The sequence below is a fragment of the Nicotiana sylvestris genome, chromosome 2 (genome assembly GCF_000393655.2).
Source record: "Nicotiana sylvestris chromosome 2, ASM39365v2, whole genome shotgun sequence".
NCBI classification, from domain to species: domain Eukaryota; kingdom Viridiplantae; phylum Streptophyta; class Magnoliopsida; order Solanales; family Solanaceae; genus Nicotiana; species Nicotiana sylvestris.
The window spans coordinates 208,856,373-208,928,461 of NC_091058.1; the positions used below are offsets into that span (position 1 = coordinate 208,856,373).

Below are 72,089 nucleotides of genomic sequence, written 5' to 3' on the forward strand. Positions count from 1 at the left end.
ACTAGGATTGTGACCCAACCCTAGTGGGGGTATTTAATGGGTCTTCTATTTTAGAGCTTAATTGTTTATGGGTTAGTGATATTTAGCTTGTTTCATGCTTTAATTGTAGAATTGGCGATTGCAAACATTGATTCATGCCTTTATGACTTAGACTCTTCTTGAGAAAGAGGGACTAAGTTTAGAAAATTCTGGCTAACAAGGAATTGGGGTGCATTCAAGAGATTTAATAGCCCCAATTAAAGGGTTAAACCTAGAAATAGTAATATCCGGCTTGAGCCAATTTTAATTGTATTCTTTGAACACCCAATTGGGCTTGAGAAAGATAATTAGGGCAAAGTCACTCAAACTACCGAGAGGTATAGAGTGAGCAATTATGTGTAATGGTTATATCACGACCCTAATTATAACAAGCTTGTCCTAAATTTTAGATCCCATTAGATACTCGCCTAGGTGTAAGTCACTTCCCTAGTGCTTTTTATCACTTGAGAAAACTCTTACAAAAATATTGTACTTAGCTTATTTTCAGCAATCCTTAGCATTAAAATTAGAATAGAAACAACACCAAACATGGTTAGAAGTGCAATTAAAATCAACACACGTAGCTAGATTATATAGAAACTCAATTCTCAACCAATCTTAACTCTTTGTGGAAATCGATCCCGACCCTTCGGGTAAAAGCTGCATCGATCACTCCTCACCATTATATAGTGGTATAGGGTTGGAGCCGATCACTTTTTAGCATCGTTGCCGGGGGAGTTAAACGGTTTTGGCTAACTATCTGACTAGTTGTGTGTTTATTTTTCTTTCCTTCTTTTTTACTAACTTGTGTGAGTTATTCGATTCAGGTACAAAATGGCAAACAATGATCCTATCAGAAATGTTATCCTGGGGAGGAGGTAGATGATAATGGTGAGGATGAGGTGTCTCTCGTACCTCAAGCTCAAAGAAGAGGCCGCCAGGCCAATAAAAATATTTCAGACCCTTCCCCAACTCCTCCGCGAGTAGCTCCTCGGGTGCTTCCAAATGAAAGGTACGCAAGTGCAATTGTCCCACCTCGGATCTAGGCGGACAATTTCCAGATTACAAATATCATGCTGACCTTATTGGAGCAAAGAGGGTACTTCACATGTGCTCCCCATCAGAATGCATATAAACATCTAAAGGGCTTTGCGGATACCTGCTGGGGAAGTAAACAAACTAATGTGTCGGAGGATACATTGAGACTGAGATTGTTCCCTTTTTCAATTAAAGGGAAAGCTTTGGACTGGCTCGGAAGACTCCCTAACCATTCCATCACTACTTGGGATGAGTTGGCCGACAAGTTTATTGCCAAGTTTTTCTCACGGGGACATATGGTTTCATTAAGGGATGAGATCTTTGCGTTTAAACAGGAACAAAATGAACCCCTTCATGAAATCTAGGATAGATATAGAACCATGGTCAAGGAATGCCCCAACAATGATATGACTGAAGCAATGATCCAACAGGCATTCTACTGGGATATAAACACGACCAATCAATATGTGGTGAACCAGCTAGCAGGGGTAATTTTATGAAGCTGCCTTATGCTGAGGCCTACGAGATTCTTGATAAGATGGCTGACACTTCCTCAACCTGGCAAAGTCAGGCAAATGTTTCTCAGGGGAACCCTCATGTCATAAACCCTCACAAGGAACTTCAAGAACACGGACAAATCATAGTTGAGTTGACAACAACCATGAACTAGTTAGCCAAAGCACAGCTTCAACAGATTCAGAGACTAAAGCAAGTGAACGCAATGGAAGACATTAATTTATTGGTAAACAAGAGGAGACAACATGGGCAACAAATACAAGGCAATCAAGATCAATATGAGCAACGTAGTAGTGGTTACAACTAGGATGATGGGTATTGTGAGCAAAGTGAAGAGGTTTTGTATGCCAACAACTATCAAGGACAACAAGGTAATGCTCCAAATCAACAATGAAGATTGCAAGGGAATAATCAGAATTGGGGCAACTAAGGCCAAGGAAATTGTAACAACAACAACTCCAACAATTAGGGGAACAAAAACCAGAATTGGGGTAACAACAACAACTGGGGTGGCAACAACAACCAAGGAGGTTGGAATAATAGTAATCAAGGTAATTGGGGACCGGGTTTTCAAAGCCTCCAATGTTTCAACAACTAAACATCTACCTCTATTTCCATCCCAAGGTCCTAGCTCGTCCAATAATGATATGGGGTGGATTGAGTCAATGTTTGAACAATTGATGAAGAAAAACGCCGACTCTGATGCCCAATTGGTATCCCATAATACTTTATCTGCAATCTAGAAGTCCAACTTGGTCAGATTTTGCAAGCTTTAAACACTCGACCTAAGGGGGTACTACTTCGTGACACGGTAGTAAACCCAAGGGGTGGGAACAATACTGGCCATGCAATGACGGTGACCACAAGGAGCGGTAGAGGTGGTGAAGCAAGTACCTCCAAGCAAAAGGAAGTTGTGAGTGATGATGTTGAAGTGCAAAATAAAGATGATCTTATAGTTGTTGAGCAAGTGAGTGAAGAGAATGTGAATGGTGAAGTGAGAATTGATATTCATGACAATGAGGAGGAGACTCAAAATGAAATGAATCTAGGGAACACATGATAGACATACCGAAAACGGTAATGCCTAAAGCAAAGGCTCCCTTTCCAAGGCCTCCTCCACCTTACCCTCAAAGACTTGCAAAGCAGAAGAATAAAAACCAATTTAAGACGTTTATTGAGATGATGAAAAGTTTGTCGATCAATGTGCCCTTGGTGGAAGCTCTTGAGCAAATGTCGGGATATGCCAAGTTTATAAAACACTTGGTAACTAAAAAGAGATCTATGGATTGTGAGACCATCAAAATGACTCATCAAGTGAGTGCTATTGTGCACTCTATGGTTCCAAAGCTTGAAGATCCCGGCGCATTTACCATTCCATGTACCATAGGGAGTGCGAATTTTGCAAAGGCATTGTGTGATTTGGGAGCAAGTGTAAATTTGATGCTTTACTCCATATTTAAAACTTTGGGTATTGGTCATCCGAGAGCTACTTCAATGCGATTTCAAATAGCGGATAGAACAATGAATAAGCAGCTTGGTATTATTGATGATGTTCTTGTCCGAGTTGACAAGTTTATTTTGCCTGCTGATTTTGTGATTCTCGACTGCGAAGTCGACTATGAGGTGCCGATAATCTTGGGAAGGCCTTTCCTAGCAACAGGGAAGGCATTGGTTGACATGGAAGTAAGGGAGCTCATCTTTCGCGTGGGTGACAAAAAGGTTGTCTTCCATGTATGCAAATTAATGAGGTAGCCGAATAGTACTGAGGTTTGTTCTTTTATGGATCTGGTGATGGAGGTAATAGTTGATGACACAAGTGCCATGATCAATGTGGAGGATCCTTTGGAAGCTGTATTGTTGAACCATGATGTGACCGAGGATGAAAGCTTGGTAGAGTATGTCAATGCCTTGCAAAGAATGGGATCTTACTCCTATGAGCCCCGTAAACTCTCCTTGGATCTTGAAAACAAAAAGACTCTACCAACAAAGCCCTCAATCGAGGAACCTCCAGTATTGGAGTTGAAGTCATTGCCTCCACACCTCAGGTATGAATTCTTGGGCCCTTGTTCAACTTTACCTGTTATTCTATCTTCTTGTCTTACTAACGTGCAGGTAGATTCCACCCTTAAGGTGCTTCAAAGAAGGAAGAGGGCAATTGGATAGACTTTAGCTGATATTCGGGGGATAAGCACTGCCTTTTGCATGCACAAAATTATACTTGAGGATGATATCAAACCCTCCATGGAACATCAAAGGAGGTTTAACGAGGCTATACAAGAGGTTGTCGAGAAGAAAGTTATCAAGTGGCTAGATGCAGTGGTGGTGTACCCCATCTCGGATAGTTCATAAACTTTACTAGTACAATGTATGCTGAAAAAGGGGGTATGACTGTGGTCACAAATGAGCAAAATGAGTTGATCCGCACTAGGACTGTCACCGGATGGAGGGTATGCACGGACTACTGGAAGCTGAACAAAGTAAACCGCAAAGATCAATTTCCATTGCCATTTCTTGACCAAATGCTGGATAGACTTGCTGGGCGGTCCTACTATTGCTTTTTGGATGGGTACTCAGGCTACATCCAGATTATGATTGCACCAGAGGACAAGGAGAAAACTACCTTCACATGTCCGTATGGCACCCTTGTATTTTCCCGAATGCCATTTGGTTTGTGTAATGCATTTGCTACCTTTCAGCGGTGTATGATGGCTATTTACCGACATGGTGGAGGACTTCTTTGAAGTTTTCATGGATAATTTTAGTGTTGTGGGTGACTCTTTTGAAGAATGTTTGGGTAATCTTGACAAAGTGTTGGCCCGATGTGAGGAGACAAATCTAGTGCTTAATTGGAAAAAGTGCCACTTTATGGTTGAGAAGGGCATTTTCCTCGGCCATAAGATCTCAAAGAACGGTATCGAAGTGGACAAAGCGAAGATTGAAGTGATTTCAAAACTCCCTCCTCCTACTTCTGTCAAAGGAGTGAGTAGCTTTCTTGGGCATGCAGGGTTCTACCGAAGGTTCATCAACAACTTTACCAAGGTGGTGAATCCCATATGTAAATTGTTGGAAAATGATGCAAAGTTTGTGTTTAATGATGAGTGCATGAATGCTTTTGAGCTTCTCAAGTATAGATTGACTACCACTCCCATCATCACCGCACCCAATTGGAGCTTTCCATTTGAGCTCATGTGTGATGTTAGTGACGTTGCGGTTGGAGCGATCTTGGGGCAAAGGGTGAACAAGATGTTTCATCCGGTGTACTATGCAAGCAAAACTATGAATGATGCCCAAGTCAATTATACGGTGACGGAGAAAGAGTTGCTAGTAATTATGTTTCCAATGGAGAAGTTTAGGCCTTATCCCATGGGTTCCAAAGTGATTGTTCATACCGATCACGCGGCACTCCATTACTTGATGACCAAAAAGGACTCTAAAGTAAGATTGATGAGATGGGCTTTGTTGCTTCAAGAATTTGACCTATATATTGTTGATCGGAAAGGAAGTGAAAACTAAGTGGCGGACCACTTGTCCCGCTTAGAAGAGTAGGGGAGACCCAAAGATGGTCTCGAAATTACTGATGCATTCCCGGATGAACAACTCCTCTCAGTTTCTGTGAATAGTATGACTTGGTTCGCCGATGTGGCCAATTTTCTTTTGACCAACATTATTTTGAGTGAGCTCTCTTCTAACCAAAGGAAGAAGCTTAAAAGGGACAACTTGGATTATTATTGGGACGAACCGTATCTCTTCAAGATTTGTAATGATGGTGTGATCCGAAGATGTGTTCCGGAAGAGGAGCAAATGAGTATTCTTGATTCTTGCCATTATTTGCCCTACAGTGGTCATCATGGTGGGGCGAGAGCTTCTTCAAAGGTTCTTAGTTGTGTTTTTTATTGGCCTACTCTATACAAAGATGTTGGTGAGCTTGTCAAGAGATGTGATGAGTGTCAGAGAGAATTTGGAATTTTCAAGAAGGATGAAATAACTCTCACCACTATTCTTGAGGTTGATATTTTTGACGTGTGGGGCATAGACTTCATGGGGACTTTTGTTAGTTCGTGTGGCAACACTTACATTCTAATGGCCGTTGATTATGTTTCCAAGGGGGTTGAGGTCGTGTTTTTGCCCAACAACGAAGCCCGGAGTGTGGTGGCGTTTCTCAAGAAGAATATCTTTTCTCGGTTTGGCACTCCTCAGGTAATCATCAGTGATGGGGGTTCTCATTTATGCAATAGGGCATTTGACACTTTGTTTGCAAAGTATGGTGTCAATCACAAGGTATCAACCCCTTATTATCCTCAGGCTAGTGGACAAGTTGAGGTCTCCAACAGGGAGATAAAGAGCATATTGTCAAAGACTGTCAATGCAAATAGGACTGACTGGTCAAGGAAACTAGATGATGTTTTTTGAGCTTACAGGACTGCTTATAAGACTCCAATTGGTATGTCTCCGTACCGATTGGTATTTGGGAAGGCGTTCCATCTTCCGGTTGAGTTAGAACACAAGGCCATATGGGCGCTGAAGAGGTTAAATCTTGAGTGGGATGTTACAGCAAATCTCTGGGTAGAGCAACTCAATGAGCTAGATGAGTTCCGATTTCATGCCTATTCCAACTCGTCCTTGTATAAGGACAAAATGAAGTACTTACATGACAAATATGCATGAAGTAAGGAATTCAAAGAGGGTGACTTGGTTTTCTTATTCAACTCTCGATTACGATTGTTTCCGGGAAAGCTCAAGTCAAAATGGAGTGGCCCTTTTGAAGTGGTACATGTGACTCCAATTGGTTCTCTTGATTTGAAGAATAAAAATGGTGAAGTTTTTAGAGTTAATGGGCACCGAGTCAAACACTACCTGGGAAAATTTGATGGCAACTATGTGGTGGCCTTGATCAATTTCAAATGATGATGGTAATATGCGTCGTGTCGCGACATTAAATCAAATGCTTCTTGGGAGGCAACCCATGTGCTTTTCTTCTTTTTGATTTTCTCATTAGTGTAGGATTTTTTTTGGACTAATTGGTTGTGAGATGTGTGTAGGAATATTTGATGCAGTGCAGGACAAAACTCGAAAAATTTGGCTAAGTCTGTAACTGGACCGTTGACCGCGCTCAAAATTTTGCGGTCAATGGAGGCATTTCGTGGCGGCGTAATTTGGTAGCAGACGCGGACTTGAAAAGTCCAAAATAAGACCTCTCTAAAGTTTCATCCGCGTCCGAGGTAGCTTTTTCGCGGTCAGTGGACCTGTTCCGCGGTCGCGCCCACTTTTCCGCTCTCAGCGGTAATGTTGCACAGGCAGCTCTTCAGAATAGGTAAAAGCACAGACCACGGTAGAATTCTGCGGCCGCGTCAAGTAAGATATGTGGGTCCCAGTCTTTTTAGTATAAATAGAAGGTCATGGGGCCTTTTACTCTTTTCGCCATTTGAACTTTAAAAAAAAAAGATTTCTACTGTTCATCTCCTCTATACTGAGCCCTAATCTGCAATAACACCAAATTAGAAGTCCATTTCCATCACTCATCAAACAACTAGTATGCTCAATTCATCACATTGTTTTTTTTAAAATTTGTGCTTTTTCTTTTCTTTTGATTTTAATTTCTTCCTCTGTTCTTTTAGTTTTAACTAGGGTTAATTAGTTGTTAATTGTTTGATGCTAAATTAGTTAGAGTTAATGGGTTTTTAATTAGTTGATGCCTAATAGGGGTTGGAAGTGTTCATGATACCTGTTAATTACAAGAAAAAGTGAAACCCTAGGTTGCCTGTTCAATTTTTGAATTCCGCGGCCGTAATTCCACGGTCAACGTTCTTATGAAAGCATGAGCTAAAAATGGTTAGAATTCTGCGGTTAGCGGTGCAAATTCTCTGGACAGTGATCTGCTATACGCGGATGCGATTCGTTTTTCGCGGTCAGCGGAATTTAAGTTCAAAGAAGTGTAAAATTGGGTTCGCGGCCGCATTTTTTTTCTACGGACAACGGTTCAACTTTCGCGGCCGCGCCCAAAATTCCACTCTCAACGGACCTCTGCCTGTGAAACACTATCACCTTTCATCTGTTTTTCTGTGATAATTCTTTTGCCAACAATACTAATGATCTTTCACTGATTTTCTTTGCAGACAATGGTACGATCTGGAGGTGCCAATGATGCACAAAAAAGGAGGGCTGAATCCTCCTGAGGTAGGGGAAGAGGAGATCAAGAAATGACCAAATTACCCTTAGCGGTCCAGAAATCAATAGGGAAGTTGAGGAAAACAATCAAAGCTGCAGACAGAGCCGCATCCCATTCAGAAGGCAGTGATTATGTCCCTTCCTGGGAAGCTTCGGAAGTGAGTCCAGTGCTAACCCATATTCCCTCACACTTCCATGGGAGATTTCAATTGAGAGACGAGCCTACACCCCCAGCTTCCCTGACTTCTTTTGCTTCTTCTGAGTCGTCTGATGGCTCAGAAAAAAGTAGTGAGTCTTCAGCATCAGCCTCTCCTACAGCTTCTCTACCTAGACAGGAACCAATTGATGTAGATGCTGAGATCCTTGACAACGGGAGGGGTGGTGACACTAAAACAGGTGGGTTGGAGAGAACGAGGAACCTGGTTGTATGGCAAGAAAGATTTGTTAGTGAAAAAGCCTACCACAAGTTTCAAGAGTGGTGGCCTCATAGGTCACTCACACATGAGAGGCACTTCATAGAAAGGGATCTTCTACCCCACAACCCCAACGTGAAGAGGCAATTCGATGACAGAGTGGGGTGGAAATTCTTCACAAGCAAGCTGTCGGATGCCAATGAACATTTGGTCGAGGAGTTTTATGCCAACGTTGCCCACATCAAACAGGGCACATTTTTTACCAAAGTCTGGAACAAGAAGATCAAATTTGATGGAAAGACTCCGAACGATTATGCTGGATTCAATGATGAGGATGAATCCTTCTATTTGGAGAAGGTGGCCATGGATGAGTTGGCTCGCCCGTGGCTGACATTAGTGATTGCTTTCCGGGGGGCCCACTCCAGGTTGGCTGACACATGGGATCCCAATCTACAAGAACACATTGAGCTTTGAGGCGAAGGGTTGGGAGACGTTCGTATGCAGCTGGTTAGACCCCACTACTCCAGTAGGGTCCATCATGGTGGGGTACCCGATCAACATCGGGAATATACTGTCCAGGGTGATCACCAAAGTGGTCAACAAGAATGAGAGCTCCTACCCATTCCCGAACTTCCTCACTATGTACCTGGAGGATCAGGAGGTCGAGGGAAGGGATTTTGATACCAAGGTGAAACCAAAGAGGCCCTTCTCCTGGTACAGCCTGAAGGGTTCAGATAACCCCAAGTCCAAGGGCAAAGCCTCCACTTCCACTAGGCAGTCTGAAGAGCCAGGAGTAGTGGTCACGGGTTCTGAGCCTCCCACTTCCATACCAAACCCTCCTTCCGGACCATCTACTTCCATGCCTGCTTCAGTGCCCTCTTCATCAGCATACCCTCTGACTGCACTGAGGGTTAACCAGACACTTTCCCGCATCAACAACTTGATGCAGGCAGCTACATCTAAGTTGTCTGTCATATCCAGCACAGTGGCAACTCAGCCTCAGTTGCCCACTTTAGTGGAGGAATCTATAAAGGAACTTTTGGACAACCAGAAGAAGCTTGTGGACAACCAGAAGCTCATCATGGATGCTTTGGAGTCACAGGGAAAGGCAATCATGGACCTGAGCAAGCACAAAGAAAATAAAGAAAACTCGGGCTTCCAAGGATTCGGTAAAGCTGCTGAGGAAGGAGGTGAAAAAGATTAGATCAGCTGGAGACATCCCATTGGAGCTACTATTGGAGGACCCAGTTCTAGTAGCTCAGGCAGCACAAGCACCGGAGCAGGAGGCTGATAGAGAGCCTATGAGGAGAGGGGTAATCCCCCATACTGATGATTTGGAGATTAAGCTGGAGGACCCCGAGGGAGGTGCCTCAGGCTAGCCACAGGACCCTTAGGGAGCTGACCCCACTGATGTGCAGGATCCGATGCATACCACATAGGGGGTTTTTTTTTACTCTTTAACCCCTCTTTGATATTATTTTTGCTTTTAGCATTGAGGACAATGCTAGTTTTTATTTGGGGGGTGGTCCTATTATGAATTGATGACTGGAATGTAATTAATGATAATTATTTTTCTTTATCGTTATTTTTCACTTTTGGTATGTATATAACTCTACCATTCCATGTATATATTCATTCCCTTTTTATGTATATTCGTCTCAATCCCCTATTGTACATATTCAGTTTACTTTCCGTAGTTTACTTTATAACTTCTTTTGTAATTTTTCTTAATAGCATAGCTTTTTATTTCATTTAGCAGCTTCTTTTTCAATTTGTAGCTTCTTACTTTTATAAGTTTCGTGATCAATAAGCCTTTGATTTTTTCAATGTCACGGTTCTTTCTAAAGGTAAAATTTGTGTGAACTGGGTGGCTCCTCCCGATGATGGATGGCATGACAACCTTCTTAAGGGTTTGAGTCCGTTTTCTTTATGTTTTTGTGTTAATAGTAGTAATAAATAAAAGTGTCTCAGGCAAAGCTTCACTTGGGCCTAACACATTTACCTTTGACCCTATGGTTAGAAACAAGTTGATTTGGAAAAAATGGTGCTAGTTTTGACCTTTAGACTCTTGTGTGGATTAAACAATCATCGAGTGGTTTTTTGAGACCATTGGTATTGCTCAATCTTAGCTAAAGTTGTTGTGGGCCCTCGACTATGTTCTCTTTAGAAATTCAATAGCTTGTATGGTGAGGTTTGGATTTGCAAGTCCAAGTCTCATGCCAATAAGTCTAGAACTTGCCCTGAATATTTGTCTAGAGGAAATTCTAAGCGTAGCTCGACTTGAGAAATGATTATAGGCTCTCCTTAATTCAAACTGAAACTTAAAAGCTTACATAGCCCACCAAATATGATATCCCTAGTCAACCTCGTTGAGCCATAGCCCTTGTTCTTTCAATAACCATGATACAAGCCTTTATCCGTTCTAAAATGATCCTCTCTTGGCACCCGATCTTTCCTTAGCACAATTGGCAAAAGCATAAGTTTGGGGGGAGAGACGAGGAATGCAAAAGTGATAAAAGGTACAAAATGAAGAAAAGGGAAGGCAAAAAGAAAAAGAAAGGAAATCAAAAAGAAAGTGAGCAATATATAAAAATAAAGGAATTCAATAAAAGCAATGATGAAAGGCTTGGAATGATTAGAAAGGAGAAAAAAATGATTCTCATGAACAAGAAAGAGTGGCAGTGTGTCTCTCTAGTCCCCTAAGGAAGAGAAAAATGACTCAAAGAGTCAAGAAAGTGTTAGCCGAAATGAGAAAATTAAGTGCTTAAGGAAAGATGAAACCTTCATAGACCGATATATCCTACCTTGAACCAAAAGCCTTAGTTACATTCCCCCAAAAGTCCTATATGATCTCGAGTTGAGTGAGCTTATATTAGTGGTGATTCACATGAAGGGCAAGCTTATGGTACTTAGAGCCGGACTTGTGACCTTCCTTTGAGAGAGATGAGTGTATTTTTTCACAATCCTTGTTCTGAGTGTTATAATCTAAAGTGAGATTTGCTTATGGAGAGTAGAGGAGAAAGAGTTTGGGTTCCACAGTGACCTACGTAGTAGAGCGAGTTTCCTTGATGAGTTAAGTCAACTCTCGATGCTCTTGTGTCGCACTAGAGCCATGGTACTAAAAAGGTTGTGTGTTGTTGATAATACATTTGTGTTAAGGGTAATTGTTAGTCCCAATTGATGCTTGCTGAAGTCACCTTAGAACAGCTGAAATTCTTCTTTCTTTTACCTTGTGGAGGTCAGAATTACTTTGTTTGCTTGAGGACAAGCAAAAGCTTAAGTTTATGGGAGTTGATAATTACAGATTCTAGCCTATCTTATACTCTATTTTGCTTAGGTTTTGGATAAAAAATATGTAATAGTATTCCCGAAAACTAACTTATTGTGCTTGTTTGCAGGGTTTGGTCAAAATGAAGCAAGAAAGTCATAACCAACTCATAAAAGAGTTAAATTTGCACAAGTTAAAAGCTGAGCTAAGAGCGTTGACAGCGATGAAATAGTACGGCCGCGGAAGGTTCACCGCTGAGGAGGCCACAATTACACTGCCAACGGAAGTGATATTCACAGAAGGTACTTATGGGTCCAACAGATACCGCTGACCACGGTGAAATAGAGTGGCAGCGGAATACTTGATGTGGTCGCGGTCCAAATTCTGTTGAGGACGAAATTGAGAATCAGAGGACTGGAAATTTAAGCTCAAATGAATAGCGCGGTCCGCGAACATATTACGTGGCCGCGGTTGAAGACACTACTGAGGCGGTTGCTTTTACGCTCCTAGCGGAATCAAGTTTAGACCAAGCTCAGAAGAGAAGAAATACGGTCCGCACATGCTTTTGCGCGTCCGCGTAAGTCCAAGCACTGAGGCGCTCAGTATTGCACTGATAGCGGAACCTCCGTAGGGGTATTTTTGTCTAGTAATTTCAGCTGTGTATAAATATATCTTTTTCAGTTTTTTAGATCATCTTTTGTACTGAGGAGCTTGTGAACAGCCATATTTTACTATTTAGAGTAATTTTAGAGCAACTTTAGCTATTAATCTTAGATTTTCTTCTTGTAATTAACTTTTATGGCTTATATTTCATCTCCATCTTTGATTTCTACCTTTATTATGAGTAGCTAAACTCATTAGTTAGGGTTGTGACCCAACCTAGTGTGGCTATTTAATGGGTCTTCTATTTTAGGGCTTAATTATTTATAGGTTAGTGATATTTAGCTTGTGTTATGCTTTAATTGTAGAATTGGTGGTTGCAAATACTGATTCATGCCTTTATGACTTAGACTCTTCTTGAGAAAGAGGGACTAAGTCTAGAAAATTCTGGCTAACAAGGAATTGGGGTGAATTCAAGAGATTTGGTATCCCCAATTAAAGGGTTAAACCTAGAGATAGTAATACTTAACTTGAGCCAATTTTACTTGTATTGTTTGAAGACCCAATTGAGCTTGAGAAAGCCAATTAGGGCAAAGTCACTCAAACTACCGAAAGGTATAAAGTGAGTAATAATGTGTAATGGTTATATCACGACCTCAATTATAACAAGCTTGTCCTAAATTTTAGATCACATTAGATACTCGCTTAGGTGTAAGTCACTTTCCTAGTGCTTTTTATCACGTGAGAAAATTCTTACAAAAATACTGTACTTAGCTTATTTTCAGTAATCCTTAGCATTAAAATTAGAATAGAAACAACATCAAACATGATTAGAAGTGCAATTAAAATCAACACGCGTAACTAGATTAGATAGAAACTCAATTCCCAACCAATATTAACTCCCTGTGGAAATCGATCCCGACCCTTCGGGTAAAAGCTGCATCGACCACTCTTGCCATTCTATAGTGGTATAGGGTTGGAGCCGATCAATGTATCAAAGCTACTGCTACAAACACGGATAACGCGACGACCTAACCCTCTATCTTTATTCTCAACCTCCACACCTTCCTATCCATGATCATGTACTCAGTAAGCTGAAGCAACGCCATATCTCGCCAAATACAAACTTATATTTTTTTAAAAAAAAAATATTAATTAAGATCGGTCTTCCCGTACTTCCCATATGAATATTTCACAATATTGTACCCCAACTTTCGACGAAAAAGTGACTGCTATTTATCGTTCATTAAATTAATTTCATATATGACCATTGAACTCTAAACTTTATGTACTGTAATAGTAAAATCACAAAATAACTTTTTGTTATATTAAAATAACAGATCTATGTGTGAGTTGCTCAAAAAGTACAAATGACTTACGTCAAATTTGCAACGTTAAATTATGACACGTCAGTTATCATGTCAGCACTCTGTCACAGATTTATAAATTTACATCGTAAAATTAAAAAAATCTCACCTTGTAAATTTTTTGAGTATCGATATTTTAAAACAAAAGATAATTAAAAATCCATTTAAATAAACAATAAAAAGAGAGAGAAAAAACAATAATAGTACAAAAGAAGGGATCGAGTATGTGAGAATGCTTTAGAATTGAACGACTTCTATAAAAGAATATCCTAGAATTTGATAAATATAACATTCTTCCCATAATACAAATTTTCTACGATATATATAGGTACTATTAAAACTTTTATAGTAATCAAGGATTATGATAAAGTGGGAGGTACTCTTTTATTTTTAGTTGCTTCAATATAATTACAGAACACCAGGTGAAAAATAAAAATAAAAACAAATACACTTATAAAGCCAAACAAATTAAAAAACAGTCTTAAATTCTTTTTTTTTTTTTTAAATAAAAAAAAAACGTCTTATCGGTTAGTCCAATGAAGCTTTTGTCTTTTTTCTCCAACATAAAAGGCCAAACTTAAACCTTAAATCTATTACCTTTATCTTGTTCTTGTTTTCCCCAATTCACTTTATGTTCTCAGTATATGCCACTAGACAGATATTACCTAGATATAAAATGTGTCCCCTCTCCAATGCTTCTATTTTTCTACATATAAAAATCTAACTATGGATTCAGACACTAAACATTCTTGTAAGAACTTTTTCACTATCTTGAGATTTAGAATTTGCTTTTTGTCATAATAAAAAATGGAAAATTCTCAGAGTTATGGCAGAAGAATTGGCATCTGCTTATTTTTGGGCATGTTCTTATTGCTATCTGGTGTCAGTGCAGAAGGTATATTTTCAGAAAGAAAAAAAAAAGTTGTTTAGAAAAATAATTCAAGGTTTAATATGTGTATATTTCATTCATCAGATAGGCAACATCCCACCAAAAATGTGAATTTGGCCCCATTTATGCAGTGGAGAAGTGCTTATTTCTGCTTGCAAATTGTAAGTAGCTTCACTCTGTTTCAATAGTCTTCTAGTCGGTCTATTTATCTAGTTTAAGTTTTATGTATTGATAGGTGTAAAAAAAAAAATTTTATAAAATCAAATCCAAGATATAAACTTAATAGATTCAACTTTTTTTAATTCTTTGTACGTTTGAAATTATGAGTTTAGCATTTGATATCTATTAATTTTTTTGGCTAAAATATTTATTAATAATTAAGTAGTTTTTCACATATACATATGTACAATTATAACAATAAAGTCACAAACTATTTTGTCGCTTAAAGTAACTCAACCATGCCTACTATAATAGTAAAGTCGTTATAAATTTTTACACATTGTAACACTAAAGTCAGCTTGATGGTAATTGGTAGGTTGATGTTTAAAAAATAAAATTGTGACTTTACAGTTATGGTGATCAAAGTTCAATGATCAACAACAACAACAACAATAACGACCCAGTATAATTCCATAAGTGGGGTCTGGGGAGGATAATATGTACGCAGACCTTACCCCTACCCCGAAGGATAGAGAGGTTGTTTCCAGGAGACCCTCGGCTCAAAAAAAGCAACAGGAGCCGATATATTAGTACCATAAAAATGCATAATAAAATAACAGTAATATAAGAGATATGAAATACAGAATACGAAATACGAAATAGATGGCTGGTATAGTAAAAACTAGTAGGTAAAGCCCTGCATCAATAGACGACCAATGACATTCTTTTTCTAACTCCTAACTGGCTAGTCTCACTCTATTGTGCTGTAGAAATATTCACAACTTTCCCCTAACCTACAACCTTAATGCTTGACCTCCATAATTCCCTGTCAAGGGTCATGTCCTTAGTAATCCTAAGTCGCGCCTTGTCATGTCTGATCACCTCTCCCCAATACTTCTTAGGTCGCCCTCTACCTCTCCGCGTGCCCACTACAGTCAGTCGCTCACATCTCCTCACCGGTGCATCAGTGCTCCTCCTCTGAATGTGCCCGAACCATCTGAGTCTTACTTCTCGAATCTTGTCCTCCATGGGGGCCACGTCCACCTCCTCTCGATGATCATACGTAAAATTTACCTTTTCTTCGTCTTGCTTGGAACAACAAAAAAAAAAAGCAATCCGGTACACAAAGCATCTCGCGTTTACGCAGGGTTCAGGAAAGAACCGCATTCCAAGGGATGTGATATAGGCAGCCTACTATAATGCAAGCATTAGTGGCTGCTTTCACGGCTCGACATACATCTGTTTTGCTTGAATTTCGTGTAAAATCATTCATGTGTTTTTGTGATGCAACGCAGACTTCTCCAGTTTGTTCAAAGGATCACACACTCACATTATCTGGATGGCTAAATGTGACAAATGAAGAAGGAAAAAAATTCTGTGAAAAAGGAGGGTGCGCAGAACATACAAAAGTTGTACTCGACTGCATTCATCATGTCAAACGTGATTTTTGGTTTGCAAATAAAGCTACTGTTCAACATATCTATGACACCATTGACATTGGTTGCTACACCCCACAAGGTTTTTCTTTCTTATTTTTCTTGTTTTAACTTCTATGCACCGAAGATATAAAGAAACTTTTACGCTATTTGTTGGGAAAAATCAGCCGGAATATACTTTTAACATAGTGTAATATTGTCCACTTTAAAGCCAAAATCCCTACAACTTATAAACAGACTCCCAATCTTTTAAGCTACCAATGTGGGACTTCGTTCCCGCACCCAATACTATTATTACACTACTTACAAGAGAACTGCCTATTATAGACGGTACTAGTTACATAGAAAATAAAATAGAGTACCTAATCTGCTATAACTAGTTAAATTATGCTAATAATCTTAAAAAGTTACTTAGCCGAGGGTTTTTGGAAATATCCTCTTTATTCTTCCAGGGTAAGGGTAAGGGTAAGACTACGTACATCTTACCCTCCCCAGGCTCTACTTGTGAAAATTATTTGTTATTGTTATTGTTGTCGTCTAAGAAAATTACTTATGCTATCAGTGTATATAAGTATTTCTTTTTGATTTATGAGTTGAACTTGTATGCATATAAAGTGTAAAATTTTATATTACTAGGTCACTTAGTTAAAAGATACTAACCAGTAACTACTCATAGTAAGTGGAACTAGTTGTAAGGAAAATAAGGCAAATTACAACATACTAAATTACGTTGATAGCAGAGGTGTGGCAAAATGGTTAAAAGAAAACAGTTATTCACTCATATTATCCATTAAAAAATGGGTTGGATAATGAATTTTTTAAGAACGGGTCGAATATGGATAAGAACCCATATTATCCACTTAGAAAATGGTGAACCAAATGGATAATCAATGGATAACTAATGTGTTTAACATTTACATTTGTAAAGCCTCAAATTGGGGTTCCTCAAGTTTGGGAAACTAGAAATTCTCCCATAAGTAACCATATTCAAGAAGCCATGGATAATATGGATATCCATATTATCCGCCGGATAACTCATTTTTTATCCGTCTCAAATATGGATCGGGTCAGATAATTTATCCTTTTTTAAAATTGTCCGTTTTCAACCCGCTCATATCCGACTCGACCTGCCCATTTGTCATCCCTAGTTGGTAGTGTGATATTTACATTGTCAGATTAAATCCTTTTTTGACTTCCCTTGTATTCCTATTATATTCTCTATGAATCCATGATTTGGTTAATGTCAATTGCAGGTTTTAATGGAACAAGCTTGTACCCCCACTAAGGGTTGAAATCAGCCTCAGCTTCTGCACTCTACAGAATCCTTTTTGCTTTGGTGTGTGATGTTTTGTTGGAGACCTAAAAGATTGTGTACCTAATAGAAATAAAAGGCAACAAATATGTATAGTCATCACCATTATGTACTTTTTTTCCTTTGGGAAACAATTTGCACTGGCTTTTGGTTTGTTAGTGAAAGCTACAAATAATGCAATAATGTAGGATGCTATAATCATACTTTGCCTTCTATTATTTTGTCTACTTATGATAATAAAGGTGTCTTCGTTGTACAGGCATTCATATTTAAGTTTCATGCCAAAAATACTAGATTTAGCTGTCCATGGAACCCAATATTGGATAGGATTTTCTCTCAGCTCCTTTAGATTTTCTCAAAAGCTTTTCTTTTCTTTCAAAGCCATGCCTAGTGTTGATAATATCTTTCATATGGTACGTAGAATTTGAAGGGAACCTTTGAAGCGACATTAAAGTTGTCTATGTGTGACCTATAAGTTATGGGTTCGAGCTGTAAAAGCATCTACTAATTAATGCTTGCATTAGGTAGGCTGTCTACATCACACCCCTTGGGTGCGGCCTTTTCCCGGAACATGTGTCTTTGTGCATCCGACTATCTTTTTACTGTATACGTATAGTTTAACAACACATTATCACTTGTACCAACTTAGTCTATAATTAGCGAGAGCTTATATTGTTAACATCTACATAGCAGACATGACATCAAAAGTTGATGCGCAAAGCAATCAGCCTAAATTATTTAAAGAATGAACCTAACCGTGTTTCATGGAATTTACGAAACAGCTCCATGGAACTATTCATTGTCCAACACCGACGGTCGACAGACTTGACATACCATTATTCTAATTCCTTTTAATAGCCATGATGTTTGGATCAGCTTTCGTACACCTTGACTAATTCCCCCGAAATACCTGAGGCACCATACCATTATTCTAATTGCATTCACAAAAATACTTAGGTCTATCAAAATCCCAATTACCCACCATAAACATCTTAAAATGTACTGAAATTAAGTCATATGCTAACACATCAGGGGACTCTATTTAGTGTATTTGTTTTGACAGCAAATTCCTTTTCACTACACTACTATTTGTTATCACTGCCTCTTTTTTCAACAGTTTATACGAGGGTTGGTTGCTCATTGCTCCTTCAACTGACCATTATTTTGGCTATTCATCTCGATTACAACACTTTTTTCCCTGTTCATGCGCCTAGGCCCGTGGCATTGGCAGATAGCAAGCCAGCAAACGTAACTACTAAGCCTATAATTTTGGGTTTGGAAGGGAAGCATGCCTAAACACTTTATAATCCAATAAACAACTAAAGCGTTACGGTAAAAACAAAACTTCAGCATCTGCCATTCAGTAACAATTAAGTACATTTTTCCTACGTTTTGGTAAACGGTCTCATGTATCTGAACCTTCCAAAACTGAAGAAACAATACAATCAAAAATGGCACAGTAGGATAAAGTTCGTGACCTCATCATACATTTATATCTGTGCTACCACGCTATTCTACCTACCATATAGACTCTTGAACCATTTCTGTCGTATTTTAGACAGACCTAATACCATTTACTAGTACAATTCTTCGCCATACTCCTAACAACTTGTAATATTACGGTAATCAGTATACCTCCGTTTTCATTTTTAATATTTTGGTGTTAGAAAAGAGTTGAGGTCTATAATTGTGAATCAATGCAAACTTTGAACACAGAACCAAACATGCCAGGCAAATTGGAAAAACTAGAGAAAGGCTTAGGTAAACTGGCAAACAAAGTAAAATTACATTGAAGTGTCTCCCTTACTAATAGATATTCACAAATTGAAAAGACATGTCCCTTGACAACCCACTTTAAGGGAGATTAAGAAGTAAACTAAGTTCTTTAGCCGAGTTTATTCATTCACCACAAGCACAATAAGACATTGCTGTTACAAAGTCTCAGACATGCCTGGTGACACCTTTGCCATTATCCCATAGCATATTTCTGAGTCCAGCTACGAGCAGTGGTCTCGTATTTGGACCTGTCGGTCTTGTACATGTGAGCAATTTCTGGTACAAGCGGATCATCTGGATTTGGGTCAGTCAATAGGGAGCAGATGGAGAGCAAGACCTGTAAGCATATCACCAGTTTGGTCACACCTTCACACCCAAAGGCAACTCAAAAGGGAACAAAAAAGATCAAAAAAGAAACAGAAAAACCCCAAACTTCTCCCGCCCTTCACCCCACCCCCACCTTCATCTGTCATGTTCCTTCCTTGGCATTTTATCCAGATATTATCAACTTACAATTTGCATATTGTGAGAAACTGAGTGTCAAGTATTAAATAATGCACAACTTTGTGTCACAATTTTTGGCAGATTCTTCATAATATTTTACGTGGCTCTCCCTACTAGGCAATAGAGATTGTAATCAATTAATCAAATAGAATCATTTGGTCTACCAAGGCCACGAGACTTTTAAAAAGAAGAGATCAAATTTGTGCAGGTGTCAAGAATCTTGAAGTAGATCACATGGACAATTCTCCTCAACCATATTGCACCACAACATCATATTCATCTTTGAGATTCCTTTCACAGACAATCTATGACCGCAAAAACAGAACTAAGTTGAGCAATGAAAAGAAGGCAAAGCTCCAAACCTTAGATATGGTTAACGCTGGACTCCATTGCTCTTTTAGAATATCCAGACAAATACTTCCATTGCTATTGATGTTAGGGTGGAAAACCTTAGTTCTAAAGGCAACCTGAAATAATCAAGGGAAAAAAATTAAAATCATACCTCGAAATTTAAATGATATTATCCGGCAATGGAGAAAATTTATTCTTACAATTTCATAAAATGCAGATTGCTTGACGCCAAATTAACTACCACTTTTTTTTATGAAGCAAATTAGCTACCACTTTAACCTGTTCTTAACATTAATGAGACGCCAGCTCCCTAGTACTGATAAAGATACATAGACTTTACGGAGAATAATTGTGCCCATGACTCTAGCACAAGTAGATAAAGAGAATTGATAGAAGGTCAGGAACTTAAAAGAACTCCGCCTTACATCCCCACGTGGTGGGAAATATCTGGAGAAGAGCATTGGCTATGGAATGTAAACTCAAGAGCATATACCAATGTAACAAATATCAACAATGCGCGAACACTAACACACACACACTATATACACAAAAAGAATTTGAGAAATAGCCAATTTGAGTTAATTTTCTCAATACATACATGGACACTGCAAATTTTGTCAGACCTACACATAAAAAAGCTTTACAGCTTATGCAAGGAGAAATATTTTGAACAACCAACTCAAATAGTTGAGATGGATTTCCCAAGGCTCTATATATAAACAAATGCATGCAAAATAATTTATACGTCTCCTTGTCCAGTTCAACAACGAAATTACATGTGAACAAGAAAGCGACAAAGGACCTCTCTGGAGCTAAAGCATACCTTTGGAGGCTTGAAAGGATAATCCGGAGGGAAATGAATTGAAACCAAAAATACACCTCCGGCATAAGGACTATCTGTAGGCCCCATGATTGTTGCTTGCCAATGGAACATATCCTCTGCCACTGGACCTGAATTAAACCAAATATCCTAGTCAACACAAGCATAAGGTTTCTTCCAGATAGCCACTGAAAACAGTGAAGTCTAATAAATCTGGAGTGCATTCCATTATACATAATGACGTTCCGCAAAGGTTACAATCAATGACATCATATACACGCTACGTCATCATTTTCCCATTTTAAATAATATTTTGGTATGCAGCTCTAGGAGACCAAAAATGAAATGTGATGCCAATCAAAGTGAGAAGGAAAAGGAAAGTACAACACAGAATGACAGAAAATACGAGGCACCACTCTTTGCTTTTAATGGTTCGTGGTCATTCTTATGAGGTAAACATTCACATCCATTATCCCCATGGCGAGAACATTACAAAGAGTTTATAGATACACAAAACTACAATAAGCCCAGTTCCACATTGCACTATAATGCACAAATCAGAAAGGAACAGCAAAACCAGCCAAACAACTAACGATGTTAGTCAGACAGACATTTTTACCATGTGATTCTGCTTATGTTAGGTAATTATGTAAGTACTTTGACATATCACTTAAAGTTATATTTGATACTTTGAACCTTCAGCCCCTAAGAAAGAAGCTGGAAGTTCTTTCCTTTTCTTTTTCCATATAGTAGACTCCATAGTCCTTCCCAAACACCTAAGAGGAGCCCACTAGCGGCCATTTACCGCTCGCTTTGCTCCCTCGGTGATACGCAAACACCAACCACACACGGGCAGTGGAGGGTCTCACCAGTTATCACAAGGCTACTATTCCAATACTAAATATAAGAATGAACAGTTACAACAGCATCAACAGTCCATGCACAGGGACCTATTATTCCATTAGCTAAGAACACTCCACACAAACCCCAGAAAAGCAATAAATTGAAAAAGGGACAAAAAGTCCAGCTAACATACCAGCACTGCATGATGTGGGAGGATCCTTCTGCAGATCCTTGAGCTCCTTCAATATCCTCTTCGACGCCATCAATTAGCCCCTTGTACCTTCAAATCTAAACCCTAACCTGGCGTTCAATTCAAAACCTTCTGTCACAAACCATAGATTTTCAATTTTCAAAAAACGACAGCCAAAAGAAGCAAACCAGAAGAAAAAAAAACCTAAATCAAGATCCAAAATAGTACTAAATGCAATCAGCACTGTAAAATCTACTCAAAAGTGCACCCGAGGGCGACTACTGGTCAATGAAGTGAGGGGAAGGGAAACCATGACATCTCACATTACAGTCCAAGCACCAAAAACACTAGGTGATTTTATTCATCTGCCTAGGTACACAAAGTTACCCATTACCTAGGCCAATGGGAGGTAGCACATACCAGTGAAATAGGTACGCACAAGCTGACTAACATCACCGTCATCCAAACAAAAACAACTCTATCCAAAAGTACAGAGAAATCATGAGCAGATCTAAGCTATTAATAACTCTACCCACTACTCTCAAGTCATGACGCATATTCATATGTTAAAAATATAATAAACCGCACTTGACCCAAATTTACTAAATCTAAATCTCATAAGATATACACGTTCATGAGATAACATCGGTAGATCTGTTTCATTCTTCAAATAGAATCAAGCATCCAAGTGGATATACTACAAATACTGCTTTTAGCTACGACACATTAAAAATAGTATATACAATAACCGTACTAGCTCGGAATCTAGTGACTCTAAATCCTAAACTTATAGCTAAGAGACGTAACCGAAATTCCAATAACTGTTAATAATAAAAAAAAACATAGATCTGTCCATTCCTTAAATAGAACCAAACATTCAAGTGGATACATACAGCTACTGCTTTTTCAACTCGTCAAACATATATTTTGCATAGAAAAATAATTATTAAAAATCGTAAATACAGTAAATTCACTAGCTCCTCTAAATCCTGAATTTGCAGCTCAGATACGTATCCAAAAGTTAATTAATTGTGAATAATAATAACAACAACAACAACAAAAACAAAAAAAAAAACAAAAAAAAACAAAAAAAAAACTAGATCTATGTAGATAAATGAAGATTTATAGGGTTTTTGAAATACCTGAAGGTGATGAACAGTGAGAGAGGTGGATTTGATTGACTGAAATTGAAGGAGACGGAGAATGCAGAGCTGGAAGAGGATTTTGAGCCAATAATGGTACCACTACTTTGGAAGAAGTGGAAGAGAAGTAGAAATAGGAAATTAGATTTCAATATTATACAAGGAGAAGGAGAAGTGGGGTCCATTGAACATATTCTAGAATCCTCTTGCGTACTCATTATTTTTTGGCGTACAATCAACGCTAAATCTACCCCTCTCAGCTTTATACGTTACCCTCTTGTTTTTCCTATCCGTTGGTGGTGCTCTGGCTTGGATTCGGGTTTCACGCCTTTTTAGCTTCTTTTTTTTTCATTTTAAATACTCCATTTATTCTCATTTTGTAAAATAAATTGGTTATAAATTTGATTTGAGTGGATTAAAAATAATTTAAAAAGCTTTAAGGATTTTAATTTAAAATAAGTTATAAATATATTTGCGAATATAAATTATCTCATTAATAATATAATAATAAGTTTAAAATTAAATTATTTTTAATATAAAAATATAATATTTATTTTTTTACAGACTAAAATAGAAAGTACATCGCATATATTGAGACACGGAGAATATTGGGGACGCAAGGCGAATATACCACTATAGGTATGGATTTTAATTAAACTTATAACTTTCTCCTAAGTTTAAATTTATATACGGTATAAATTTTCACTAAAATTGTAGTAATAGATATAGTAAATAAAACACATAACTTTAAAAATATAATGGATTCAATACTAAAAACTTTAAAGATTGAACCCAAAAAATTTATATCCTAAGATCCATTTCTATAACAATAGTGTTTGGATCAGCTTGTGCACATCACTATTAATACCAGTGCACCAGTTCATATGTATAGAACGATGCTATGGTTTCTATACGATTTTCAAATCTAGTTTTTCAAATTTATCCCCCTTTTGGCCATAGATTTTGCCATTGTTTTTTCAAAAAAAAATTGGCAAAACATGTTTGTTTATAGATTTTATTCATATTTTGACAGATTTTGAAACTAAAATTTTCAAATCCCAAAACTACTAGTTCTAGACCTGTTTTTGGCCCAAAATATTTCAGTTGGATTTTTTAACAATTTCAAAAATTATCCCAAACTTTTATATTTTGTGGAAAAAAAACACCATCTATTATGACTCAACTAATCCATCGGCTAATTACTATTATTTTCTTTTGGACGAGTGGATCTTGTAATATTATTTCAATTTGACGAATTATAGTGGCTAGTAATTGTGTTATTAGCAGTTGATAGTAAAATATCGGGTTATAATTTTAGGATAGTATATTATGTAGTTCTTATAACAATGATAATTTTGTCTGAAGCTTATATATGTTCAAGATTATGGTTTGTGAATGAATGGCATCGGTGAAGGTTCTACATATACAAGATTAGCAAGTTTATTTGTTTGGTATTATTGGATATTTTTTATAGTTTTTAGAACTTATAGGTCTAAGTCATGTTTTATGTTTTTTTTTTTTAAAGTAAAATATGTTTTGAAAAATAACATCAAATAAATTTTTATCTTCAAATCAAATTTTATTAAAATTAAATTTTTTAAAACAAATTTGAAAATTTATGACCAAACGCTAGCTTGCAAACTCAAAATGGAAAGACCTTTTTTTTTAGGGTTGGAGGCGGGGGTGGGGAAATTAGCAGAGTGTGACCCTATGAATAAGCAGTCTCTACTTATTCCCGACTACTGAATTTTTGCTAACTCCTAAACAAATATGACCTTATGATTGACTTTGGTTTTCAAAATTTCAAATTATTTTGCATTTTCAAACTTTGTATTTTAAGAATTCGTCCGAATCTGATTCTCTTTTTTGTATTTCTTTCTTTCTTTTTCTTTGACCTTGAAAGGACCAATGGAATATTTATACTCCAACCACAAGGAAGAGAAAAAAAAAAAGATGCAAAGACACTGTTTTCTTTCGGTGGGCAATGGAATCTTGTAGTACCTATGTCCAAGTTATTATGGAGAAAAAAGGTAGAGTCGGCAGAGGAATTAAAAAAAAAAAAAAAAAAAAAGACAGTCCGATGTACAAAATATATCGTGTTCATACAGGATTTGGGAAAAGAGTTACATCCCAAAGGGTGTGATGTAAACAATTTACCATAATGCAAGCATCAGTGTCTGCTTCTATGGCCCAAACTTATAATGTATAGGTTGCACTGAAATAATTTTATTATTGCTCCAAAGCTTCTTCCGACGGTTGAATACATTTGTAAAATATTATGACGCATCACACTTAGCCATGGTCAATTATGCAAGAATATTCACATGAATAATACAAGGCGTTGTTTACCTAATTAAAAGCAAAGCATCTTACTAAAGAAAGATTGAGGGGAGCAAGTGCCACTGAATCATCATTTTTAAAATCAGTATTCCTTACACTTGTCAACTGTTCATGATTCTCGCCATTTTAATCAAACTATTGATGTGTATGGGTGTGTTTGGTAAGAAAGAAAATGTTTTCCATAAAAAAAAGATTTATAAAACGAGATTTATCACTTATTTTCCTTGTTTGGTTGGTGAGTGAAAAACTTTTTCGAAAAATATTTTTTAGGAAAATATGTTTTATACTACTTTCCTTGCCCCCTTCCCCAAAATCTCCATGTTTTATGTGCTCCCCCCCCCCCACAAACCGCAAATATCCAATATTTTCAGGACTCTATTTGCTTCAAAATTTAATTATTAAAAATCCACACAACATGAAAAAAAGTACTCATTTTGTTAAAATAAAAGAAAATTCTTTTTCTACATCATGAAAAGAAAATATTCATTTTGTTGAAATAAAAAATAAAAGAAAATATTTTCTACTACATCATTTTGTTGAAATGAAAGAAAATAAATTTTATACATCATAAAAAGAAAGTACATTTTTTATTGAAATGAAAGAAAATACTTTATTTACATCCTGGAAAATAAAATACTTATTTTATTGAAATGAAAAAGTAAGTACTCTATATAAAACATGAAGAAAAAAAAGTAATCTCAATAATATTTCTATTTAGGGGTGAGGGTTGTGGGAGGTGGGAAGTTTTAAGTGTTGTGGGGGTGAGAGGTAGAGGTGAGTGGGTTAGGGGTGGAGTTGGTGGGAATGGAGAATAGTGTGGAAAAGGTTGAAGAAGAGTTTTGGAAAATGTTTTCCCTTCTCTTGATAGGGAAAACATTTTCCTCCAATTGGAGTAAAATGATTTCATGAAGAAAATATTTTCCAAAGTATTTAAGCCGGCCAAATATGAAAAAATTAAAAAATATTTTTCGAAAAATATTTTTCCTCATGCCAAACACACCCTATGTCTATGTTATTTTTCTCTTCAAAGTGTCTAATTTTTCTGAAACAAGTTTAACTTGCACCAATTAAAAGGAACAAAAACAAAACTAAGAAACTAAACCCATCGGAGTTGAGGGCTAGTAGCCTAGTACTAAGAAACTAAACACATCGGAGTTGAGGGCTGTATTTGGCAAGCTCTTTGCCGTCAAAAGTTGAAGTTGAGGGTTCAAACTCTATCAGTGATATAGTCCCCTTGACCCCACCCTGATATAATTTAAAAGAATAAAAAGTAAAAGAAATTACACGGATCATATATTTTGTTCCATATTGTAGTGTCATAGAAAAGCAATTTCTCAAAATAAATATCTAAATGAATGAGATTCTAGGAAAAATGATCCTCTATGAATACTTTAAAGAAACACTATGCAGATAACATAACCATCCTCAAACGCATGCCCACTCCTCCAGACTTTTTCTGAACAATCAAGAATTTCCAGCGACTACACTTGAGAAGATTAGCATGATTTATATCTAATGAGACCTCAAGAAATTTGTTGTTTATTGTTAGTGCTTTGCATCTTTTCTCTAGTTCTTACGTTGTTGTCATTATTTCTATTGTTTTCTGTCGATAGTACTGATAATATGTCTCTCTTTTCGTCTTCTTGAGCCGAGGATCTTCCGAAAACAGCCTCTTTACTCCCTCGGAGTAGGGGTAAGGTCTGCGTACACTCTACCCTCCCTAGACCCCACTTGTGGGATTTCACTAGGTTATTGATGAGACCTCAAGAAATTTTAGATCCAACTCAAACTGAGTGGCCATTTTCTAAAACTCCCAACAGCATATGCATCTTGAGGAGACGCAGTTCGTCTCATAGATAACCTTATATGTGATGCATTTTGCAGATTTACTCAGAACATAAGGCCAGTAGAACAGCAAGTCATAAAACAAAATGGTATTTCTGCAGTTAGAGATGTCGGGCGCAGTGGAGATCTAACAATAAGTTCGTATGTCCAGCAGAACCCAGTGCTTCTGCCACATCGTTATGTAGGGAAACCAATAATAGGTATAGGTAAACATAGAACACACTCTTTTAACTCAGAACCCAGTGCCTAAGTTCTAAATCCACCACCACTGGTGGGACAAGAAAACACCCCCACAGGAATGCATAATTGGAAACTCAACGTGATCTTAGCAAAACGCCCTCGCAATGAGAAAAACTTATGGCTTGAGACAACACGTGAAACAGCAAATAAGATGCGCGCACCCAAACTCAAACAATAGACAGCCTAACACACACTTTCTGAGTGAAGGAATGATTGTACTAAAAGGCTGCAAACAGCCATTAAATATCCAATACACCACCACTGCAAAGAAAACATTCAGAGGCATACATATTAGATTCTGAAGTATTTGCTTAGCCTTTAACAACAATCACTTGTAGAACTCAAAGTCAGTGTCAGGCTTCTTAACATTGGTCCTGTAACCCTTTTCGAAGTCCTTGGGAAGTATGACATATCGATTCTTGCGCACTGCATGCATACCAGCTTCTTGACAGATTGCCGAAATCTGCAAATATTGCAACATACATCACTAATGCACCCACAAATTCCAATTCATTTTCATTTCGCATTAGTATCCAGCATAAAATAATTCAGTCTTGCAGGAAAAAGGGAAAAACAGTTGCAGCCAATTAGAAAGAAAAATTAGCTCATTGTTCTTTTGTTTTTTGGGGGGTGGGGGGTGGGGGGTGGAGGTTCTTCCACATTTTTTATCATTACCAGAGCATCCTACAGTCACCCGACAAAATTGTATAGAGTTAAAAGACAAACCTCAGCAGCACTGATTTTATCAGGGCGAGAAACGTAATCTTCCAAGTCGACCTCATCACCTAAGTTCATCTTAGCAGTGCATACCTGCCAAAAAAATAATCCAGCATTAGTTTGGTTCATTCATGCGAAACACAGGTAGACTGCAACAGAAGCAGAAAAGCAATTCAGAAATCCATCTACCTAAACTTCTACAATATTTTCCTCTTCACTTCTTTTTAGGGGAGGAGAACGACGAAGAAGAAGCAGACGACATCATAATATAACATAAACCAAAACCCCACCTGAAAAACAAGCCTCTTTTGACGTCTATCAGGCAAAGGAAATTCGATCTTCCGATCTAGCCTTCCAGGACGTAAAAGTGCAGGGTCCAGTGTGTCAGCTCTATTAGTTGCCATAATAACTTTCACATTCACCGTTTGGTCAAACCCATCCATCTACAAAATACAAACCCAAGGGGAAAAGGTGGCTCATCAAACAATGCAGAGTTTTGTATCCTTCCAGAGCTACTTTAAATCTATGTACAGAAGCCTACCTGATTTAGTAGCTCCATGAGGATACGCTGGACCTCTCTATCAGCTCCAGTCTGAGCATCGAACCTAGCAGTAGCAATTGCATCAACCTCATCAATAAATATGATTGCTGGAGCATTTTCTTTGGCAAGGCGAAAGACATCACGAACCATTCGTGGGCCCTGCAAGAAGCAGTGAATAAGTGAGAAGACAAAAACTAGAGTAGTAGAAACAAATGGTGTCTCATAACTCTTCATGAACACAATCTGATCTAATATCACTCTTCAGTCAGGAAGAGAATGAAATTTTAACACGAACAAAATTGTATATTATCTGAAGTTGCATAGGAACTTGCAGTGACATGATATTGATCTGAAGTTGCATAAGCTTGGGGAACATGATTGAATTCAAAGCTACTTGCTGAGAGAGCTGAACTGATCGGCCAGGTTGGGTGCGATGAAAGCAAGATCTGTTTCTACAGCCACTTCTACATAAACTGTTCTATACAAATGTTTTACTAGTCAAGATGATCGAGGCAGGGAAGTCCATGTCTCTATATCATTTCTATGGAGGAATATCAAGACATTCTATATTACTTTGTAGTGAGAGGATCTGGACGAGGCTTTTGTTACGCCAAAAAAGGTAATCAGAAATTAAAAGTTATTTAGGCAATTGCTATTGAGAGAGGTCTTGACTTTAAGTTCTACAGAGCTATACGGGAATCAGTCCACACACCAAAGACTGAAGGTGAATTGACCACTGGGAGGACATGGATTCTAACACGGAAAGGGTCAAAATTACGCCTATAGTTTAGTAAATGGTTTAAAATTATCCTTCATCAACTTTTTAGTCCAAAAATACCCCCATTTTCTAAAATTACCCCTCGAGCCTTGTAGCAACCGTAAAGTTGTCTACGTGTGATTTATAGGTCACGAGTTCATGCCGCAGAAGTAGCCACTAATACTTGCATTAGGGTAGACTATCTACATCACACCCTTTGGGATACGGCCTCCCCCGGACCCTGCGTGAATGCGGGATGCTTAGAGCACCGGGCTGCCCTTTTAAAATTACCCATCGATTTAACAGCAAAACTTGTGGGCCACGATTTTAATGTGTTGGAATTTTTTTACTGGGCCACGTGGCTCTTTGGGTCAGACAACAAATATGGGCAATATTACCCGCCCCATTATCCGACCCACCCATTTCTTTTATTATCCTGGTTAAAAAATTAATAGTTCTCCTCCAAAAAGACTATCTACTAAGCTCTCTTTATTTCTCTCAAAAAATTTCCTCTTCGTTGGAAGTTTAGTAATTCTGAACAAGTACCATCTTGATTTCCTCCCGGATGAAGATGATAAAGTTGATGATAATAGTGATGGGATTATGGACATTTTATCGCTGCTAATTACTGGAAAATTGTTTGTCACTTCTTCTTCCTCTTTTACGGATAATGAACCAGTATTAAAAGAACCTCTCTTTTTCTTGAAATACTCTTTCTTCAGTAAAATGGAAGAGGGATGATGCATCGAAAATGGTACCATTTTTTCTGCTTTCTTGATCTGCTGTTTGCAAGATTTTGAGGGTTTTCCATAGCATCTCTTTTCTGGTGAAATCGACAAATAGCCAAAACTTTCTAGCTAGGTAATGATCGCCGATTTTTTCTCACTCGCTCCCGAATTTATATTCGAAAAACTATCTGCTGCTTTTGTATCTAAGGTTGGGGTTTTTTTTTTTTTTTGGGGGGGGGAGGGGGGGGGGGTTAAAATTCAGATCTACAACGTTGAACAAGTAAAGATAGAATTTGGAGTTATGAATAATTTTGATAATATTTAAATGTGGCTTTTGCATGGGGATTATGAGATTTAGTTTATGTATTAAGGTATGAAGATAGAGGATAGTGTGAGATCAGGAGGAGTTGTACTGAGGAAAAAATTCTTCTGGTTGTTTAATTATTAAAAAGAAGATGCCAGAATGGGCATAGGAGGAAGGATCAGTTATTCACAAAAGAGGTCAAGGTTTGTAATGAACAATTATGAGTCAAGTGATGAGATGCCAGAGTTAATTCAAAGAAAAACTCAGTTGGGCTATATTTTGGTAATGATTCTATTGTTCTAAGTTGCTCGGACACGGGTGCGGATGTCCAACATGGGTACGGATTTAGAGATTGGATCCTTCGAAAGGTAAATTCTAAGATCCAGGGCACGGATACGGGTGCGAGGATCCAGCTAAAAATAATTCAAAAAAATTGATATCTCTAAATTATGAGAAATTTTATGGAATACTTAGGTATAGCTTGTAACGTGTGGATTTCTTTTTTATTCTCAAGTAGTAGATAAGTAAATGATTGATTTCCTAGATAACTTATGCTATTTACCCTAATTTTGGTTCTGACTTCGGGAATCAAATTGTATCTCGTCTCAAATTTTTCCTTCCGTCGTGGTCAAAGTACCCAAAATTGTTTAACCAGATCCAATGCGGATCCCATTCCCACACCCACATCGATACGGGTGCGGCACCTAAACTGCCGTGTCGGAGACCCTCAGCTATTGTTTGTCAAAGATTATTTTTTAACCCGAGTAACAAAAGGAATGGAGCGGTGCGAATAATGGGGCAGGTACTATTACCCATATTTGTTGTCTGACCCAAAGAGCCACATGGCCTAGTAAAAAGATGCCAACACATTAAAATCATGGCCCACAAGTTCTGCCTTTAAATCATGGGGTAATTTTTCAGCAATAAAAATAACGATGGGTGTATTTTTGGACCAAAAGATGAATGAAGGGTAATTTTAAACTATTTACCAGAACGATGAGGCAATTTTGACCCTTTTCCGATTGTAACAACATTGCAATGTCAAAATACATTTTGAATTTATATTTTTTAAACAAAAGAATTCATACATATAGGAAGGATTTACTTAGGGAAAAATAATACGAACTTCTCTCTTAATTAGAGAATAAAAGACAATTTAATATTACTTGTTACCACTAGGCTAAAAAACAATTAAATACTACTTGTTACCACTAGCAGAAACGGATTTAGGGGGCGGAAGGGGTTCGCCCAAACCCCCTTCGCCGAAAAATTACACTGTATATATAAGTCAAAATCTATTTTTTACCTCTATATATTAAGTTTTGAATCCACTTGACACAACCCAAAAGTTTAGCTTAGTGGTCAAGGGGGTTCAAAAACTTTGTAAGGTCATAAGTTCAATTCCCACTAGCTACAATCTTTTTTAACTTTTTTTATTTTTGAACCCCCTTCGCGGAGATCCTGCCTCCGCCACTGACCACTAGGCTAAAAGACAATTAAAGAAAACATATATGATTCTGACGAAAGCTATTCTGCTAATCACCTCTTTTCAACTTGTCCTTCATTTGGATTTATAATGGATAGGTTTGCTGAACACAGCTCATCAACAAGTGCAGGGTGACAGCCCTAAGCTAGCAGGATCATGCCCCTCAGTCAACAACATTTTTTTGTTTGATAAAGTAAGGTAGTCAACAATATTCTTCTTTAGTTGCAACGTTCTTGATGATTTCTATTTTTTTTTATTTTAAAAATTGGGTAGCATCTTTCATACGGTTTCTATATTTGTAGCTTCTTTCAATGATTTCTATATTTATAATATTTAATTTAAAAGAAACAAATAAATCAACATCCTATGCTAGACATTAATCCAGCGAATCCTCATGAAGCGAGGTAGGTCATACAACTTCGAAGGAGATAGTAATAGCCCATTGCCTTATTCTCACTCCCAAACAAGGTTACTACATAGGAAATTGGAAAGTTAAAAAAATTAAAAAAAAATATAGGCCATAGGAAGAGACTGAATGCTCTTCCAAGCTCTTTTTAGGAAATATAAGCACTTTAAGTGACAACTCTTTGTCACATATCATGTTGTTAAGATAGATTTAGCAAACATTTACACTGGTGATTAACAATATATTGATGCATAAAAATGACAATGTTTTGGGAATTCTAAGGCTTCAATACATACCTCACCCAAGTACTTCTGAACAAATTCTGAGCCAACAACCCTTATGAAAGCCGCGGTTGTATGATGTGCTACAGCCTTTGCGAGCATAGTTTTCCCAGTGCCTGGTGGACCATAGAGCAAGACACCACGGGGAGGATCTATACCAATCTGCTTGTACAAGTCATGATGAGTCAGAGGTAGCTCAACAGCTTCACGGATTTCCTGCTTTTGTATGTCACATCCTCCAATATCCTGTTGTTAGAATATATAAGCTCAGTAACTAACAAACAAATTATGACCTGCGAAAGGTGGCAATGTGGAGGAAACATAATCAAAAAACATTAGAAGGCTATAAGAGTTCCTTTTCACAAAGCTTGGAAGATGGTCCCTTTAGAAGTCCAGCAATAATTTGCAAGGAAGGGTGCCAAGGAGCTTTCAAAAGCTTTAAAACAAAATGGTTTATTGAAGTTTTGCATACATAACAACTACTCTTCTTGGGTCCTTCAGCAAAAGACACAACTTATCTCAAGTATACAGAATGTGCCCTGAGAAGCCAATTGACCAGCTCTAGAACAAGCTAATTAATAGTTCTCCAGAAATGTTATAGGACCTAGAATTTTTTTTCTAACCAAGGAATCCTTGAGGACAGTGACAACGGTTCGAAACTAGGTGGATAATGGGATCGCCCTTCTACCTTCTCCACTTAAACACAACTTTTGTCTACGACCTGGCTCAACCCCAAGATGTGTGTCGAATCCACATATCATGTGATGTCCTCTTACAAGTTACAACTATACCAAAGCCTTAGGAGACCATAGTACCTAAAAATATTAGTTGATTATGACTTGCTTTGTAGCTACAGATATTCTTCTACACCCGCAGCCACATGTAGAAGTATCATCGATAAGATGGTCAGTAAAATCTACAGAAATTGGACTTTCTACTACATTAGATAAGTGAAGTTTGTCCCATAAAAAAAGTCAAGATCAAGATTGAGCTATGTCTTTCTTTTCCGAGGATGAAGCTACAGAAACATCTAAGTGAAATTTATGCTGAAATATGTGTGAAATTCAGAAAACTTCTAATTTCCCTAAAACACAATGACTTAACAGTATAGGAACGAAACTTGGCCAAATAGAGTTTAAAAAATACAGAGAATTCATACAGCCAAATCCAATTAGTTTCGAGAATGAGTCATGGTTGGTTGATTGATTGGTTGAATAAGACCCTGGTAGTAATTACTGAAACAAGCAGTACACTATCCCTAAGCAGATTTAACATATTTAAGCAGCACACAACCATATTTAAGCATATTAAACCCTAATCAACGTATAATTAAGCATAAACCCTACTTAAATAGTTCAAAGTTACAAAACTCACATTGTACATAACATCAGGTTTCTCCGACTGACTAAGCAACGAAATACTCGAGTCAGCTTCAGGCGGCAAAACATCAACGAGCGCATTCGAATGGCGGTGCAAAGCCACAGAAGCCGACGGCTTAAGAAGCTCCCTATTAATCGTACTTAATATCCTAACATAGTAATTCGACCCCGTAGTGGATCCTACAATCGCATTATTCGTATCAATCATCTCCATGAACTGACCGATCACTAACGGCACCGATTGGATCCGTTTAACTTCTTCCTGTGCACGCAAGTGTTCGCGACGGAGATTTTTTAGCTCGTCTTTAACGTATTCTTCTTGGATCTCAATGAATTCGAGTTGGCGTTGAAGTGATTTGAGACGAGCGTAGAGGTCGTCTTCACCGTCGGAGGAGGAGGGGATGGACGGTTCGGGTCGGGTTGAAGGGGGTTTGGGTAAGGGCGCTGGGTCGAGGACCATAGGGGAAGCCATTGTTAATGGAGTTGGGTGAGGTGGGAGAAGGGAGTTGTATAGAGGGATTTTTGAGGAAGAGAGAATGGAGTAGGGAACAAGAAAGGGGATGAAGGGACAGAATTTGTGTGTTTTGGACTCGGGCATGGATGCGAGTTAGTGCCCGTTTGGACATAAGAAAATTTTCCCCTTTTCCAAAAAGATTTCCTTTTTTTCAAATTAACTTTTTTCGTAAAATTTTCAATTTTTACTTGAACATGCATTTTGAAAAACTTTAAGAAAATTATTTTTTAAAATTTTCACTCAAATCGCTCACAAAACTTCAAAAACAACTCAATATTCTATTCATGTCCAAATATAACTCTAAATTTCAAATATCATTTTCACTTGGCAAAAAAATCATCGTATTTTGAAATTTTATAATTCTTATGTCCAAACGCCCACTTAGTATCACTTTTATGGTTATACGCCTATCTATATTATATTAAAAGGAGAGTAGTGAAGCATGAGGTTAAGCCAAGTGGCGTATTGAGAAAATGTCACTTGACACATCAAGACATAATCTAGAAAATAAATCTAATCTATATCTATATTTATATCTATATCTATATCATATATAGATCCCATCATCAATTTTCCTTCTATATTAACTTAAATCATGGAAGTGAAAAAATAATTAAAAATTTATAATATTAAAAATATTAGAAAGATGTAGATTGGGATAACTATGACTATTTGTACTCTAAACAAGTTAAAATATAAATAAAGTAAATAAATTTATTTAAGATATTAAGGATTGATGACTTCGAAAATTGAAAAAAAAATCAAGTAGCACATTTTTTTTTACATAAAATACAAAAAAATATTTAAAAAAATATGTATTAGTTTTAAAAAGATATTAATTAACATTATTTAAAGTTAATAAGTACTCACTATTTTGGTCGTGGATTTGATTGGAGAAATAAAGAAAAATCCCACATTCAAAGGGAATGATTATCTATATTTATGATAAATAATATTGATAATTTTTACCAAATTCTTTAATTGGTATATTAGAGACAAGATGGGTTGCTCTGATGGTAAGCAACCTCCATTTCCAACCAAGAGGTTGTGAGTTCGAGTCTCCCCAAGAGCAAGGTGGGAAGTTCTTGGAGGGAAGGATGTCCGGGGTATATTTGGAAACAGCCTCTCTACCCCAGAGTAGGGGTAAGGGCTAATTGTATTTATCCATATTTAGCTCCTAGCAGGCTTTTAAATCTTAACAATACTTTAATTATAGGGTAATTCAAACTCAGTAATATCTTTTTTTGACCGTTTCTTAACCAAATATCTCATTTAATTTGAATTTGAACGGGAACATAATTATCATGCAAAAATTATACATAAACTAAAAGTGTGTGTGTGTAATTACGGTACCATAAAGGACTAATATCATATGACAAAGAATATTCATATAATATTATTCCTTATGTAGAAATTAGGATATTTACAGTTTAAATATTACCATATAAGGGATAATATTATATGCCAAACAATATTTGTGACTTTTATCATATTGATATATTAAATTATTAACTGAAAAATAAAATATATATTTTGAATTTAAATCTAATCATACTTATTTGTAATTAGCATTTAGTAGGCTTTTAAACATTAGCAGTACCGTAATTATAGGGTAATTCAAACACAATGACATATTTTTTTAAAAGAATTATTTCTTAGTCGTTTGTTTAAATTAGAATGGAAAGGTAAATATCATTTAAAATTTATACACAACTATATATGGATATATGGGTCTAAAATTATCATAAAGAAATAACATTATATGACAAAGAATATTCATATAATGTTATTCCTTATATGAAATATTGCAATTCAAATATATTACCATATAAAAGATAATATTTTATGCCAAACAATATTCATGGTTTATCTCATATTTCATTAATTGATATATTCATTTCTTAACAGGAAAATAAAGCTTAAATTTTGATTTAAAAGCTAATTATATTTATCCATATTTGGCACCCATTATGCCTTTAAACCTTACCAATAGCGTAACTAAAGGGTCATTCAAACTCAATAATATCTTTTTAAAAACTAATTGTTTCTTACCAATTATTATTTAAATTAAAATTAAAAGAAAGAAAAGTTAAATTCGATTGGGAAGGTAAATTTCATTCAAAACTTAACATGTGAAAATAGATAGATATATGAGTCTAAATTTTAATTGAGATAATCTGGTGGTACATGTATAATACTTTAGTAAATTATTTGAATTCAAAGGTAACATTTTATTATATTCGTATTGAAATTTGAAAAATATAATAAGTATTGTTGCATAAGAAAATTAAGATTATATGTGGCTTAGATCTAAGGTAATTAAATCTGCATATTTACTTCATTTATTACTTTTAATTTGTTTACATTTGAAGAAAAATATTAATATGGAAAAATTAATTCATATTTTAAGTTTCGCGTTTAATACATGGAAGTGAATAATTGATTCACAATCAACGACATATATGGTAAAATAATATTGTGATTAAGATTCACTCAACATAAGCATAGGTAGAATACTATATATTCGGATTCTAACCCTGCAATATTATACGAACCTCTAGGTTAGTCTCTCAATTTTTCTTTTTCTTTTTTCTACTCTGAATGATTTATGTTAATAAAATTATGATCTCTTCAAATTAATTTAGTATTTGAAAAGCTTTTTTGGTTAGACTAATACATTCTATGCTTTTATAGTTTTGTACTAGCAAATAGCACAAGTAATATTTGTTTGTCAAGCCATGTAGTTTGTGATGAGCTTATATGGCCTGCTACTGCGAAGGTATGGTTTGAAATAACCGTTATTTTATTTTGGTGTATCGTTTGTTCAATCTATTAGAATAATTTGTTGGTTTCCTACAAATTTCACTACCAAAAGAAAATAAAGTTTTATATCTTTCTTCTTTTGAATTTTACTTTTCAATTCTTCGGAAAAAAACCTCTTCCTCATGGATTGTGATCAGTATAACTTACCAAAATGTTCTCCAAGCAATGAATAATATGCTAAGGTTTGAGATGGTGAAGCAAGAAGGTATACTTAACACACACATATAATATTTCCTTAATCCAGAATATGCTACTTACTCATAAGTTACATTAATAAATAAAAAATTAGAATGGCTCATTTAATCTTATTTTACTTATAGTAATTTTAATTTAAAGTCGTAACTTATTTTTTCCCCAATTTTTTGGTTTTACTATTATTATTTTGTTGTGCTTTACAATTAACATTACATTTGGTTTTTTGTTGTAGATGTAACTAAGGAAGCTGAAGGTCCATAGATATGATGTATAGAAATATTTCACAAATACAAAATGAACAAGTGTGATAGGGAACTTGAAATATAAAAAGAAGGTTTACTAGGTTATCAAGGTATATATTCATAATTGATTAAACTTATTATTATTATTATTGTTATTATTATTATTATTATTATTATTATTATTATTTGTATTTAACATTATATTTGTCTTTTGTCACAAATATATCTGAGGAAGTTGAGGTTTTCATAAATACGATGCATACAAGTATCTCACAAATGCAGAATAATAGTTGAAAAATGAACAAGTACGATGGAGAACCGAAATATATAAAGGAGTTTTACCAAATCACCCGTTTAAGAATTGACCAAATATATTATGAATGTACAAGAATTCTTTTTTTGGCATTATTCATTCTCAAGAGCACTACGTACGCAAATTTAAAATTATTTGTGTTATTATTTTTTTTACATTTTTTTCTTTCGTACACTAACTTATATGCATGACAATTATCATTTTATTTTTGGTGATACATGACTATTATGATTGTGTATGTCTTTGTTTTTATATATAGATAGATATATAGATCAACATTTTCAAAATATTTGTATTTATTGATTTAGTATATGCAACCAAAACTAATAAATAATAAATAACAATAACAATTAAAAGAAGAAAAATAGAAGGTAAGATTGAATACAATTGAAGCATATGTGATTTAAAATTTTAACTATGCTTATTGGCACGTTGAATACATTTGAAACATGAAAATTACTTTTGAAAGTTTGGATATTTTATTGGCACGTTGACAAAAAAAATAGAGGGTCAAGATGTGATTATTCGTTATATTTTATATCGTGATTCTAATAGAATAGGTATTTTAATTATTTGAGATAACAGTTATAATATAAACTAATGATGAAATAGCCACACGAACAAAATAAAATAAAACAGTATATCGAAACTACAAAAACATGTGAAAAGTTTTGATTGCGTGAAAAAGTTCTCATTATGAATGATAATGTAAATTAAAATGATGGTATAAAAATAATAACAAATTGGTGCTATATATGTGTGTGTGTATGTATTGTGACGACCCAAAGGGGTCATCACCTATTTTCTTATCCATTCCGAGCTTCTGAGGCCTTGAAAACCTCATTTATAGTTGTCTCGATTTGCGTGTGCAGTCCGGGTGCATAGCCGGAAGCTCAAATATGAAATTCTGTGAAAATTTGCTAAGTTTTGATATTAAAATGAATAACTTTGACTTCGGTCAACATTTTGAATAAACGAACCCGGACCCGTGATTTAATATGGGACTTGGGCGTATGTCCGGAATCGAATTCCGAGATCTCAGGCCCGAGAAATGAATTTTTGAGTAAAATTATTTTTTGAAAATATTTAAGGAAAATGGAAATGAAATTTGATTAGAAAGTGATGGTATCGGGCCCGTATTTTGGTTCCGGCTCCTGGTACAGGTCTTATATATGGTTTAAGCACTTTTTGTAAAGTTTGATTGAAAACGGACGTCGTTTGACGTGTTTCGGACTGAAAATAGAAAATTTGATGTTTTAAGAAAAATTTTGGATTTTAAAGCTTAATTCGTGGTATATGATGTTAGTTTGGCGATTTGATCGCACGATTAAGTTTGTAGGATGTTGTTGAGTTAGTGCATGTGTTTGGTTAGGAGCCCCGAGAGCTCGGGAGTGTTTCGGAGGTGTCTCGGAGTGATTTCGGACTTAGGAAACAGAAAAATTGCAGAAACAGTACCCCATGAACAGTGCCATACAGTACCTCGTGAACAGTATTGTGTACAATACCCCGTAAATAGTGTCATACAGTACCGTGAACAGTATCGTGTACATTGCCCCGTGAATAGTGAAAACGCGTGAACAGTACCCAGAATTTTTCTGGACAGAACATTAAGTTCTGTCCCATTTTCCATTTTTAGCGAATTGGAGCTCGGGAAGAGGCGATTTTCGGGAGATTTTTAGAGAAAACAACGGGGTAAGTGTTATTAACTTAATTTTGGTTAGATTACCAGAATCTATTTCTAGTTTTGGCATTTATTGGTGATTTTAGTTGGAAAAATTTTGAAAACCCTCTTAGTTTAATTTGAAGATTTGAGGGTCGAGTTGATGTCGAATTTTAGTAAAATTGGTATGAATGGACTCGTGGTTGGATGAGGTTTCATATTCCGTAATTTTTGTCGGGTTCTGAGACGTGGGCCCCACTGGTGAATTTTTAGTGCAATTTCGGATTTTTAATGAAAAATGTAGAATTTCATATGGAATTAATTCCTATAATTTTTATTGACTGAATCAAATTGCTTATGACTAGATTTGAGAATTTCGGGCACGAATTCGCGAGGCAAAAGCTTGTTGGAATTTTGAATTGGTTGCAAAGTGAGGTAAGTGTTTGGTCTAACCTTAGCTTGAAGGATTAGGAGTTGTGTCTTATTTGCTACATGTTAATTGCGGAGTACGACGTATAGGCATTGTGACGAGTATCTATACGTTGGTGTCAAGCATGCTCGTGAGTCTTGTATTATAATTGTTATGACTCCGTTGTGGTTTATTGCGCTTCATATGTTATTATCACCATTGTTCCCTTGCCGGGATGTTGTTTGATATTATTGTTCCCTTGTCGGGATGTTTGTTTGATATTATTGTTCCCTTGCCGGGATATTTGTTTTGATAGTATTGTTCCCTTGTCGGGATGTTATTGAAATATCATTGTTCCCTTGCCGGGAAGTTGTTATATTGCTCTTGTTCCCTTATTGGGATTCCTTATGATTATTGTTGGCTTGTAATTGGGAGCGGGTGGTACGCCTACCACAAGATATAATGAAATGGGAGCGGGTGGTACGCCTACCACAAGATATAATGAAATGGGAGCGGGTGGTTGTCACACCTCCTTTTTTACCCGCGCCGCCGCAAAGGGGCACGGAAGGGAGTTTTTCCAATCAAAGGACAATCGAAACGGGATTTATTTATTTATTTCAGAGTCGCCACTTGTGAGATTTATGGTGTCCCAAGTCACCAGTTGAATCCCGAATCGAGGAAAAGAATGACTTTATTTAACAGTCTGCGCACCAGAAATCCGGATAAGGAATTCTGTTAACCCGGGAGAAGGTGTTAGGCATTCCCAAGTTCCGTGGTTTTAGCACGGTCGCTCAACTGTCATATTCGGCTTGATTATCTGATTTTATACAATTATGAACCTACGTGCAAATTTTAACTGTTTACCGCTTTTGTTATTATTTATTCAAAGAATTACAACGTCGTGAGAATGCATCTCGAATTGCGCCACATAAATGTACCCGCAATTTTCGATACGTTCCAACTTCGTTGAGATTTGGATTTGGGTCACATAAATGTGCACCCGAGTTTAGGAAGATAACATTATTAAATACGCGCCTAAAGATACTAACACGTTGTTATTTTGAGAAAAGCCGTAAAGTTCGCTACGCGACCTGTCTCAAAATCTAAGCATTTGAAATAACTGTCCGTTGAGGGCCCCGCAGTTTGTGTATTCTTGTTTGTCGAGGCTCGTCTCATTCATTATTTAAAAAAAAAAATTGCAATGTCATGGAGATGCATCTCGAACCACGTCACAATCAATGTACCCGTGATTAACGACACATTTCAACTTCGTTGAGATTTGGATTTGGGTCACATAAATGTGCACCCGAGTTTAAGAAAGTAAATTACTAAAAGTACGCGCCTAACAGTGACTAACGTGTTATTACTTTTGGGAAAAAGACCGTAAAATTCGCTAAGCGGCCGATCCCGAGTTCTAAGTATTTAATATATATACAATCGTGAGGGCCCCATAATCAGTGAGTTTTACTAGGCGAGGCTCATCTCGTTTATTTTGAAAGGACAATCCTAAAGTGACTACATTTTCTATTAAGTTCGTCTCTAAAATAAAATAGAAGAGGTCCTAATTAGTTACATGTTTATAAGCTCGTGCCTCTTATTGTTTATTAGATTAAGACAAATGCAAACGGTAAATTGCAACAGAGCTTACTCAAGGGAGATTGTATGGTTCCTTATTCTATTAGTTAATAATACTAAAGTTGAGATTATGAATAGAACACGAGATTGACACCCAGTAATATCAAAACAAACTAACTATTCTTTGATTAATTTAAACTAACATTATTAGATGAATTGAACTATTGGAATTAACTATGTGTAATACAAAGCTATTTTTTTTTACTCTTTTTACGACTTGTCGAAGAAATGCGTCAATGCTTAAAAAACTGACATTAGACTAACATCAATCACTAACATTTGAGAATATTAGTTACTAACATTATTCACATTGTTATTTAAAATGATGTTACCTACTCAAGCGAACTCATAATTTCAGAACTAACCCTATTAAACCAACATGCTGATTTCCATAAACTATTTGAACCTGTTTCGTGGCATAACCTATTTGAAACTATTGCACGACTACTGAAAAAAAGAATTAACTACATTATATTTCGTAACTAGTAATCACAAACTAAGATTAATTACAATTGATATTCACATATTTGTAGAAATAGATTTAACAGTCCAGTTTATGCATTCCAGAGTCATTCTAATACATGCTATGCGATATCAAGTGAACTACTGCTTATACATTAAATTAAACACAAAGAAACAGGAGACATTCAGAAATCCATTCCAACAACTTTTTACTGTCTTTTCATTAAATTTGAGAGCTTTAGAACATGTACTTGGATAATGAAAATACAAGAAAATGAAGGAGCAGTCAACAACAGTAGTAACACAGCAAAACAACAGCAACCTAACAGCAGCAGTTCAAACCAAATTCGAGGCTCAGAAAAATTTGAGGAAAACCAAACAAGCTCGATAGAACAGCCCCAAAGGTTTGTAAAAGACTAAACAGCAAGAACCAACATCACCACAAACAGACTCAACCACGCGTGTATTAAACCCAAAACTGAACTCGTAGGCCAATGAACCAATTAAGCATTCAAAAAGGAATCAGGTTCACTGTCCCGAATTCGAGTTACTCCTACCGATGCCATGAAAAACCTTCTCTTTCTTTTTGTTTTCGTCTTTTTAAACTCTCCAGCACTCTTTTAAGATTTTCAGAATCTTTTTTCTCCTTTCCAAAACCAGCCCCCTTTTCTGTCTTGAAATGACCCTCTTTATAACCCAAAACAAGTATGGGCAACATCTTTTAATCAATCATTTTTTAAGCTTTTCATACCATTATGTTTTGTTCCTCACTATATTAAACAAATGTATTAATTCCCACTACCACATGTCTTGTCTTTATTTAATTCCCTTATCTCCACTACTGCATGTTTTGTCCCCCACTATATTAAACAATGCATTATTGCCCACTACCATATGTCTTGTCCCCCCACTATGTATTAAACAATGTATTAATTCCCACCATCATATGTCTTGTCCCCCACTATGTATTATTTTAATATTATTAGTGCTTAGTGGACAGAGCACTCAAATTAATCATATTTAAAACTTAAAATCCCGAAAATGCCCCTGCAACTACTGAAATTATCATTCTACCCCATCAGTTATATCCAATCCTCCTAAATCAATTAACCAAACTATAACAGCTATAACCAATCTTAATTGAGAAATCCTAACAATTGACTGATTTAAACACATGAAACTAACTCCCAATCAATGACATTAAGATAATTCAACAACGCCAGATTCATATCCAAACAAACTTAGCAGAATAAACAAGTAAATCCAAATCACTAAACACAATCATCAATTGAACTCAAACTAGATCAATCAACATCATAACAAAGATGAATGATTCAGAACAAAACTATGTTGAACTACTACGGTCAGATTTCAGACTACGATTGATACACAGATACATGGGCTGAAATAACACAGTTCTAAGTTAAATCTGTACAAAAATGTAGGAATATTGAAAGTATATCGACGATGAACCCTGAAGCTAAAATCTAAGGACCAGCACATAAAACACTCGACATTAAATCGTAGTCTATATTCCTGGGTTCAAATTCAAACTAATACAAACTAACAAACTGGGGTTCCTACATTTAAACCAGAACTAACAAACTTCAAACAAAATGAACATAAATTATCTATAATACAAACAAAGACCTGGGTTCGAATTCAAACTAATACAAACTAACAAAATGGGGTTCCTACATTTAAACCAGAACTAACAAACTTCAAACAAAAATGAACATGAATTATCTATAATACAAACAAAGACCTGGGTTCGAATTCAAACTAACCCATCGGAACACAAACACAATCAGAGAAAGAAGAAAAGGAGGGGAAGACGAATTTGCTGAATGAACTAAAAAGAAAAGATAACGGAAACCTACTAGTTTAAAGACCGGGTTCGAACGGCGACCTCGACACGCCTGAACAAACCTCGCTGTTTTCAGCCCTTTTTCGTTTTTTGATGAAATGATGAAGGAGTTCACTGATTTGTGGTCGTTCGCAGATGAAGTTGGACGTCGGGTTATGGTGGTCGTGCGGGTTGGTTTAGGTGCGTTTGGGGACGAACTGGGGGAGACGACGAAGGGGTCGTTGGCGTGACAGTGGAGCTGGAGCAGTGACTATTGAAGAAGAAGAAGCAGTAGCCATGGCGGACTGGCTGGAGCTTGTTTTGGTGGCTCGTCGACGGTGGTCGTTTGAAGGAGTTGTTGGTCAACGTGAGGTCTGGTGTTGCAGTTGGTTCATGACTGGTTTGTTTTGGGTGTTGAAGGGGTCGTTTGGGACGAGGGGTGAAGCAGCAGATGGTCATTTGGGACGAGGGGTGAAGCAGCAGAGGTGAAGCAGTAGTAGCAGCAGCACTGCTTGCCGCCAGGTCCGCTGTTCATCGCTTGGTTGCTGCTGGACATGAGGGACGATGGGGACGGGGTGGTCGTTTAGACGAAGACGAAGGAGAAGGCAGCCATGGGAGGGTTTGTTTGGAAAAGGAGAAGAAGGGGGGGGGGGTGTTTAGGGTTTTTTAGGTTAGGGGTTTTAAAAAAATGAAAAATGAAAAAATGGAAGAAAAGGGGAGGGTGTTTGTTTAGGTTATGGGGCGGACCAGATCGGGTCGACCCGGTGGGGGTTTGGTTCTTTGGGTCTGTGGTTTAAAATGGAAGAAAAGGCCCAATCCGATTTTCTTCTTCTTTTATTTCCATTGCTTCTTTTTCTTTTTTTTTTCTTAAAATAAAACTAAAATTCTACAAATTCTAAATTAACCTATAGAACTAAATTAATTTATAAAAGTACTAATTAACTCTTAACAATTAAGACACAATTACATAGCAATTAACGATAAAATCACACAATTTGGACATTAAATGCTAAAACTACAACGTACATTATTTTTATGATTTTTGTTCTTGTAAAACAAACTTAATTGCTCCTAATTGTAGAATTAAATCCTAAATGAAAATGCGGCATATTTTGTATTTTTTATTAATCTAATAAATAAACAAGCACAGACAAATACAAATAATTATCCAAAAATGCCGCGAAAATTCTCAATATTGCACACAAAGGAAAATGGTTTTTATTTTGAATTTTTGGGAGTAGTTCTCATAGGGCAAAAATCACGTGCTCACAGTGGTACGCCTACCACAAGATATAATGAAATGGGAGCGGGTGGTACGTCTACCACAAGATATAATGAAATGGGAGCGGGTGGTACACCTACCACGAGATACATGAAATGGGAGCGGGTGGCACGCCTGCCACGAGATACAGGAAATGGGATCGGGTTGCACTCCTGCATCAAGATGTGAAAAGAAAGTGAAATATGCCTTTGTTTTCCTTATTCTTGTTAGTGGTTGGATTTTGATTCCTTTATAATTCTCTTAATATTCTGTTTTTAGCTTTTATATATATATATATATGTTCAATACTCCAAATTTCAACAATTGTTACATTTTTAACTCAATTGATTTCTCAACTAAATTTTCCTTAAACCGTTTGAGGTTGTACTTTACTTAAAAAGGAATTTCTACTATGTTTTGATTTATTGATTTCTCGTATTAAAGGTAAAGGATTCATTCGATATTGTACTTTAATTGAAAAGGGTACCTTCTTTATCAAATGATTTTTAAAAATAACTTCATCTTTCCTTGTTGATTTTCTAATTGGGTTGGAAGTTGTACTCTACTTTATATTAAGTGAATGAGGCGTCTCAAGGTGACATTTACTCGAAAGAATTATATTCGAAAGATGCTTATTTGAAAGATATTTTTTTAAAGGAAATATATTTGAAACATATTCATTGAAAAGCATATTATCTTAGAGATTATTACTTGAAGGATTTATAAGCGAAAGATTTATATTTGAAGGACTTGATAAATTGATTGCACTTGTATCTATTATTTGTTGAGAAACATTTATGGTGTTCTTGTGGCCTGCTATTTACACCACTGGTTGATCATCGTTGCCATCATTGTTATCTGCTTCCTATTATTTTTGTACGCTATATTGCACAAGTTTATTTGGTAGTCTGGTCCTAGCCTCATCACTACTTCGTCGAGGTTAGGCTAGGCACTTACTAGTACATGGGGTCGGTTGTGCTGATACTACACTCTGCACTGTGTGCAAATACTGATACCGGAGTGCTTGGACCGCAGTGAGGGTGTTATCTTCAGCCCACACAGGCGACACGAGGTAGTCTTGCAGACGTCCGCAGGCCTTGACGTCACCTCCTATCTTTTCCTTTATCCTTTTTCCTTTACTCATTTCAGAAATAGTGTTTATTTTATCTTTCAGACTTTGTATGTAGTATTCTTAGACCGTCTGTGAAGCTGTGACACCAAATTCTGGGTAGAGTTGTATTTTGACTTCCAAAGTTTTGTATTAAGATAAATTGTCAGATTCTGTCTTCCGCTTAATTATTTTCTCTATTTGCATGATATCTACTCATCACTGATAATGGTTTAAAACTGGAAAAAAGTTAAGTAATTAGGATAATTTGGCTTGCCTAGCTTTCACCAGTAGGCGTCATCACGACTCTCGAGGGTCTGAAATCCAGGTCGTGACCTGTATAAATCTCTGTCATTAAAAGGGAGAAAATATTAGCAAATATAAATTCATAAATTTTTATTCTTGGCCCACTACTTTAGACTAATATTTGTTGCAAGTAAAATTTAGTGTGAAAATAATAAATACTCTCCGCGCATCGCGCGGGTATATATACTAGTGTATTTAGAAGTTCGACACTTTCTAAAATTAGACTCCTAAAATTTTATTTTTTTGTAAAAAATGTGAAATATTACCATTAGCCAATAAAATTAATACATCTCATAAGCACCTATAAGTGCAGTTCACAAAACACTACAATTAAGGCCTCCCGTAAACTAGACAACAGAAAATATATGGTAGTTACAAATCACTCACCTCTGTCTCTTGGGATCTCTAATTACATAACCTTTGGAATAACGGCCTTTTTGTGCTTTCCTATATGTTTGTATATTCTCTAGTCTATGTTTAATCTCCTTTATATGTGCAGTAGCAAATTCTGTATTCATATTTGTGTTTTGAATATCTTTCCATTCTTTGCCTGCCATGTGTGATAAATCACTACCCCTATATAGCTGTTACTACCTCTTTCTTGATCTGCTTATATTCCCTACTCTTCAACCATTGTAAGATTTGTTGTATTGGGAAAAGTTACATTTATATATGCAAGTGACATGTTGAGACACGTGGGCTGGTCAAATAGTCAAAAAATTATAATTATTCAAGAGGCACGGGCAACAGTAGAAACGAGCAAAGGCAAAGGAAGAGGCACGGGAGGACATTTGAAGGATTCACCGTACCTATTTAAATCATTTATCAAAAGGAATGGATCTGAACATAATAAAGAGCGCAGATACGAGATTCGACAGGCATTAAATATTGGATATGTTAGAGAATTTGTATTGATTACAATGATCGTGTAACGTAGCATTCAATGTCTTTAATTATTCATAATAGCCTCATTATGATTTGGAGGAAACGCATATCTTCAAGGTACCTATAAAAGGGAGGTATCTGGTCACTTGTAAACACAAGACACAATTGGAATATACTTTGGTTCACTTGTTTTTCTCCTAATTACACTCTGGTTACTCTAAATTACTTTCTTCTACATATTCTTTTGATTATCAGTAACCCGCATTATTCTAAATTCTAACTTTGACTGAAATTCTATTTTTTGGTTAAATAAATTGGTTCCGTTACCGGGAATCTAATAATCTATTTCCTTTTCACTTGACCTTCCTTGTTACATCAATTATGTCAAATAACAATGACAACACCCCAGGAAACCAAGAGAACCAACAAAGTCAGGGAGGCCCACAGAATATTGACATTCAAGTTCCAACTCCGCAGGACTCTCCACGGCAATCTCGTGAGGGTACTCCTGATAGATTTCAAATAAACGAGTATGCTCAATTTGAAAATGCTGAAGCTGTTGATGAAGCTTTGCAGAAATTAATTACTGTTCAGGTCAACAAAGCTGTTGAGGCGCTTGTTAACCAGTTACCTGTTGCAACACCCACACTTTCTCCAAATAATAACACTATAGAAAACCCTCGTTCCGGGCTTGTTAACTCAGGCAGCGGTGGAACTCCCAGTAGATCGCAGGAGAGAGAACCAGGTAATGTAATTAATTCTGATTTACAAAATTTAGTACTAACCTTGCAGAAACAGCTCAAGGAGCAAAGTGAACGCATAGAGCAGATACCCGGGGTGCCGCCCATAATCAAAGGGGTAAACATGGACAGATATTCGCAACAACCCTGGAAGCCAAGTGCTCCTTCACTCCCAATTCCAAAAAAGTTCAAAATGCTTGATATTCCAAAGTATGATGGAACAACAGACCCACGAGACCACGTGACTGCATTCACAACGGGCGTAAAAGGCAATGATTTGACTAAGCAGGAGATCGAATCGGTATTAGTCAAGAAATTTGGTGAAACACTCACCAAAGGAGCACTAACACAGTATTCCCTTTTACCTGAAAATTCTATAAACTCTTTTGCTGAGCTTGCAGATTCTTTCATCAAAGCACACTCGGAAGCCCAAAAAGTGGAAAAAAGAATGGAGGATATTTTCAAAATTAAGCAAGAAGATTCAGAATTGCTTAGAGAATTCGTGGACAGATTTCAACGTGAAAGAATGACATTGTCGCGTGTACTTGATAACTGGGCAACTATAGCTTTCACAAGCAATTTGAATGAAAAAAGCTCGGAAGCTACAAGGAGACTCAAGGAAAGCCTTCAAGAATTCCCAGCTACAATGTGGAATGATGTTTATAACAGGTATAACACGAAGTTGAGTATTGAGGAAGATACTGTTCCCCGATCTCAAAAAGAAGAAAGTATACGTTCAAAACGTGCAGAGAACGAAAAAAGATCCGGTAAAAACAGGTACGAGCCCTATAGGGGACCTGCGGGGAAAGACTCGCGGTCAAAAAAGGATAATCAAAGGCACGATCACAGATCAAGAAATAGAGAATCAGGTTCTTCATCAAGATTTAGGAACGAGCGAAACAACTATGAGTCACAGGATGATGATAGAAATTTAAAAGCGAGATTTGGAGGTTACAACTTCAACGTCAGCACCTCCGAGCTCGTAGCTGTTTTGAAAAGCATGAGAGATAAGGTTCGATGGCCAAAGGAAATGAGGTCGAATCCAAACAGGCGCAACCCTGACCATTGGTGCGAGTTCCATAATGATCACGAGCATAAAACAACAGATTGCAGATTTTTACAAAGTGAAGTTGATCATTTATTAAAACAAGGATATCTTACTGAGTTGTTCAGTGAGAAAGGCAAGCAAGCTTACATGAAGAACATGCAGGAGCCTCCAAAACCACCTTCTCCCAAAAGAACTGTTAACGTTATAAGTGGGGGTGAAGACATCAATGGTGTGTCATATACTGCAGCTAACAATACTTCCAAAGTAACTATTACCCAAGGTAAACGGGTGCGGCATGTTCTAGAAGAAGGCAATATTACATTCTATGATGTAGATATTGATGGCGTATTAATCCCTCATAATGATGCACTGGTAATATCTTTAATTGTGCATGATACTAATGTGAAATGAGTTTTGATTGATCCAGGTAGTTCCGTGAACATTATTTTGATAAGAGTGCTACGTGAGATGCAAGCTGAAGATGGAGTAATACCAAAGGCGCATACTCTATCTGGATTTGATAATTCCAGTGTCATCACAAAATGAGAGGTAACACTCACCACTTTTGTTGAAGAGGTCGTCAAAGATACAAAGTTCCAGGTAGTAGACATGGAGATGGCTTACAACATGATTCTGGGAGACCATGGATTCATGAAAAGGATGTTGTTCCTTCAATCTTGCATCAAGTTATCAAATTTCCATCGCCATGGGGAATTTGTCAAATTCGCGGAGATCAACATACATCCAGGGCTATTAACTCCGTTGCAGATACAAGCACGAGAAGTGGAGGCAAATAGCAATCACAGAAGGCAGTTGAGGACATCACAACACAAACCTCAACTGAACAAGGGCGAACAAATATAGACTCAAGGCCTGATACCATTCAAGAACCAGAAGAGAATGAAGATATCAAAACAACGATAGAGGAATTAGAACTCGTCGTGTTATTCGCTCAATGGCCTGATAAAAAGTCTATGTCGGAGCTAATCTTGACCAAGGAATGAAAGGTAAGTTAATTGAATTGTTGAAAACTAACATGGACTACTTTGCTTGGTCCCACTCCAACATGACAGGAATACCACCGGAGGTGATGACTCATAAACTAAATGAAGATCCGTCATATCCTCCTGTGAGGCAAAAGAAAAGAAAGCAGGGAACTTTCAAGAATTAGGTGATTCAAGGAGAAGTCCAAAAATTGCTAAAAATTAGTTCCATTCGAGAGGTAAAATATCCTAACTGGTTAGCCAATACTGTTGTGGTTCCAAAGAAAAACGGTAAGTGGCGGGTTTGTGTAGATTATACAGATCTTAACAAAGCCTACCCTAAAGATTCTTTTCCACTACCACATATAGATCAATTGATTGATGCAACTGCAGGTCACGAATTGTTAAGTTTTTTAGATGCATATTCAGGTTATAATCAGATTAAAATGGATCCGACAGATGAAGAAAAAACTTCATTCATAACAGACAAGGGGACTTACTGTTATAAAGTAATGCCCTTTGGTCTAAAGAATGCAGGTGCAACGTATCAGAGGTTAGTTACCAAAATGTTTCAGGAATATTTGGGAAAGACAATGGAGGTATATATAGATGATATGCTTGTTAAAACTCAGTACTAAAAAATCACATATCACACTTATCTGACACATTTTCAATTTTGCGCAAATTTAATATGAAGTTAAATCCCGAAAAATGTGCATTTGGCGTTGCATCAGGCAAGTTTTTGGGTTTTCTTGTTTCTAACCGTGGAATTGAAATAAATCCTGCACAGATTAAAGCCATTGAGGAAATCCCTGACATACTTTCAAACAAGAAAGAAGTTCAAACATTAATAGGGAGAATTGCGGCCTTGGGAAGATTCATCTCTAAATCATAGAGAAGTGTTTTAAATTCTTCTCAGCCCTTAAGAAGCAGAATCACTTTGAATGAAATGAGGAATGTCAACAAGCACTTAGGAATTTGAAAACGTACTTATCAAATCCACCTTTGTTGGCAAAACCAAAGGCTGGGGAAAAGCTACTCCTCTACCTTGCTATTTCGGAGGTGGCGGTAAGTGCTGTTTTGGTCCGAGAAGAGCAAGGTAAACAATCACCTATCTATTACGTAAGTAAATCTTTGTTAGATGCAGAGACGAGGTATCCTCAGTTAGAAAAACTTGCACTTGCGTTAATCATGACATCTAGAAAGTTAAGACCTTACTTCAGTGTCATCCTATCGTTGTGGTAACTACCTAACCTTTACGTAACATATTACATAAGCATGAGTTATCAAATAGGTTAGCTAAGTGGGCAATAGAGTTAAGTGAATACGAAATTGCATACCAACCTAGAACTGCTATAAAATCACAAGTATTAGCTGATTTCGTGGCTGATTTTAGTCAGGGAATATAGTTAGAAGCAGAAAAAGAATTACAGGTGTTCAATGGAGCTAACCTAGGAACTTGGACTTTATTCACTAATGGCTCATTTAACGTGAGGGGAGCAGGTTTGGGGGTAGTATTGGTACCACCTACGGGTGAAATCATTTGGCAAGCTATTAAATGTCATTCCATAACTAACAATGAGGCAGAATATGAGGCTATGATTGTAGGTTTAGAACTGGTACGGGAACTTGGCATAAATCAGATTATAATCAAGAGTGATTCACAACTCATAGTTAATCAAATGCTGGGGACTTATACAGCCAGGGAAGCTAGGATCCGGCAGTACTTGGAAAAGGTACGGGAATTGATAAAACAATTTCAAGATTGGAAAATTAGACAAATACCCAGGGACGAAAATCTTGAAGCAGACGCCCTAGCAAATCTCGCATCTGCGGCCGATGTGGCAAACGATGCAAATGCCTCAGTGATACATTTATTTCATTTAGTTCTTGATCCTGATGCGAATGAGGTAAATTTAATAACTTAACCTGGGACTGGAGGAACGAAATTGTTGCTTTTTTTGCAGTATGGAACCGTCCCTGATGACAAGAAAAAGGCTTGTGCGCTTCGTAGGCAGGCCGCTTGGTACTGCTTAAAACAAGGCAATCTATATCGTAAAATGTTTGGTGGACCCTTAACAAGATGCCTTGGACCTTCGCAAATAAAGTATGTAATGAGAGAAATACACGAGGGTCATTGCGGGAATCACGCAGGTGGAAGATCACTAGTTAGAACCTTAATTAGGGCAGGTTATTACTGGCCTAAAATGGAAGAGGAGGCAGAAAGTTTCGTGGCCAAATGTGATAAATGCCAGAGGTACGGTAACAATATGCATAGACCTGCGGAATTATTACATCCGGTCATTGCGCCATGACCATTTATGAAATGGGGAATGGATATCGTAGGTCCATTACCACAAGCAAAAGGACAGGTAAAATTTTTGCTTGTTCTCACTGATTATTTTACTAAATGGGTAGAGGCAGGTGCATTCAAACAGGTGCGAGAAAAGGAAGTCAGAGACTTTATTTGGCGGAATATCATATGTCAATTCGGCGTACCAAAAGAGATCGTATGTAATAATGGTCCTCAGTTTATTGGAGCATAGATCACGGAATTTTTTCAAAGCTGGCAAATTAAAAAGATTACGTCAACACCCTATCATCCGGTGGGTAATGGACAGGCATAATCAACGAACAAAGTCATTATCAACAATTTAAAGAAACGACTAGAGGAATCAAAAGGAAACTGGCATGAAGTGTTACCTGGAGTTTTATGGGCATATCGCACAACTGCAAAAACAAGTACAGGAGAAACACCGTTCTCATTAGTTTATGGAGTTGAGGCTTTAATTCCAGTTGAGATAGGGGAACCAAGTGTACGGTTCACACAGGCGACACAAGAATCTAATGACGAGGAGATGCGGGTCAACCTAAATTTACTCGAGGGGCGTAGAGAAGCTGCTTTAATAAGAATGGCAGCACAAAAGCAGGTCATAGAACGATACTACAATAGAAAAAGCACGCCTCAGGTTCTTCAAAATTGGGGACTTTGTGCTTAAAAAGGTTTTTCAGTCTACAAAGGTAGCTAACACAGGGAAATTAAGTCCAACATGGGAAGGACCCTACAGAGTGCGTGATGTTGCAGGAAAAGGAGCATATGAACTGGAGACAATGGATGGCAAGATACTACCGTTGCATTGGATGCTGTTCATTTAAAGAGATACTATTTCTAAGGAAAACCCACGGTCAGGTATAACCATTTTAAATTTCATTTTTGAATTGTTAAAATTTTACTAACGATTTTAAATGATAGGCAAAACGCTAACCCGTACTAAATGATGAGTCACGACCTGTAAGGCACATGGAGTAACCTAAAATTCCTGGCCTAAGGTTACAATTATTCTGATAGAAATGCAAATGGGTTATGCAGTCTTCATCTATAATTGTCCCTCCTAGTCCCGTATGTTTTTCCTTTTCAGGAAAAGGACCAAACGAGAGAAACTATCAAGTGCTCGAGGTTTCATACTTCAACACTCAAACACTTGGGGGACTACATAATATACACGGACATATGTATAAAGAAGGCAAAGCAGATTAAGGAAAAATCAAGCCTGAAAGAGTCAAGTACAGAGTAAAAGTCATAAAGCCACGAGCTAAGGCCAAAGAAAAACCTCACTATAGTTAGGGCAAAGGCTATATACTAAAACATGTTATAAGGAAAAATCCCGTGTCTATTATTCTTCTTTTGAATCTGTTACAAGAAAAACAGTTACGAGAAAGTTATAGATGTAATTCAAATACATGTAAAGTTTTATTCGGAACTAGACAAGGTTCAAAAATAAAATCTTGTCAAAGTTATTTCAGAGAAACATGTGTATTCCTATTTCTTTTATCGTATGATAATACCATTATGAAGTTGAGACATCTTGTTCATTAAATATTGGAATATAAAAGGGCCCTCTTTTATAAAACTCATGTTTAAATTAATCATGAGGTTAACAGAAGCATTTTTCGGAAAACAAAAATGCAAATTTTTCTGTAAGCCCTTAAAAATAAAGGCGAGAATAAAGCAAGCAAAAGTTTAAGATAAAAAAACTTCTTAATATGTAAAAAATCTAAGACTAAGTTCGAACTTAGTCATACAACTACGAAATTGTTTAGATTGCCCCATTAAAAGACTTGGGGACTGACGTTTCTAAAATCAACCCTCAAATGAAGTTAAGGGTTTGATTACAATCTTCCAAAATCAAAACAAAAACAAAATCATTTGAATGATTAAAACTGGTCACTAAGAAGTTTGTGGTATTGAGGCAGGAATGTCAATAGCAGCAGGCTCAATTTGGGCAGGTGCATCAGCAGGCGCGGTTTCAACTTGGCTTGCAGCAACGGGCTCGATCAGGTTTGAAATAGTCATGATACCCGTATCAGCTTCAACATTCATGAGAGCTTCAGCCACGGGAACTTTATCCACAAGAGAAGGGAAGTCCTGAGTTTGTTGAGCCTTTTCAATGGCTTCATTGATTTTACCTAACTCCAACTCCAGGTTGAAGTTTTCTTGGCCAGCTTCAAGTAGGGTATCACGACGGGAATTCAAAAAAGCCCAACTTGCCTCAACAGCAGATTTTTCTTCATGGATCTCATAATCCTTTTCCTAAGCAGTGATCTCATTTTTTAGCTCTTCATTTTCAGCCAAGGCGGAGTTGTGGGAAGCTTGAAGAGAGGCGTGGGAGCATTCTAAAGCACGCACCTTATCAACATAGATTCTGAGGTCTTCTTGCGCTTGAGTCAAATTTTGCACAAGCTCCCCAGCGTAAACTTCCTTTTGGTTTAAAAGAGCCTTTAATTCTCTGATCTCTTCACTAGCTTTAGATAGTTGCTCTGAGAAGGAGGACTCGAGACGCTCTTTGTCTTTCTCTGCTTGGTGTTAAGAAGCTTTTGTAACCGCCAATTCTGAAGTTAAAGCTCGTACTCGCTGCTCTAAGGTATTCTTGCTCTCTTGTAAGCTCTCTATATCAAGCTGAGCACTCTCAAATTGCCCCTTCCAATTGGTTGCTTCCAATTGAGAGTTGTGTGCTATCTTCTCCAAAGGGGCAATTCTTTTCATCAATTATGTGCCGATAAGATTGGCCTAAAAGAAGAGAAGAAATAAGAATCCCAAAGATGAAAAATTTTGCAAAGTAAAAAGGGAGAGAAGGAAAATACCTTCAGAGTGGCATGCACGATATCATTCATTAAAGTCAGGGAATTGTGGCTCTCCAGCTTTGCTTTTTCAATTGGGCCAATAAGAGGCTCCAGCCATACATCCGCCTGACCTGACTTTCTCAAAAGGTTGTTCTCAGCAGGAATTTCAATAGTTACCCGCCTTATAGCAGCACTTCTACTTGAAGAGCCCGTTTCAGTATGATGAACTATAGGAGGGGGAATAGTCAAAGGAGGAGCTGGAGAAGAGGTAAGAGCAGTAGAAGAAGGAACGAAAATAGCTGGGGCCGGTAAAGAAGGAATCATAGGCACGGGTAATGAAAAAGACGATAAAGGTACTTCGTCTAAAATAGGCCCGACATCTTCACGACCAAATCCACTGACGAAAAGTTGGTCGATAGACTCATGAGTATCGTGGGGAGTGACGTCATCATCAAGAATTATTATTGGGGTTTCAACAGGTTCGGTAAGAGAAACCGAAACTTTAGCTTCGTCATCGGAAACGATGCGTCTCCTAACTCGTGGCCTCTTTACCAAGGAACTCTCATTTTCCTCTTCAGCAGCCTTCCTTTTCGAAGAAGAGGAACCCAAGACTATTTCTCGGGCTCTCTCTAAAGAGATACGGGTTTCCGAAGGAGTACGAGTCCCCAAAGAGACACGAGAGGTTGCAACTACTTCAACAATAACCCCTCGAATAGCAAATCCTGACAAAAAGAAGGATAAAAGTTAAAACAATAAAGGAGAATATAGTCACGAAAAGAACAAAATGTGAACTTTTACCACGAGTCTTTACCTTCCAACCAAAGCGGTTAGAAAGTGTTTTCCAAGATCTACCGTCCATTGGCGCGATCTTCAGCAATTTATCTACCCAACCACGGAAATTGGGAACATCCCCCACAACTCCCGTGGTTGCTAAAAGGGGGGGGGGGAGGTAAAATTAGAAAAGCTGATAAACTTGAAAGAAGAAGGTACGAGAGGGATAAAAGACCTACGTGCAAAATTCCACTTCTCAGGGAAGGGAACATTATCTTCACCCACTAAACCAACAGTGGGGGCAGCAACAAATCGGGCATACCAGCCACGATCCCTGTCATCTTCAGGGCTCACCAAAACTCTCTTACTCTTGGATACTAGTGTAAAAATACCATTACGAAAAAGCCTAGGTGAGTAAAGATGAATCAAATGAGGGAAAGTAAAAGGAGCTTCAGCTTTAGTGGCTGAATGACTTAAACAAGCAACAACCCTCTATATGATTGGGCCAATTTGACCCAAGCAAATATTAAAGAAACGGCAAAATTCAAGAATAACTGGGTCGATTGCTGGTCTAAACCCTAAAGTAAAAGGGTAAGTGTAAACAAAAGAGAACCCAGTTAAATAGGAAGTAATTCTCTGATTCGGGTTAGGGATAATAATGGGAAAATCATTACTCCAATGACAGTCCTTACGAACCATAAGAGTCAAAACCTCTGTAATTTGAGTAGGGTAAGCATCGACATGATCTAATGCGGAAACCTAGTTTCTAAGAGATTCCCTGTCATGGTAAAAAGACAATTTTGAAGGGACTATCTCTTCTACTAAAGGTTCACGTAAAGGTTCTGAATGATCTTTACCCCTAGAAGAAGATTTGTGAGAAAGGGAACCTCTGGTTCTAGAGGAAGGACCAGAACCAGAAGAAGGCATAGACGAACCACCTCGAGTAGATCCTAAACTACGAAGTCTACCTCCTCTTCTGTGCCTAACAGGGGAATTGGGGAAGGAGTCAGTAATGGAAACTCTCTCAGGGTTAGGGCTTGGAGAAGACATTTCGAAGAGGAATGATTTAAGGAAAAAGTAAACAGAGATTTAGAGAAATAAGTGTTCAATAAGCTTTATGTGATAAAAGACAAGGGAATTTTTTTTATATTTATACCGATAAGCAACCGCCAAAGGTAAAAGTGCGAAGGTGGAAAGACCATAATTATGATAACTGATACTTCATTAATAGTGGAACTGTAAAAACCTTGAAAAAGGCTGCAAAAACTGCAGAGCCAATGGAAAATTGATACGTGTACGAAATATTAAATGGAAATGACAATTGAAGCGTCAATTTTGTCATAGCATTAATGGTGACAAAAATTCTCGTTTTAATGAAATCCACTTCCCAAATATTCAATTAATGAATAAATGGAAAGTGGGGGGACTATCTGTATTGGGAAAAATTGCATTTATGTATGCAAGTGACATGTTGAGACACGTGGACTGGTCAAATAGTCAAAGAATTATAATTAGTCAAGAGGCACGGGCAGCAGTAGAAACGAGCAAAGGCAAAAGAAGAGGCACGGGATGACATTTGAAGGATTCAGCGCCCGTACCTATTTAAATCATTTATCAAAAGGAATGGATCTGACCATAATAAAGAACGCATATACGAGATTCGACAGGCATTAAATACTAGATACGTTAGAGAATTTGTGTTAATTACAATGATTGTGTAACGTAGCATTCAATATCTTTAATTATTCATAATAGCCTCATTATGATTTGGAGGAAACACATATCTTCAAGGTACCTATAAAAGGGAGGTATCTGATCACTTGTAAATACAAGACATAATTGGAATATACTTTGATTTACTTGTTTTTCTCCTGATTACACTCTGGTTACTCTAAATTACTTCCTTCTACATATTCTTTTGATTATCAGTAACTCGCGTTCTTCTAATTTCTAACTTTGACTGAAATTCTATTTTTTGGTTAAACATTTGTGTTACTCCCCTGGCCATTAGTTGAATGCCCGTCCGTTTATTTAGCTCATTACTTACCTCACTTATCTACTCACAATCCACAAACAAGTGTTCCATTATTTCCACTGCTCCATCTTCACATAAGCTGCATGTAATATTTGCCAGTGATATGTGCACTTTTTGAAGCCTCTCATTTGTAAGCAGTTTGTTTTGATTAGTCAGCCATACGATGAACTTGTGTTTTGGCTGCATTGCTTTAATCCATACTAGGTCAGCAACCTGACATCTCTCAAGCCCATATAACATTGCATTGTAGTTTTTAGTTATTGAATATTGTCCACTAGGTATAAGTGTGTATTTGCCATTCTGGTACCACAACTCCATTATAGCCTTGAGTGCATTTAGTTTCCTCCGGTACTAATTGTTATCCACTATAGGGCTATGATTTCAGATATTATCATTTTACTATATGCCATGCATCTATCTCATATGTAGTAACTTTTTTCTCATTTAACTGCTAGAGTAATTTCCCACTGGGGCGCATTCCAATTTCTGCATCCTTTTATGTTCAAACCTACATACTTTTTTGGCTAGAACACCTTCTCCCAAGCTACTAGTGTTATCTTCTTATGATCATCTGATGTGCCCCGTATGTATTCCCTACATCTCTTATCAACTGCTTTAAGCACACTCTGTGGGAATTTTAAATATTGTTCCCCATAAGTTATAAATTGAAAGCAATACAGCATTAATAATTTGTAGTCTCCCTGCATATGATAAATATCTTGAATAGGAACTTGTGATCCTTTTTGTAATTTTTTTTTAGAAGCTACTGGTGTGAGCATGTGATTTTTGCCCGACTAGAAATACTTCTACAAAAATTTAAAAATAAGTTTTCTAAATTATTATTTTTAGTTTTATAGAATTTTTTATAAGATTTTCTTAATTAATTGTTTACATTTTTGTGCACATTTAATATCTTTAAAATCATGAAAAATACCACAAAATGTCAAATTTTCATTCATTGCATTTTAGGCTTTGTGTTTGTATTTTTTAGGATTAATTTGTTAATTAATTGCTTTATTAAACAGAAAATCACAAAAAAATCTTGATCATGTTACATTTTAGCCTTAGCTTTAAATTAGTAATTTTGTTTCGTTAGTTTTAAAATTGATTAATTGTTCAAATATTAGAAATAGTTAATTAGATTTATTTCATAATTTAGATTTGATTTAGGACCAAATCTAGGTTTTAAAATTAATTAATTTAGGATTTAAAATAAAAGGAAAGAAGAAAATACAAAAGGAATTAAAAAGATATGAGAATTGGGCCAAAGCTTTAATTGGCCCAAACAATGCCCATATTCGCCCAAACCCTTAGAAGTCCGACCCAGTCTAATTGAAACGACGTCATTTTCCTCCCCCTAAATCCCAATCGTTGATCTCTTCCGATCCAATGGTTGTGAACTAATTTGCCCCTCACTATATAACTGTCAGCCCCCCCCCACCCACCCACCCACCCAAAAACCCTAAAGACCTCCCCATTCCGTCTCTAACCTCTTTCACTCTAACTAACCCTAGCCGCCCTCAACCCCCTCATCGGCTCCGCTATCTTCCACCTCACGGCGGCGGACCACCACCAAACCACCCCAAAACTTAACCAGATAATCTCCAGTCTCCCCTTTTCACTAATCCAAGTTTAGTTCCCCCAAATTCCTCACCAAATTGTTCGAATTCGAGATCAAAAAAGAACAGAAACCCTAGCTTACCCTCTTTTCTAATTTTTTATTTTTTTTCTTCAAGCTTTCGAGACTCGATTTGATCGAAACCTACGCTAGTTGATCGTTCTCGACGAGAACAATTGATTAGCGTTATTTTTTATCTATTTCAGAGTTTTTCAGATTCATTGGAGTCCATTCAAGCCAGCTAGGTATCTCTTCTGTTCTTTCTCTCTTTTTTCTTTCTCATGTTCCTTCTTTCTTCATTTTCTGATTATGCATGTGTTTGGCCCTTAGGTTTAGTTGAAGTCATTTGTTGATTAATCAGTATTTATTTAGAATTTAATGATTAGGCTAACCTTAAGCACTTTGAAAGCATGCTAAACTATTTGTTTGAAGTAAATTAGTTTAATTATTTGTTAGTTAGTTTAATTGCATCAGTTGTTTAATTTAATCAAGTTTAGATTAAATTAGGTTAGCTATTAGGTTTTATTGCATCACTGTTCCTATTTTTTCTTTTTTGTTGCTATTTTTTATTTTTATTTTTGTTTTGGAATTCATGTTTGTTTGGTTTTATATGGTCAATTAGCTAAGTGCCCTGATTCAGACATTAGCTTATGTTTAAATCAGGATATTTGCTTTAGCTAGGTTGCCTTGACTTAGTTTCAGTCAATTGATTTTTAAGTTTTGAATGGTTTAAGAGTTGAAAAGGTAATAACAAAGGTTTAAGGGGGTTAATTAAAAACCAAATCATGGAGTCCAAGTCTAGAATTGCCCAGAAGTTTCTAGGAGATTCTAGAAGGGATTAATTTATAATCAAACAATTGAAATTAGATCAGATTGGGATAAAAAGGTAATAACAAGAACTTAAAGGGGTTAATTGGGAGGTTAAAATTGAGAAAATATCAGAAGGTTCTAGTATTGGACAGCTGCCCCTCTTTTTAGTATGAAAATGCCGAATTTGGATAAAAGGATAGATAGTTGTACCAAATCTGTTAAAAAAGATGCTGTACTATCTGACATTTTTGAAATTTAGGGTAGAATATTCCTTATTATGCCTATCCTCATACAACCTATATAAAGAATAGACCACCACTCACTCACACACACATTCATCAGCATATGCACTATAAAAGACATATTTGAAAAAACAAGGAATTCTGCGAAAAATATCTCTTCATCTCACACTGATTTCTTTCCTCTTCTCGAGTCTAAAAGTGGATTTGAAAAATAGAAAATATTTCTCTGTTGTTGGTTCATTATTTCTAGTATTAAGGGGTTGATTCCAGCTCAATCTTTGATTATTTTGTTGCTGCTCGGTTGCTACTGTTGTTCTATTCTGCTTATGCTCCTTCTCAATTCCAGAGCAGTACATTCGATCTAATAAGTACCTTGTGTTAGAATTGAGAAATTATATGGCTCGGATTTATTTTCTTTGTCTGATTCTGCTATAAACGGGTATGGTTTGAACACCTGTTTTACCTTTGGATCATATATGTAAAAGTTTGGAAGCCATCTGGTGAAATGCAACCATGAAGTCTTTTTTGTTTTGTTTTGTTGGTCTTTGGATGTAACTATTTTATTTTGTCGTGTAATTTAGTGTTCTGCCATGCAATTCTGTCATGTTACTATTTTATTTTTGTCTGTTAATTTATACAACTTTGGTTATATGTTCAGTTTTAGATAATAGTATTCACTGGTTTCTAGGAATGTATGAGTTGGACTTTGAATTCTATATTCAATCACTAAAAAATATTCAGATTTGTCACCTCAGAATTCAAGTAATAATAGGATGTTTGAGTTGTCTGTAACATTAGCTATTGAATACTTGTGCTCATTCATTCTTTTCATATTGAGAGAATTTTCATTCTTGGAATCATGCTTATTACTTCAAATCTGTTTGTTGGGTGTTTATTTATTAGTGAACTTATTAGAGATCTGATATGATCAGATTTGAAATATGGATATCTTTAGATTTTTAAGTCAGTAAAAACTTTGCATACTTGTTTAAAAAATTGCTTAAATATTTAGAAATTGGACCCCCCCTCCCTTTATTTGGTGTTGAATATTGAATATGAAAATGTAGAGCCAAAGATTTAAGTAGATATAATGATAGTTCACCGTCTGTTATTATAAATTTCGGGTTTTAATTTTATATACTTAGTTATTGTGGCAGTTCAAACTTGTTTGATCACATAGACAAAGGAAAGAAAACGAGGAAAAGACGAGGGGAAAGGATTGTCTAGTAGAGTAATTTTGTTTCTTTACTACTGCTGGAAATCTGCTTAGCTCGAATGTTGTTGAATAAATTTAACTGCTACAGTAAATGTTTTCCATGTTTTATCTTTTTTACTTAGTCACATATGTTGCGCCTCCTTTTTCTCGCGAAATCGGGTTTATGACATTTTTGGTTGGGACAACTCTTTCCTTTTGGAAAGGGGGTTTGTATTTTTGAAGAGTCACCACCTAACGATTTAAGGTGTGTTAGGGAACCTATAGGGTTCATTTATAACCAAGTTTGGTAACTAGAGACAGGGTAAAAGCTTGAAATTATCCTAAGGGAAGGTGTTAGGCACCCCTCAGGATCCACTAGTGTGGTTCCCGGCTAGACAATTTTTGTGAATTTGTACAATTAGCAAATAGACAAGTATGACTCAAATGGTAGGAGATTTAGGTTTAAATACACAGGTGTTTGAAAAAACAATTAATGAAAAGCAAGATTTTAAAAAGAATAAAAAATCTAAGCATATTTGGGGATGTAATGGGGTATCCTAGGTTTGTTTATAATATGGATCACATCAATGCAATGCCCGGTATGACACTTCTCAAAGAGGGGCTACACGTGGTATTAGTGCACCGGTCATCATATCCATATCTACCCTTTCCCGCCTCGTGAAAGTAATTAAAGCGAGGGTCGGTCTCGACCCCTATTGCATGTTGTTACCCATCCCTTCCTATCAGTCCCGGAGGAATTTAGGACTCTTATCCTATAAAAGAGGGTTCTAAGCAGACCCTCAAGTTTAAAGGTAAAAAACTAAGGCGACATATAATAAACAAGTAGGACTTCAATTAAGGAGAGCATGGAAGACAAATGAAAGGCTCAGATACACCTCCACACACAGTACTCATAAACAGCATGACGCATACACAATTAAGGTCTAAATTCAGATCCTAAGCATGTTATCTAAGTGATAACAACAGAGTCAGATTTATTATATGACTCGGAGAAGAAGTCCTAATCAAGCTTGCCTACTGATTTTAGCATGCTGACAGTTAAACATTAATCACAAAGACGGTTCTGGTTTTATTTTAAAGTTGATTACCTAAGACTTGACTAAGCATAAAATAATATGCAGCAGTTACCAGAATTATTAAAAAAATAGCTTGGAAGTTATTTTACCTAAAGTATGTTGTTCTAAATGTTGAAAAGACATGCATGGATTGTGACAAGTTTCACTTAAACAGGATAATCAAACATGATATTGTGTTTATGTCCTTTTTCATGCATTAGTAGTTTAACTAGGTGTGGCTGAGCGAGTGTGAACAAGATCCTAATACAGGATATCTAACGTGCACATATGAAAATGCATAATGATTGCAGAATTCCTAAAGAATGATTTCTAAATGCCCGAAGAGTTACAACATGACTTCAAGACGTGCAGGAGCAACAATTTTATGTTGATGCTGTTATTTAGCCTAAAGCAGGATTTCTAAGTGGTACAGTGATGTCAAATGAGATGTTGAAATAGTAAACCTAAGAACATGGTATCTAATGCGTGACATGCTTTGAATGTGTTGGTTTTACACATGGATTCTAATGCACATATAGGAAATGTAAACCTAAGATATGATTTTTACCCATTGATGTTGATAGCATATATGACTACCCTCCCCTTTTCACTAGTCAGCCCCAATATTTGTTTACAACAGATTATTACAGACCAATATTGAAATGAATTACATAAATAGAAAAGAAAAATAAGAAGTTACACTATAGAGAGACTGAAAACAGGCCCAGATTTCCAACACCTAATTAGGACTTCCTCTTTGAGTTATGTAATAATCTAACTCCAACACCTCAAATGCCAAGATTGTTTCATAGCCTTTCTCATATCTGGGTGTGTCAGAGTTCCCTAAGGACCTCAAGGGATCCCGGGCAGTGTTCACACCCAGATTTCATATCCAAGACAGAGTAAGTGCAGTGTGGAAGGGCCAGCTTTTGTGTGTCCAAGTTCAGAGGGAGCTCAAGGGTCCCAAGGCAAGGCTCACACAAAAGGGGAAGAACTTAGTGGTCTAAGAGTAAAGTAAGAGTGCTTGACATAGTTTTGAAGATATTTAAGCAGGAAAACAGTTTAAAAAAGAAACTTGTTTGAAATAGTTTGAAAACAATAGGGGGAGTTGTTCAATAGGACAGTTTTGGAAAGAGAGTAGAGTAACAAGCAACAGTCCAAACACAGTACCCAAAATAGGTTCACACATAATCAAGGAACATAGGACCAAGGTAGGTTCAGCAGTCACCAACAGGGGTCGTAGGATTTGGGGACACATAGATCACATAAGTAAACATATAGTTGTAGGAGTACTTAAGTATAGAATCAGCAATATGCTGAGGAGTTAGAGAACTTCAGATTTAGCACAGAATCATGTAATTTGAGGATAGCCAACTATTTTTTGCACAGAGAGGTTCATGCTAGAAATCAAAGCAAACACAAGTAAAGAAGGGTCATATTGGGGTATATTAGGAAGAGGAATAACAATTTTATAAACATGACGAGTCTAAGGGAGGGAAGACTTTTAGAAGCATGTTGATGAAGTGATGAAGTAAACATATCAATTGTAAGTTGAATTAACAGAGCCATAAGTGAAAACATACTAGAAACAAGATGAAATGAAGCAGTAAAAGAAACACATCGTTTTGAAACTTGAATTGAAATCAGAACATACCAGTAAAGAAGTAAACACAAAGTGAGGGGGCAAGAGGGTAGAGTAATCAGCCTTGGCTTGCAGCCGACTGACTTAGAACAATAGCAAACAACCAGAGAAAAGAGAGAGCAGAAAAATCTTTTCTTTTTATGTGAGAGAGAGCTTTTTGAACTTCTGTGTGTTCGTTTGTAATGAAAAGAGAGGAGGGTATATATAATAGTTTGAGAGTCTGGTCCATAAGGCAATAATCAATTGTTCAGCAATTATAGAACAACAGGATCAATTAGAGATCGAAAATCAGCCAAGTCTCCCTTAATTAACGGAGTAATTTACCAACGGTAAAAAGCATGTAACAAATAAGGAAAGAATTCAAACAACATAGGTACAGAGTAAACAATTAAGGCTAGGTTCATGAGGCTCTAATTAAGGAAATAATAAGAATCAATTAACAGTATAGTCAGCCATATAACAAGGCAAGAAGATAATTTAGAAGTTGGAAATCAACACAGAATATCATCACATGAAATCAGTAAAGGGTATCAATCACAGGAAATCAGGGATTCAATAAAAGTAGTACTGATTACTGGAAATTAATATAAATTTCTATCAATAAACAAAGTGAACATAATATAGGCAGGAGAAGAAAAATCAGAAACCCTAATAAGCACAATAGGGTAAAAAATCACAGAGACTCAAAACATATGCATGAGAAACAGACATACGCACAAATCAGATGAGAAAATAAGCAAAGACAGTCTCAGAACCCAAGATTAAAACCAAAAATTAGGGTTCTTAGCATGATAAACGAGAAAAACTTAAATAACCTTTTAAACATAGTAAGAATCATAGAATAATACCAAAAAATCAGAGGGAAAGTCATTTTGAGAAGGGGTTAAAAAACCCTAGTTCGAAGATGAAGAGTCGTTTTGAGAAAATCAGAAAACCTTTAAGGGAAAATAGCAAGATAACTCCGGATATACCCAGATCTATCACAGATCTAAGAAAATCGAGAGTTTAGTAGTTAAGGTTTCAAAGAGAACCCAGAGAGAAGGAGAAGTAACTCAAAATCACCGATGTTAACCGGAAAACGGTAAAAATCTTACTCAGACGGTCATGGATGGCCGGAAAATGGCATGAAAAACCATGGGAGGCGAGTGAACTGCCTCTGATTCACTTGAAGGCCTCAAAACGATGACACACGTTCAAGAGGGAGCCATAAGGCTGGTAGGTGGCGGGACCACCATGGATTCTGGCAGGGAGATGGCCGGAGAAGGGAGGAATGGGCCTAGCTGGTGGAGCATTTTAGAGAGGGAGTTGAGAGAGTGTAACGGCGGAGTGAAGAGAGAATATGAGGGTTTGAGGGGGTAGTCTTTAAGTTAATTTAGGAAAGGATTAACCTGGACTGTTGATAAAAAATGACCAACGGCCAAGATTTGGGCGGAACTAGGTCGAGTAGGATTTAGGCTTTGGGTCTGGGGTATTGGGTTGTTTTAATTGGGTTTGGGGCTGGTTTGATTTAGGTTATAATTGAAATAAAAATGGGGGCTATTTGTTAAATACCCAATTAAATTGAATAAAATAATTTATAAATTGGCTAATAATTATAAAAAATGAATTTTATGCATAGAAAATAGTTAAAAATGATTACTTAGTATTTAAAATATAAATGATTAATTTTCGGTCAAAAATAGTATGAAATCATATGATTGGGCTATAATTGTAAAGTTATTGCAATTATAGCCAAAAGATGCCAATTTGGCCAATTATTCAAGAATTTGATTCAAATTTGACCACATATAATAAATTAATTCAAGAGATGCTTTTGAAACCATTTGTAATGCCATTTTGTAATTATTTATTGGGAATAAAATGCTAGATAAATTAATAAAAATATGGAAAAATTATAGAAAAATACCAATTACTATTAATGCATGCTTTTGAAGACATATATGCAATTTTAAAATATTTTGGGGAAAAATCGGGTATCAACAGCTGCCCCTCTTTACCCGGAAAGGATGAAAGAGTTTTCGGGTAAAGAAATAATGGCCAATTTTGACCAAGCAAAATAGTTCGAGAGATTAGGCTGCACCCTGGCTTCTGAGCCACCTACATATCTGTGGTGTCACAGGAATCAGGCCGTATGTAGTTCCGGATCCATCGGGCAGAGTATACTGATGAAGCTATTTCAAGAACGGATACAACATCTAGGGCTGGGTGATGGACGATTTACGGGAATAGTTAGGTTTGATATGGCTGAGGGAACTGGAGCGGGATCGCTCATGCTAGGATAGCCGTTACTCGCCGGCTTACCTACAAATAGAAGCAATACAAGCGTATTCTGCGCATAAATTTAAGCATGATGCAAATTCCCGTTGTACCATGAATGTTGTCTTTGGACGATGAGGATGATGTCCTCAAACCATGATATTCTGGGCCATGAAGCATATGATAAAGGATTCGCAGGCCATGAAATGATGTTCTCGGGCTATGAGGATGGTGCCTCCGAACCATGACTCCTTTGAATAATGATATGCAAAAGATTGAAAGAGATCCTCAGGCCATGACATGGTGTTCTCGGACTATGAAGATGGTTCCTCCAAACAATGATGCCTTTGGATGAGCTGGCGATATTTCAGCCCATGAAGGATCCAATAGTATGATGTGGACAAGACAGAGCTTAGTCTTGCGAATTAAAGGGCAGATGTTAGCCCGTAAGAGAAGCAAGATAAATAGTGCTTGGGATAGTGTTTAGTTTCGAAGAAAATTAGAGGCTGAGCTTAGCCTCGAAAGACAGGAAAGTAGCCTTATGCAAAGATGTGAATGCAGGCGGAGGTAGAGCTTAACCTCAGAAGGCAGAATAGTAGCCTTATGCAAATTGGAAGGTAGAATAGTAGCCTTATGCAATGCAGATACAAATGGAGGTAGAGCTTAATCTCGGAAGGCAGAATGGTAGCCTTATACAGATTGGAGGGCAGAATAGTAGCCTTATGCAATGCATATGCAGATGGAGGTAGAGCTTAACTTAGCAAGGCAGAATGGTAGCCTTATGCAAATTGGAAGGCAGAATAATAGCCTTATGCAATGCAAATGCAGATGGAGACAACGTTTAGTCTCGGAAGGCAGAATGGTAGCCTTATGCAGATTGGAAGGCAGAATAGTAGCCTTATGTAATGCAAATGCAGATGGAGACATCGTTTAGTCTCGGAAGGCAGAATGGTAGCCTTATGCAAATTGGAAGGTAGAATAGTAGCCTTATGCAATGCAAATGTAGATGGAGACAACGTTTAGTCTCGGAAGGCAGAATGGTAGCCTTATGCAAGAAATAAGATAGCAAATGATAGTAGAGTTTTCTTAGCTGATAGCAGATTGCTGCATTGTGATTACTGGGAACATTGTGACATACGGAACATCACTGGTGTGTGCTGATAGCAAATGTTGGTAAGTGCAACGGTTTTGAGAATCGTATTCTTGAACAATGTTTGTCCCATGGGCATATAGTATGTTTAACGATTTCGCAATTCTAGTGCCTGCATCCAAAGAAAAATCGTGAGTTTTGTAAGAAGGAAGGTTAGCTCATATCCCTGCTGGCTTTGCTTGACTCGTTCGGCTTTGATTCGGGGATACCGTCTGTATTATTGGGGTAGCATTGCCATACAAGCAGTTTCAATAATAACCATGCATGATTTTGTAAGAGTATGACATAAGTTAAAAATAACTTTTAGATGAACCGACAACTGTGACGTAGTTCAGGACATTGCAACCTCTCCTACTACGAAATTTTGAGGGTCCTCCTCAAAATTCTGCCCCAGTTTGATGGGTCGACATTTCTGATTGTTGCTTGTGTGGCGATCGGCTAAAATTACTTCAGAATTTTGAGGGTCCTCCTTAAAATTCTGCCCCAATTTCCAATTGCGGGGGAAATGAAATTTTATTGAATTGTGACCGAACTCATAGGGCTGCTTACGTATCCCCTTTTAAAAGGGAATCAAGTCAGGTGTAATTCAATTTACATCATATAAGGAAAGCATAACCATTACACATAGTAACACTTGACTACATCTGAATTGATCGGCTTTGGCCAGACTTCCCCGTCCATTTCTGCAAATATGAGGGCTCCTCCTGTCAAAACCCGATGAACCATGTATGGACCCTGCCAGTTGCGAGAGAACTTCCCTTTGGCTTCATCTTGATACGAAAAAATTTTCTTTAACTCCAGCTGCCCCGGTGTGAACTGTCTTGGCTTGATCTTTTGTTGAAGGCTCTGTATATTCTATTCTTATAGAGTTGACCATGACAGACATTATTCATTATCTTTTCGTCTATACGGGCTAGTTGCTCATAATGGCTTTTTACACACTCTGCGTCGTCGAGCTCAACTTCTTGTATGATCCTTAGGGAAGGAATTTCTACCTCAGCAGGAATGAAAGCCTCTGTACCATAAACCAGCATATAGGGGGTTGCCCCAGTTGATGTGCGAACTGTGGTGTGATACCCTAATAGAGCAAATGATAACTTCACGTGCCACTATCTGTGATTCTTTATTATTTTCCTTAATATCTTCTTGATATTCTTGTTGGCGGGTTCTACGGCTCCATTCATCTAAGGTCTATAGGCTGTGGAATTCTTGTGTTTGATCTTGAAAGTTTCGCACATAGCTTTCATCAAGTTGATGTTGAGGTTGGAGCCATTATCAGTAATAATTGACTCTGGAATTCCGAATCGACAAATAATGCGGTCGCGGACAAAGTCTGCCACGACTTTCTTAGTTACTGCTTTGTAAGATGCTGCTTCGACCCATTTGGTGAAATAGTCGATGGCTACTAGGATAAACCTGTGTCCGTTGGAAGCAGCGGGCTCGATAGGTCCGATAACGTCCATTCCCCAAGTGGCGAACGGCCACGGTGAGCTTGTTGTGTTAAGCTCGCTTGGAGGTACCTTTATCATGTCTGCATGTATCTGACAGTGGTGGCATTTCCGGACATACTGGATGCAGTCCGCGTCCATAGTCATCCAAAAGTAACCAGCCCAGAGTATCTTCTTTGCTAAGACAAAATCGTTCATATGTGGACCGCAGGTCCCAGCATGAATTTCCTCTAGTAGCCTGGATGCTTCCTTTGCGTCGACACATCTTAATAATCCTAGATCGAGAGTCCTCCTATACAGGATTCCTCCGTTGTGAAAGAAGTTGTTGGAGAATCTCCGAAGTGTGCGTTACTGGATAGGATTCGCAAGCTCTGGGTACTCTCATTTTGCTAAATATTCCTGATATCATGAAACCAAGGCTTTCTGTCTGCTTCCTCTTCAATATGGGCACAGTAAGCTGGCTGATTATGGATTTTCATTGGAATGGGATCAATGAAACTCTTGTCGGGATGTTGTATCATAGATGATTGGGTAGCCAATGCATCGACGAACTCATTCTAGATTCTGGGAACATGTTGGAATTCCGTCTTCGTGAACCTCTTTCTCAATTCCTGTACATGATGTAGATATGGGAGTATCTTGGAGTTCTTGGTCGTCCATTCTCCTCGTACCTGATGTATAAGTAAGTCTGAATCTCCAATCACTGGCAGCTCTTGAACGTTCATGTCACTGGCCATTTTGAGTCCTAAGATGCAAGCTTCATACTCGGCCATATTGTTGGTGTAGGGGAACCTAAGTTTGGCAAACACCGGATAATGCTAACCGGTTTCTGATATTAGGACTGCTCATATGCCAACTCCTTTGAAGTTTGCTGCTCCATCGAAGAACATTCTCCAACCGTCATAGGATTTTGCAATGTCTTCTCCTATGAATGATACCTATTCATCAGGAATATACATTTTCAGGGGTTCGTATCCTCCATCCACAGGGTTTTCAGCAAGGTGGTATGCCAGTGTCTATACCTTGACCGCTTTCTGAGTTAAGTAAACAATGTCGAACTCACTCAACAAGATTTACCACTTAGCTAGCTTGACGGTGGGCATGGTCTTCTGAAAGATGTACTTCAAGGGATCCATTCTCGATATGAGATATGTAGTATAGGCACAGAAGTAATGTCTCAGCTTCTGAGCCATCCAAGTCAAAGCACAACAGGTGCATTCCAATAGAGAATACCGGGCCTCATACTGGGTGAACTTCTTACTGAGGTAATAAATGGCTTGATCCTTCCTCTCTGTTTCATTGTGCTGCCCCAGAACGCACCCGAAAGCTCCATCTAACACTGCAAGGTAGAGTAATAAGGGTCTACCTGGCTCGGGCGGGACTAAGCCTGGTGGTAGACAAGTACTCCTTGATTTTGTCGAAGGCCTTTTGGTAGTCATAGGTCCATTTGGTGGCGGCGTCCTTCTTTAACATCTTAAAGATTGGCTCACAGATAATTGTAGACTATGCTATGAATCGTCTGATGTAGTTAAGCCTTCCCAAGAAACTCATCACATCCTTGTTGTTCCTTGGTGGTGGTAATTCTTGAATGGCTTTGACCTTCGAGGGTCCAATTTTATTCCTCGGCGGCTCACAATAAACCCAAGCAATTTCCCAGCAGGAACCCCAAATGCGCACTTTGCGGGGTTTAGTTTCAGGTTGTATATCCGCAGTCTATTGAAGAACTTCCTCAGATCTTCTATGTGGTCAGTGGCATTCTTGTATTTGATAATGACATCATCCACATATCCCTCTATCTCCTTGTGTATCATATCATGGTTAATGGTAGTCATGGCCCTCATGTAAGTGGCCCCTGCATTCTTCAGGCCGAATGGCATCATCTTTTAACAGTACACTCCCCACGGCATAATGAAAGTCATTTTCTCAGCATCTTCTTCATCCATCTAGATCTGATGCGAAGCAATCTACGAATGACTATATCTCGTGCTTGGCGCAATTGTAAATCAGGATGTGTATATTTGGCAAAGGGAAGTCGTCTTTTGGACTGGACCGATTGAGATTCCGGTAGTCGACACAGACTTTGACCTTCCCATCCTTCTTTGGCACTAGCACAATGTTGGCTAACCATGTCGGGTATTCTACTACCCCAAGAACCTTAGTGTTGATATGCTTGGTGACTTCTTCCTTGATTTTCAAACTCATATCAGGCTTGAACTTTCTAAACTTTTGCTTTACCGGTGGACACATTGGATTGGTTGGTAGTTTGTGAGCCACAATAGACGTACTCAGACCAGTCATGTGATCATACGACCAGGCGAATATGTCCTCATACTCCTTTAGAAATTTTGTGTATACTTTCTTCTCCGATGGCGATAGGTGAATGATGATTCACATTTTCTTGATGTTTTCTACATCTCCCAAGTTGACAATCTCGGTCTCGTCCCGGTTGGACTTAGGTTTGTTC

General features: G+C 37.1%; 4 protein-coding genes across 6 annotated transcripts; 2 read left to right on the forward strand and 2 right to left on the reverse strand.

Moving 5' to 3' along the window:
• The first annotated feature begins 2,652 nt into the window (after positions 1-2,652).
• Positions 2,653-3,688, forward strand: LOC138886232 (uncharacterized). Its single transcript, XM_070167288.1, has 3 exons — positions 2,653-3,303; positions 3,370-3,617; positions 3,685-3,688. Exons 1-3 carry the CDS (start codon positions 2,653-2,655, stop codon positions 3,686-3,688), a joined length of 903 nt encoding a protein of 300 aa, XP_070023389.1.
• Positions 3,689-14,124: 10,436 nt separating this feature from the next.
• Positions 14,125-17,416, forward strand: LOC104236694 (uncharacterized). The gene is made up of 4 exons (XM_070167561.1): positions 14,125-14,280; positions 14,359-14,435; positions 15,729-15,951; positions 17,123-17,416. Exons 1-4 carry the CDS (start codon positions 14,193-14,195, stop codon positions 17,152-17,154), a joined length of 420 nt encoding a protein of 139 aa, XP_070023662.1. The 5' UTR covers positions 14,125-14,192; the 3' UTR covers positions 17,155-17,416.
• Positions 17,417-18,917: 1,501 nt separating this feature from the next.
• Positions 18,918-23,023, reverse strand: LOC104236692 (ubiquitin-conjugating enzyme E2-17 kDa). Of its 3 annotated transcripts, none has more exons than XM_009790673.2 (5): positions 22,808-23,023; positions 21,669-21,775; positions 20,636-20,763; positions 19,824-19,928; positions 18,918-19,294 (listed from the first exon to the last, which is right to left on the reverse strand). In XM_009790673.2, exons 2-5 carry the CDS (start codon positions 21,736-21,738, stop codon positions 19,151-19,153), a joined length of 447 nt encoding a protein of 148 aa, XP_009788975.1. In that variant the 5' UTR covers positions 21,739-21,775; positions 22,808-23,023; the 3' UTR covers positions 18,918-19,150. The 3 variants fall into 3 exon arrangements, with proteins under 3 accessions (XP_009788975.1, XP_009788976.1, XP_070024535.1); XM_009790674.2 differs by having other exon boundaries at positions 21,669-21,797; XM_070168434.1 differs by having other exon boundaries at positions 21,669-21,794; positions 22,808-22,936.
• Positions 23,024-27,426: 4,403 nt separating this feature from the next.
• On the reverse strand, positions 27,427-34,428 carry LOC104236691 (26S proteasome regulatory subunit 6B homolog). The gene is made up of 6 exons (XM_009790672.2): positions 33,827-34,428; positions 32,468-32,698; positions 28,491-28,649; positions 28,240-28,392; positions 27,959-28,042; positions 27,427-27,695 (listed from the first exon to the last, which is right to left on the reverse strand). Exons 1-6 carry the CDS (start codon positions 34,301-34,303, stop codon positions 27,561-27,563), a joined length of 1,239 nt encoding a protein of 412 aa, XP_009788974.1. The 5' UTR covers positions 34,304-34,428; the 3' UTR covers positions 27,427-27,560.
• Positions 34,429-72,089: the final 37,661 nt, after the last annotated feature.

Bases quoted from the DNA above. Each gene is read 5' to 3' on its own strand.
- LOC138886232 (XM_070167288.1), top strand. From the start codon at position 2,653: ATGCCTAAAGCAAAGGCTCCCTTTCCAAGGCCTCCTCCACCTTACCCT. The intron at 3,304-3,369 runs GTATGCAAATTA...CTGGTGATGGAG, and splicing joins ACAAAAAGGTTGTCTTCCAT to GTAATAGTTGATGACACAAG.
- LOC104236691 (XM_009790672.2), bottom strand. From the start codon at position 34,303: ATGGCTTCCCCTATGGTCCTCGACCCAGCGCCCTTACCCAAACCCCCT. The intron at 28,393-28,490 runs GTAGGCTTCTGT...TGTATTTTGTAG, and splicing joins TCATGGAGCTACTAAATCAG to ATGGATGGGTTTGACCAAAC. The intron at 27,696-27,958 runs GTTTGTCTTTTA...CAATATTTGCAG, and splicing joins ATAAAATCAGTGCTGCTGAG to ATTTCGGCAATCTGTCAAGA.
- LOC104236694 (XM_070167561.1), top strand. From the start codon at position 14,193: ATGGAAAATTCTCAGAGTTATGGCAGAAGAATTGGCATCTGCTTATTT. The intron at 14,436-15,728 runs GTAAGTAGCTTC...GATGCAACGCAG, and splicing joins CTTATTTCTGCTTGCAAATT to ACTTCTCCAGTTTGTTCAAA. The intron at 15,952-17,122 runs GTTTTTCTTTCT...TGTCAATTGCAG, and splicing joins TGGTTGCTACACCCCACAAG to GTTTTAATGGAACAAGCTTG.
- LOC104236692 (XM_009790673.2), bottom strand. From the start codon at position 21,738: ATGGCGTCGAAGAGGATATTGAAGGAGCTCAAGGATCTGCAGAAGGAT. The intron at 19,929-20,635 runs GTATGCTTTAGC...TGATTATTTCAG, and splicing joins ATCCTTTCAAGCCTCCAAAG to GTTGCCTTTAGAACTAAGGT. The intron at 19,295-19,823 runs GTTTGGAGCTTT...ATATGCTTACAG, and splicing joins CAGCGTTAACCATATCTAAG to GTCTTGCTCTCCATCTGCTC.